This window comes from Anomaloglossus baeobatrachus, chromosome 3 (genome assembly GCF_048569485.1).
Source record: "Anomaloglossus baeobatrachus isolate aAnoBae1 chromosome 3, aAnoBae1.hap1, whole genome shotgun sequence".
Taxonomy (NCBI): Eukaryota; Metazoa; Chordata; class Amphibia; order Anura; family Aromobatidae; genus Anomaloglossus; species Anomaloglossus baeobatrachus.
The window spans coordinates 76,802,205-76,874,293 of NC_134355.1; the positions used below are offsets into that span (position 1 = coordinate 76,802,205).

The window sequence follows — 72,089 nt, forward strand, 5'->3', positions numbered from 1 at the left end:
TCAAGAGAAATGGGCCCAAATTCCTACCAACTATTGTGAAAAGCTTGTGGAAGGAGATCCAAATCATTTGACACTAAAATTACTAATGAAATGGATCTAAACTTTTGATTAAATCATAAAAAACGCCTTTAAATATTCTCTCTCTCTTATTATTCTGCCATTTGAAAAATATAAATAATTTTCGTTCCGAATTGACCTAAAACAGGAAAGGTTTATACTGATTTCATGTCAGATAGTGAGAAAAACCTGCAGATCTGTCTTTTTAGATAGTGTATGTAAACGTCTGGTTTCAACTGTGTATATGCAAGTACTGTATATATATTTTTTAATCCCATTTTGTATTTTGATCAGACTTTAACATATGTGGAGATAAGAAATAGGTTTGTATTTTTTATTTTTGAAATGGGAAAAGTAAGTGATACAAACTCATATTTTCAAAAACAGATTTGAAATCTTTTCTTTCATCGCTTCTTTGATGCTTCATTATTGCAGCGTATAGTGAGAATGACCGTCTCCTATAAAGCCCAATTTGTAGCCTGGCTTCATGTGTATCAAGATGGCAGTGACAGGGGTGATCGGTGCTAGCTCTTTGGTGCCTGCTCTTAGAAGCAGCCGCCGGGTGTATCATACAGCTCCTGTATCTACTACACTGGCACCTGACGTTAAAAGGGATTGTCCCAAAGTTGCCACATATCATGTGTCTATATTTGCAGTACTGATGACGAGAGTCTGAAGGTCCAATCAATGGCGAGAACTAAGGTCCCGTTTCCTTAATATAAAAAGGGAGCCTTGGTCAAGCGCTGCCGCTACATTTGATATCTATGTTAGGCCCCTTCAAAGAACATGTTTCCGATACTTGTGGTGTCCATTTTCACACTTATCGGAGACACGTACAGCCATTAAAACCTATGGTGATTTTTCCATCTACATGTTTGTATATGGACCGTGTGAACCACGTGTCCGTATGATGCACATGGAAACATGTTTTTTTCCCAGCAGCGTGGAGCACACAGACCCATACAAGTCAATGAATCCATGAAAAACAGATACTGTGAAACGTACCAGTATTTAATGCAATCAATAAATTACTGATTTTTAAGTGTTAAAAATTTGCAAAGATGATAGCTGTACAATCTATTTAGCCAACTAAATAAATGGAAAAAACGATGTGGAGATCCCCCTATTCTTGATATCCAGCAATGGTAAAGCAGACAGCTTTGGGCTGATATTGCCAGGCTGTGAAGGTTCATGGTTATTTGGCCTTTCCCAGCCTAATAATAGCAGCCTGCAGCTGTAATAGAAGTGGAGCATCACGAGATACTCCATTTTTGAAACTTCACCTTGGCTCTTCCCAATGCCCTGGTGCTGTGGCAATAGGGGTAATGGTTTTTGGGGTTGATGCTGTGTTTTGGACACTACAAAGCTGACATCAAGCCCTGGCTTTAGTAATAGTAATGGAGTTGTGATATCAGACACCCCTTTAAAAGCAGAGTAATTGAGAAAGAAAAAAAGATCCTTTATTAGAATAAACACTCCCCAACACTTTCCCTCACCTTGTTCACCACTCTCTATAAAAAGAAGGAAAAAAAAAAAGGCAAACACCACCAAAGTAAAAGTGATTCCACCTAAGTCCGGTGAATCCATTGTAGGCCGCAAATGGAAATTTGAAAAAAGACAGAAACATACAGGAAATAAAATATGAAAATATGACATTTACCCGCGTTCACCGCTTTATTTAAAAAAAAATTAAAAAATTGCCACACAGGTCTGATGTATTCCAACGATTCCGATAAACAACGTCTATAGAGCCTCGTTTTCACACTGCATAGACTTTGCTTACATATACTAGAAAAAACACTGGTTTGGAATGGTTTCCGGACCACGGTCCCCTTACTGGCACCTGTAAAAACTAGCTGAGTGCATACCAAAAATCTATACCCATTTTAGACTGCTTACAGACACTTACGAGTCACACTGCGCACCAAGAGATCTGGCAACTCTGAAGAAGCGGTAACAAAAGTAAACTTACTGCTCTTCAGAGTCATCGAGTCATGGACAGCGCAGCGCGACCCAGAACATCTGAAGAATGGCCATGTTACTGATGTCACTACTACTGCCTTTTAGCAAAGTCTATGGAGATTCAGAACAATGCTCTATAGACTTTGTTTATTGGGTCTTGTTTTATGTCTCTCTATCTTTAGGGGTTTTTTTTGCAAGTTTCTATTTGTGGACTATGACAGACTCGCTGGACTACAACGGACCTGCTTGGATTTTTTTTTTAATAAATTGGTGAAGGAGGGGAGGATTGTGTCAGGGAGTGTTTAAATCAATAAAGTAGTGTGTGTGTGTGTGTGTGATCTTTTTAATTTATTACTGGTTTAGTAATGAGGGTGTCTGATAGACACCTCTCCATTAGTAACACCAGGGCTTGATGCCAGCTGTTACTGGGCAGCTGACCAACTCCAAATACATTACCCTGAATGCCAATTCACAAAGGCATCAGGAAGCAGCACAATAATTGGAGTACTTTGTGTTGCTGTTCTTCTGGGATGGATGTGGGCTGGTATTTTCAGGCTGCGAAAATCCCAATAACCATGGACCTTCACAGCCAGTGACCCTATGAGTCTCAGATGACAGCTGACATCCACAGACAGCAAACCTATTAGTCTCGCACGACGGTCGCCATCCACAGACAGTGACCCTATCAGTCTCACACGACGGCCGCCATCCACAGACAGTGAGCCTAGGAGTCTCGCACGACGGTCGCCATCCACAGACAGTGACCCTATCAGTCTCACACGACGGCCGCCATCCACAGACAGTGAGCCTAGGAGTCTCACTCGACGGCCGCCATCCACAGTGAGCCTAGGGATCTCACACGACGGCCGCCATCCACAGACAGTGACCATAGGAGTGTCACACGATGGTCGCCATCCACAGACAGTGACCCTATGAGTCTCACACGACGGCCACCATCCACAGACAGTGACCCTATGAGTCTCACACGACGGCCGCTATCCACAGACAGTGACCCTATGAGTCTCACACGACGGCCGCCATCCACAGACAGTGACCCTATGAGTCTCACACGGCGGCCGCTATCCACAGACAGTGACCCTATGAGTCTCACACGACGGCCGCCATCCACAGACAGTGACCCTATGAGTCTCACACGACGGCCACCATCCACAGACAGTGACCCTATGAGACTCACACGACGGTCACCATCCACAGTGACAATATGAGTCTCACATGACGGCCGCCATCCACAGACAGTGACCCTATGAGTCTCACACGACGGCCGCCATCCACAGACAGTGACCCTATGAGTCTCACACGACGGCCGCCATCCACAGACAGTGACCCTATGAGTCTCACACGACGGCCGCCATCCACAGACAGTGACCCTATGAGTCTCACACGACGGCCGCCATCCACAGACAGTGACCCTATGAGTCTCACACGACGGCCGCCATCCACAGACAGTGACCCTATGAGTCTCACACGACGGCCGCTATCCACAGACAGTGACCCTATGAGACTCACACGACGGCCGCCATCCACAGACTGTGACCCTATGAGTCTCACACGACGGCCGCTATCCACAGACAGTGACCCTATGAGTCTCACACGACGGCCGCCATCCACAGACAGTGACCCTATGAGTCTCACACGACGGCCGCCATCCACAGACAGTGACCCTATGAGTCTCACACGACGGCCGCCATCCACAGACAGTGACCCTATGAGACTCACACGACGGCCGCCATCCACAGACAGTGACCCTATGAGTCTCACACGACGGCCGCCATCCACAGACAGTGACCCTATGAGTCTCACACGACGGCCGCTATCCACAGACTGTGACCCTATGAGACTCACACGACGGCCGCCATCCACAGACAGTGACCCTATGAGTCTCACACGACGGCCGCCATCCACAGACAGTGACCCTATGAGTCTCACACGACGGCCGCTATCCACAGACTGTGACCCTATGAGACTCACACGACGGCCGCCATCCACAGACAGTGACCCTATGAGTCTCACACGACGGCCGCCATCCACAGACAGTGACCCTAGGAGTATTTTGTATCTCTGATGTAGATATGACAGAAGTGTAAATAAATCATAGAGATTTAACTAAAAATTAACATTTTCTGTGATAAAAAAAAATAAAAAATCACGGCCAAAAAATGAAGAAAACAAACATAAGCGATAGCATTTAATTTAAGGACAAAAAAAAGCCATAACTTATCTGCAACTATTGAAAAAAAAAAAAAAAATACAAAACCCTACAGAATAATAAGCCGCCGCTGAGCTCTGTTCCGCAGGACACTGCACGTGTGTGCACAGGCGGATAAACGCAGGACAATGCACGTGTGTATACAGGCGGATAAAGCCGACCACCGTCCGTACAACCGAACGAAACGGCCCAGCAGTGACAGGGTTATTGACCGGCGAGCCATGCAGCGCACAGATCACATGACCGCGCTGTCCAATCAGATCACAGTTCCTTTTCACCAATCAGCGCTCTTTTCCAGGCAAGATGGCGGCGCCGTTGTCGGAGGCCTCGGTTTTGTTCCCGTATTCACTGTATTAACGTACACCCGGGAATTATCACCCTCCCGGGATGACGAGCCGCAGAAGGCAGCTCAGGGACAGGGCCCAGCCTGTGAGCGAAGAGGATGGGGACCGGGAAGAACGGAAAGACGCTAAGAACCGAGAGGGCGACTGTGACCGGGAGACTCCTCAGAAGCCCGGCAAGAAGCTGTCCCGCTCCACCAGGGCCGGAGCCGCCCGCCTGTGCACACAGCTGTACGGGGCCACCAGGGGCGAGAGAGAAGAGGGTAAACTGCGAGCAGCTGTGGGGGAAGTGGGCGTCACAGGTCACGTGAGCACAAGCCAGTGTGCCCAGTATATAACCAGTATAAACCCAGTGTGCCCAGTATATAACCAGTATAAACCCAGTGTGCCCAGTATATAACCAGTATAAACCCAGTGTGCCCAGTATATAACCAGTATAAACCCAGTGTGCCCAGTATATAACCAGTATATAACCAGTATAAACCCAGTGTGCCCAGTATATAACCAGTATAAACCCAGTGTGCCCAGTATATATAACCAGTATAAACCCAGTGTGCCCAGTATATAACCAGTATAAACCCAGTGTGCCCAGTATATAACCTGTATATAACCAGTATAAACCCAGTGTGCCCAGTATATATAACCAGTATAAACCCAGTGTGCCCAGTATATAACCAGTATAAACCCAGTGTGCCCAGTATATAACCAGTATAAACCCAGTGTGCCCAGTATATAACCAGTATAAACCCAGTGTGCCCAGTATATATATCCAGTATAAACCCAGTGTGCCCAGTATATATAACCAGTATAAACCCAGTGTGCCCAGTATATAACCAGTATAAACCCAGTGTGCCCAGTATATAACCAGTATAAACCCAGTGTGCCCAGTATATAACCTGTATATAACCAGTATAAACCCAGTGTGCCCAGTATATAACCAGTATAAACCCAGTGTGCCCAGTATATAACCTGTATATAACCAGTATAAACCGAGTGTGCCCAGTATATAACCAGTATAAACCCAGTGTGCCCAGTATATAACCAGTATAAACCCAGTGTGCCCAGTATATAACCAGTATAAACCCAGTGTGCCCAGTATATAACCAGTATATAACCAGTATAAACCCAGTGTGCCCAGTATATAACCAGTATAAACCCAGTGTGCCCAGTATATAACCAGTATATAACCAGTATAAACCCAGTGTGCCCAGTATATAACCAGTATAAACCCAGTGTGCCCAGTATATATAACCAGTATAAACCCAGTGTGCCCAGTATATAACCAGTATAAACCCAGTGTGCCCAGTATATAACCTGTATATAACCAGTATAAACCCAGTGTGCCCAGTATATAACCAGTATAAACCCAGTGTGCCCAGTATATATAACCAGTATAAACCCAGTGTGCCCAGTATATAACCAGTATAAACCCAGTGTGCCCAGTATATAACCAGTATAAACCCAGTGTGCCCAGTATATATATCCAGTATAAACCCAGTGTGCCCAGTATATATAACCAGTATAAACCCAGTGTGCCCAGTATATAACCAGTATAAACCCAGTGTGCCCAGTATATAACCAGTATAAACCCAGTGTGCCCAGTATATAACCTGTATATAACCAGTATAAACCCAGTGTGCCCAGTATATAACCAGTATAAACCCAGTGTGCCCAGTATATAACCTGTATATAACCAGTATAAACCGAGTGTGCCCAGTATATAACCAGTATAAACCCAGTGTGCCCAGTATATAACCAGTATAAACCCAGTGTGCCCAGTATATAACCAGTATAAACCCAGTGTGCCCAGTATATAACCAGTATAAACCCAGTGTGCCCAGTATATAACCAGTATAAACCCAGTGTGCCCAGTATATAACCAGTATAAACCCAGTGTGCCCAGTATATAACCAGTATAAACCCAGTGTGCCCAGTATATAACCAGTATAAACCCAGTGTGCCCAGTATATAACCTGTATATAACCAGTATAAACCCAGTGTGCCCAGTATATAACCTGTATATAACCAGTATAAACCCAGTGTGCCCAGTATATAACCTGTATATAACCAGTATAAACCCAGTGTGCCCAGTATATAACCAGTATAAACCCAGTGTGCCCAGTATATAACCAGTATAAACCCAGTGTGCCCAGTATATAACCTGTATATAACCAGTATAAACCCAGTGTGCCCAGTATATAACCAGTATAAACCCAGTGTGCCCAGTATATAACCAGTATAAACCCAGTGTGCCCAGTATATAACCAGTATAAACCCAGTGTGCCCAGTATATAACCTGTATATAACCAGTATAAACCCAGTGTGCCCAGTATATAACCAGTATAAACCCAGTGTGCCCAGTATATTACCTGTATATAACCAGTATAAACCCAGTGTGCCCAGTATATAACCAGTATAAACTCAGTGTGCCCAGTATATAACCTGTATATAACCAGTATAAACCCAGTGTGCCCAGTATATAACCAGTATAAACCCAGTGTGCCCAGTATATAACCAGTATAAACCCAGTGTGCCCAGTATATAACCTGTATAAACCCAGTGTGCCCAGTATATAACCAGTATAAACCCAGTGTGCCCAGTATATAACCAGTATAAACCCAGTGTGCCCAGTATATAACCAGTATAAACCCAGTGTGCCCAGTATATAACCAGTATAAACCCAGTGTGCCCAGTATATAACCTGTATATAACCAGTATAAACCCAGTGTGCCCAGTATATAACCAGTATAAACCCAGTGTGCCCAGTATATAACCTGTATATAACCAGTATAAACCCAGTGTGCCCAGTATATAACCAGTATAAACCCAGTGTGCCCAGTATATAACCAGTATAAACCCAGTGTGCCCAGTATATAACCTGTATATAACCAGTATAAACCCAGTGTGCCCAGTATATAACCTGTATATAACCAGTATAAACCCAGTGTGCCCAGTATATAACCAGTATAAACCCAGTGTGCCCAGTATATAACCAGTATAAACCCAGTGTGCCCAGTATATATAACCAGTATAAACCCAGTGTGCCCAGTATATAACCAGTATAAACCCAGTGTGCCCAGTATATAACCAGTATAAACCCAGTGTGCCCAGTATATATAACCAGTATAAACCCAGTGTGCCCAGTATATATAACCAGTATAAACCCAGTGTGCCCAGTATATATAACCAGTATAAACCCAGTGTGCCCAGTATATATAACCAGAATAAACCCAGTGTGCCCAGTATATATAACCAGAATAAACCCAGTGTGCCCAGTATATATAACCAGAATAAACCCAGTGTGCCCAGTATATATAACCAGAATAAACCCAGTGTGCCCAGTATATATAACCAGTATAAACCCAGTGTGCCCAGTATATATATCCAGTATAAACCCAGTGTGCCCAGTATATATAACCAGAATAAACCCAGTGTGCCCAGTATATATAACCAGTATAATCCCAGTGTGCCCAGTATATATATATATCCAGTATAAACCCAGTGTGCCCAGTATATATAACCAGAATAAACCCAGTGTGCCCAGTATATATAACCAGTATAATCCCAGTGTGCCCAGCAGGGCCGGATTAAGGTTGGTGGGGGCCCCTGGGCAGAAAATCTGGTGGGGGCCCCATAACGTTAACATTTTTAGCTATAACAGTAGAGCGCGAACCGTAGCATTTAGATATAAATCCAATGAACATTTATCTTACCCTGTTCTGCCACATTCAGATTTATAGCACTACAATACAGATACAGTCCAGGATCACTCACAGCCGTCACTTATACAAACAGTACAATACAGATACAGTCCAGGATCACTCACAGCCGTCACTTATACAAACAGTACAATACAGATACAGTCCAGGATCACTCACAGCCGTCACTTATACACACAGTACAATACAGATACAGTCCATGATAACTCACAGACGTCACTTATACACACAGTACAATACAGATACAGTCCATGATAACTCACAGACGTCACTTATACACACAGTACAATACAGATACAGTCCAGGATAACTCACAGACGTCACTTATACACACAGTACAATACAGATACAGTCCAGGATAACTCACAGACGTCACTTATACACAGTACAATACAGATACAGTCCAGGATAACTCACAGACGTCACTTATACACACAGTACAATACAGATACAGTCCATGATAACTCACAGACGTCACTTATACACACAGTGCAATACAGATACAGTCCAGAATCACTCACAGACGTCACTTATACACACAGTACAATACAGATACAGTCCAGGATAACTCACAGACGTCACTTATACACACAGTACAATACAGATACAGTCCAGGATAACTCAGACGTCATTTATACACACAGTACAATACAGATACAGTCCAGAATCACTCACAGACGTCACTTATACACACAGAACAATACAGATACAGTCCAGGATAACTCACAGACGTCACTTATACACACAGTACAATACAGATACAGTCCATGATAACTCACAGACGTCACTTATACACACAGTACAATACAGATACAGTCCAGGATAACTCACAGACGTCACTTATACACACAGTACAATACAGCTACAGTCCATGATAACTCACAGACGTCACTTATACACACAGTACAATACAGATACAGTCCAGGATAACTCACAGACGTCACTTATACACACAGTACAATACAGATACAGTCCAGGATAACTCACAGACGTCACTTATACACACAGTACAATACAGATACAGTCCAGGATAACTCACAGACGTCACTTATACACACAGTACAATACAGATACAGTCCAGGATAACTCACAGACGTCACTTATACACACAGTACAATACAGATACAGTCCAGAATCACTCACAGACGTGACTTATACACACAGTACAATACAGCTACAGTCCAGGATCACTCACAGCCGTCACTTATACACACAGTATAATACAGATACAGTCCATGATAACTCACAGACGTCACTTATACACACAGTACAATACAGATACAGTCCAGGATAACTCACAGACGTCACTTATACACACAGTACAATACAGATACAGTCCAGGATAACTCACAGACGTCACTTATACACACAGTACAATACAGATACAGTCCAGGATAACTCACAGACGTCACTTATACACACAGTACAATACAGATACAGTCCAGGATAACTCACAGCCGTCACTTATACACAGTACAATACAGACACAGTCCAGGATAACTCACAGCAGTCACTTATTCACAGAACGTAGAGTTAGGCTATGTGCACACGTTGCGTTTGTCTCTGCAGAAATTTCTGCAGCAATTTGAACAGCACACGTGCACTTCAAATCGCTACAGAAAGAGTCCGTAATGAAAAGCCAATTTCATGCGCTCTGAGTGCAGCCCCTCCCATAGACAGAGCAGGGGCTGCATCCAAAGCACATGAAAGAAGTGACACGTCACTTCTTAGAACGCAGCACTTCAGGCAGCAGCCGAATCGCTACACTCTAATACGCCACGTGCGCACGGCCCCTGCATAATCTTCATAGATTGTGCTGGGGACGCAGGACGCATGCAGTTACGCTGCGGTGCAGATCGCAGCGTAACTGCATGCAAATACGCAACGTACGTACAGAACCGTACCGTTTTTTTATTGATCCCAATGTTAAGGCAGCCAGGGCCGGCTCCAGGTTTTTGTGGCCTCCGGGTGAAAGAGTCAGTGGACCCCATCCACACACAGACACGCACACACACATACAGGCATACGTATATATACATATTTGAAGACAAATTCAGAAAAATACATATAAACAGACAAATATATGCACAGTCATATACACTGACATACATGCAGACACAGATGCATTAGGGCTCGTGCGCACGTTGCGTAATTCCATGCATTTATGCTGCGTATAGCACTGCAGTGTAAATGCATGCGTCCTGCATCCCCTGCACAATCTATGTAGATTGTGCATGATACGTGCGCACGTTGCTTTTATCAACGCAGCGATTTGGGTGCTAAAATGTTGACCCAAATCTGTGAGTTCATAAAATGAGCATGTCAATTATTCCGTGCGCTATGGATGCAGCTCCCACTCTGTCTATGGTGGGGACAGCAGCCAGAGCGCATAGAATCGGCATTTTTTGTAAAGAAAAACTGCATCCATTATGCAGTGTTTCTGCAGCTATTTGACGCGCATATGTGCTGTCAAATCGCTGTAGAATATTCAGTAGTTACGTGCGCATGAGCCTTTACAGGTATTAATATGGGGAAATCGCCAGCAGCCTCACTCACCTCTCCCGCTTGTTTCCGTCCAGCTCCTCCAGGACATGTGGCTGTGTTTCACGATGGCTGTCACTAACAGACATGACTGCACACTGACAGCACTGCTGTATATACATCACAGGAGTGGCTGGGGGCTACAATATATACATTACAGGAGGGGCAGGGGGCATAGACGTTACTGGAGTGGCAAACAGCTCTGGTGGTGTACTCATTACTGGGATGGGTGACATAGCGCTCTGGGGGACCCATATAGTTCTGGGGGGCTGCACAGACTGCTTCTTACACAGCTCTGACACACACACACACACACACACAGCTCTGACACACACACACACACAGCTCTGACACACACACACACACACACACACACACACACAGCTCTGACACACACACACAGCTCTGACACACACACACAGCTCTGACACACACACACAGCTCTGACACACACACACAGCTCTGACACACACACACAGCTCTGACACACACACACAGCTCTGACACACACACACAGCTCTGACACACACACACAGCTCTGACACATACACACACAGCTCTGACACACACACACAGCTCTGACACACACACACAGCTCTGACACACACACACAGCTCTGACACACACACACACAGCTCTGACACACACACACACAGCTCTGACACACACACACACAGCTCTGACACACACACACAGCTCTGACACACACACACAGCTCTGACACACACACACAGCTCTGACACACACACACACACAGCTCTGACACACACACACACAGCTCTGACACACACACACACAGCTCTGACACACACACACACAGCTCTGACACACACACACACAGCTCTGACACACACACACACAGCTCTGACACACACACACACAGCTCTGACACACACACACACAGCTCTGACACACACACACACAGCTCTGACACACACACACACAGCTCTGACACACACACACAGCTCTGACACACACACACACAGCTCTGACACACACACACACAGCTCTGACACACACACACACAGCTCTGACACACACACAGCTCTGACACACACACACACAGCTCTGACACACACACACAGCTCTGACACACACACACAGCTCTGACACACACACACACACAGCTCTGACACACACAGCTCTGACACACACACACAGCTCTGACACACACACACAGCTCTGACACACACACACAGCTCTGACACACACACACAGCTCTGACACACACACACACAGCTCTGACACACACACACACAGCTCTGACACACACACACACACAGCTCTGACACACACACACACAGCTCTGACACACACACACAGCTCTGACACACACACACAGCTCTGACACACACACACAGCTCTGACACACACACACAGCTCTGACACACACACACACACAGCTCTGACACACACACACACACAGCTCTGACACACACACACAGCTCTGACACACACACACACAGCTCTGACACACACACACAGCTCTGACACACACACACACAGCTCTGACACACACACACACAGCTCTGACACACACACACACAGCTCTGACACACACACACACAGCTCTGACACACACACACACAGCTCTGACACACACACAGCTCTGACACACACACACACAGCTCTGACACACACACACACAGCTCTGACACACACACACACAGCTCTGACACACACACAGCTCTGACACACACACACACAGCTCTGACACACACACACACAGCTCTGACACACACACACAGCTCTGACACACACACACACACAGCTCTGACACACACACACACACAGCTCTGACACACACACACACACAGCTCTGACACACACACACACAGCTCTGACACACACAGCTCTGACACACACACACACACAGCTCTGAAACACACACACACAGCTCTGACACACACAGCTCTGACACACACACACACACACACAGCTCTGACACACACACACACACACACACACACACACAGCTCTGACACACACACACAGCTCTGACACACACACACACAGCTCTGACACACACACACAGCTCTGACACACACACACAGCTCTGACACACACACACACAGCTCTGACACACACACACACAGCTCTGACACACACACACACAGCTCTGACACACACACACACAGCTCTGACACACACACACACAGCTCTGACACACACACACACAGCTCTGACACACACACACACAGCTCTGACACACACACACACAGCTCTGACACACACACACACAGCTCTGACACACACACACAGCTCTGACACACACACACAGCTCTGACACACACAGCTCTGACACACACACACACACACACACAGCTCTGACACACACAGCTCTGACACACACACACACACACAGCTCTGACACACACAGCTCTGACACACACACACACACACACACACACACAGCTCTGACACACACACACAGCTCTGACACACACACACAGCTCTGACACACACACACAGCTCTGACACACACACACAGCTCTGACACACACACACACAGCTCTGACACACACACACAGCTCTGACACACACACACAGCTCTGACACACACACACAGCTCTGACACACACACACACAGCTCTGACACACACAATGCACCCACCCATCACCCCCTACACACACACACACACACACAATGCACCCCCCTTTACCGCCTACACACACACACAAACAATGCACCCCCCATCACCCCCTACACACACACACAATGCACCTCCCTATCACCCCCCCCACACTCAAATACAATGCACCCACCATTCCTCCCTACACACAAAAATACAATGCAGCCCCCATTACTCCCCCCACACAAAACACACACACAATGCATCCCCATCACCCCCCCCACACACACACACACAATGCACCCCCCCATCACCTCTACACACACACAATGCACCCCCATTACCTCTCCCCCCACACACAATACAATGCAACCCTCATCACCCCCTACACACACAAATCACACTGCCCCATCCCTACACACTCCTGCCTCCCCCCTCCCTCCCTCCCTCCCTCGGAATCCAGTACTCCCCCTCTGCCTGTCACAAAGCTGTGTTCCACTTCCTTCACAGATGTTCCCCGTAATGTGTCCTCAGCCCCTCCCCACTCATCATCATTAAGTAAACCTGTCTCTTCGGCTCTTTCATGGAGCGCTTACCATCTGATGTTGTCCCCTGTGTGCCGGCGCCCGCAGCACTGTGATGACGTCAGCAAGGTGCTGATCTCATCACGTTGCTGCACGTCGGGGGCGGGGCCCAGTCCCGGCGCGCTGTTCAAATGTATTTACGTCTGAAAGACGCAAATACATTTGAATAGGAAGAAGGAGGAAGCTGCGAGCACCAGCTCTGGCTCCGCTGCGCTCCTCTGCATTGTGTGCATGCCGGGCACACAGCACACAGCAGAGCCGGCACAGCACAGCGCTGCCTCCTGCTGCAGCTAGTGTGTCGAGCCTGCATACACACACTGCGGAGGAGCGTGGCTGCACATACAGCGGCCCATTACACCGTGCCCCTGCTTCTAGGAAGGGGGCCCCCCCGCCCCTCGCTGGGTACGCCCATGACGGCCGCAGCACATAGCAGGGAGCTCATTGACATGACACACCTCTGACCCCGGAAGTGCAATCGCTGGTACTTCCGGGGTCATTCAGCGTCCTGTGCCCGCAGTTTGTTTTTGCGTCTTAAAGACGCAGATTCAAATAAATGCCGGTGCACCGCCCCACCCCCCACCCCCCTCCGAAAACACAGCTGATTTATTAGACTGTCTTTACGGAGGGGGAGAGGGTGTGAAGAAAAAAAAAATGCTGACAAGTATGGCCCTGGTGGTGGGGGCCCCCTTAGAAGCTCTTTTGGTGGGGGCCCCTGGGCTGGAGCCCCGCTTGCCCCGCCTATAATCCGGCCGTGGTGCCCAGTATATAACCAGTATAAACCCAGTGTGCCCAGTATATAACCAGTATAAACCCAGTGTGCCCAGTATATATAACCAGTATAAACCCAGTGTGCCCAGTATATATAACCAGTATAAACCCAGTGTGCCCAGTATATAACCAGTATAAACCCAGTGTGCCCAGTATATATAACCAGTATAAACCCAGTGTGCCCAGTATATATAACCAGTATAAACCCAGTGTGCCCAGTATATAACCAGTATAAACCCAGTGTGCCCAGTATATAGCCAGTATAAACCCAGTGTGCCCAGTATATAACCAGTATAAACCCAGTGTGCCCAGTATATATAACCAGTATAAACCCAGTGTGTCCAGTATATATAACCAGAATAAACCCAGTGTGCCCAGTATATATAACCAGTATAAACCCAGTGTGTCCAGTATATAACCAGTATAAACCCAGTGTGTCCAGTATATAACCAGTATAAACCCAGTGTGTCCAGTATATAACCAGTATAAACCCAGTGTGTCCAGTATATAACCAGTATAAACCCAGTGTGCCCAGTATATAACCAGTATAAACCCAGTGTGCCCAGTATATAACCAGTATAAACCCAGTGTGCCCAGTATATAACCAGTATAAACCCAGTGTGCCCAGTATATAACCAGTATAAACCCAGTGTGTCCAGTATAAACCCAGTGTGCCCAGTATAAACCCAGTGTGTCCAGTATATAACCAGTATAAACCCAGTGTGTCCAGTATATATAACCAGTATAAACCCAGTGTGTCCAGTATATAACCAGTATAAACCCAGTGTGCCCAGTATATATAACCAGTATAAACCCAGTGTGTCCAGTATATAACCAGTATAAACCCAGTGTGTCCAGTATATATAACCAGTATAAACCCAGTGTGTCCAGTATATAACCAGTATAAACCCAGTGTGTCCAGTATATATAACCAGTATAAACCCAGTGTGTCCAGTATATAACCAGTATAAACCCAGTGTGTCCAGTATATATAACCAGTATAAACCCAGTGTGTCCAGTATATAACCAGTATAAACCCAGTGTGTCCAGTATATAACCAGTATAAACCCAGTGTGTCCAGTATATAACCAGAATAAACACAGTGTGTCCAGTATATAACCAGTATAAACCCAGTGTGCCCAGTATATAACCAGAATAAACACAGTGTGTCCAGTATATAACCAGTATAAACCCAGTGTGTCCAGTATATAACCAGAATAAACACAGTGTGTCCAGTATATAACCAGTATAAACCCAGTGTGCCCAGTATATAACCAGAATAAACACAGTGTGTCCAGTATATATAACCAGTATAAATCCAGTATATACACACCATATAAACCTAGTTTATACCCAGTGTACCCTGTACCTGGTATTGGCTCCTCACCTACCGCTCTCCAGGGTCCAGCCCCATCTTTTTCCCTTCTCAGTGACGTCGCCTCTCTCCAGACTCGCCGGATCACTCTCTGCTCTGTGTGATGGGAAGTCTCTTTTAATGCTGGAGTCACACTAGTGTATGGCATGCGATGTGAGATCATTGGATGTGATATGCTGATGACCCTCGGCTCAGGCTCTGTTGCGAGTGTGAGCCAAGTGTCATGCAACTGTTATATGATCCTGCGATCGAATCACAGCTGCAGAGGAGAGCGAAAAAGTAATATCTCCTCCATTGTCAGCCTGTGTGTATATCGCACTGCACTTGGATGTCATCCGAGTGCACTCTGATGTTTCACTCACACCTATAGACTTGTACGGGTGCAAGTGATCCGAGACTCGCTGACAATCGCAGCATTCTGCAGTTTTTTCCTCAGTCTGATTAGGGCTCAGAAAAATTTGCAGATGTGACCTGCGGCGTTGTCTTACATGGGGCCGAGTGCATTGTGAGATTTTCTCACATTGTACTCGTGCGAGTTATACGCCAGTGTGACTCTAGCATTACAAAATAAGTCTATGGAGCCCCATTATGGGCTTCGTTCTGCTGCTGCAAAGACTTATGTTATAAAAGCCACTTCCGGGTCATGCAGAACGCAGTGTCAGAGTCTGCAGAGCAGTGACGATGCTGAGACGAGGAGCATAACCGCGCTGGATCCTGCAGAGCCATAGAGGAGTATATAAATACACTTGCACTGCACTACATGCACATTTAATAAAAATACATCTTCCTTGGATGACGTGTGCCCACGTTGCTTTTTTTCTTGCTTTCTTTGCTTTTAATCAATAAAAGCAAGAAAAAGGCATCCCAGCAAAGTGTGAGAATCCTGACCTGCTGCACACGCTGCTGCTATTTTCCTTGCAGTTTTTGTTGCTGGAAAAAAAAAAATCTGCATGTCAATTGTTTCTGCACTTTTTTTCTGTTTTCTTCATCAATTGACTTCAATGGAGTCAGTGAAAAACACAGATAAAAACGTATGTATGTGTAATCCACATGTTGTGGTTTTTTTTATGCTTTTACATCACTTGTGTTCCGCGCAGCCATTTCCTCATCTCACAATCTCAGTCTTCACTGCGGGACCCTGCTGCAGGGAACTACGGTGACATCATAAGGTGAATCTAGTTCCTGCCGGCGGATCACCGGGATTTACTACAAATCCGATGGTATGAACTCAGTTCACATAGTGACTTCATCGGGGTTCCCTGCACATAAGGCCACATAGCCAGTGTCTTCAGACATTTTCTCATCTTGCAGACTTTACCACGGCATTTTGCTGCAGGAAACTCCGGTGACGTTGGTGCCCTGGTCTGTGAGGCAATCCGTACCCTATTAACCTGGGGTTACCATGGTAGCGATTGGGTCCTTGTGATAGCATTACAGAGACCCGATCACCAGGGAGAGGTAAGAGATTCCTCTCCCGGTCTCCTGAATGCTGCGATTGCATTGATCCCAGATTAGCCGTTGACCCGGCGGCGATCACTGGGGTACAGCGGCTGAACCCCCATGGTCGCCATGACTTGACAAAGCACAAAAAGAAGCATGGAAAAAAGCATGTGGAAAAAAACGCGCATACGCAATAAAAAATGCGTGTTTTTTTCAGCTGCTTTTTTTTTTTTTCTGCCAAAACATGCTTGTTTGTGTGCAGATTTTCTGCACATTAAAACGCTTCGTGGGCGCAGCCTGAAATTGGAAGTCCTGAAAAGATAAGCTGGCCGTTCCGTTTACAGACCGCTCTCTCTCCAGACGTCCCCCACACACAGACAGTGCGGCTCAGACGAACATTTATGGCTATGTGCGCACGTTGCGTATTTGCATGCAGTTACGCAGCGATCTGCACCGCAGCGTAACTGCATGCGTCCTGCGTCCCCTGCATAATCTATGAAGATTATGCAGGAGCAGTGCGCACGTGGCGTCTTAGAGCGCAGCGCTTCGGCATGTCACTTCTTTCGTGCGCTCTGCATGCATCCCCTGCTCTGTCTATGGGAGGGGCTGCAGTCAGAGCGCATGAAATCAGCTTTTTGTTTTTTTTCCACTACGGACTCTTTCTGCAGTGATTTGAAGCGCACGTGTGCTGTTCAAATCGCTGCAGAAATTTCTGCAGGGACAGTACGCAACGTGCGGACATAGCCTAAAGTGTTTCCAATGTGGAGAAAGGATAAAGTCTGGCAGCGGCTTGTGTCTCTTGAAAACAAAATGATCGGGCTCTGAAATTCCAGCTGCCTGATCCTACCTTTTTCCTGTGGAAAGAGTCAGGAGGTAAAAAAAAATGACCCGCAGAATAAGTCTGGAGGTCCCCATATACTTCGTATGGTTGGCACTTGATCTGATGTGTATGAGGCCTTTACCCTAAATCTGCCATATTGTGAAGGTAAAGTATCGCTGCCTGATGATGTTTCCATCCAGTAGAATCCTCCAGTGTGACGGCTCTGCTCCTACGGATTCACCCCAGTTTTCCCACGGACAGAAGTCCCCCAGTAATACATGCAGTGTCGCTTTAAATCCACTCTGACATCCGCAGCATAAATTGTGTGCTGGATGTCAGACCTCCGCTCTCGTCTGATCGTCTTTGCAGCATGTACATACAGAGTATCACACCCTATGTGGACACTTATAATGCAGCACAATACACCCTGCACTTCTGTATCAGGAATATGCCATGGGCTCTGTTCACACCATGTTTGAGCCTTCCATCAGGGCTACATGGTGGCTTATACCACCCACAGACGACTCTGACACTGCTTAGTCATACAATAGCACATTTCACTCATGGGTGCCCAGTGAAATTCATCCTTTTCTGTACAGTAAAGTGAAACAGGCTGCACTTTCTTGCTGCATACACCGAAAGTAGGATGCAAACATTATCTTTTAATTCTCACCTTACAGATTTTATTTGGTGGTGTCCCACAATTTAGATGATGGGCCTGTTGCAGTTGAAGGGATTGTCCTGGAAGATATTCTTTTAAAGGGAACCTGTCAGGTCCCAAGTGCACCCAGACCCACAAGCAGTTCTGGGTGCATATTGCTAATCCCTGCCTAAAGGCCCCATCACACACAACGAGATCGCTAATGAGATCGTTGCTGTGTCACAGTTTCTGTGACGTAGAAACGATCTCGCCAGCGATCTTGTTATGTGTGACACCTACCAGCGATCAAGCCCTTGCTGTGAGATCACTAGTTGTTGCCGAATGGTCCAGACCATTTTCTTAAAAGGCGACGTCCTGGGCAGGATGCATCACTGTATTTGACGCCTACCAACGACGTCCTATACAGGTCGCTCATCGTTATACAGGTCGCTGATCATTACTGCGTCGTTGGTAAGGTCTGACTGTGTGATATCTCACCAGCGACTTACCAGCGATCTGTATCAGGTCGCATCGTTTTCGGGATCGCTGGTAAAGGTACCGTCACACTAAGCAACTTACCAGCGATCCCAACAACGATAGGGATCGCTGGTAAGTTTCTAGGAGGTTGCTGGTGAGATGTCACACTGCGACGTTCCAGCAATCCCACCAGCAACCTGACCTGGCAGGGATCGCTGGAGCGTGGCTACACGAGTTGCTGGTGAGCTCACCAGCAACCAGTGACAAGCCCCCAGCGCCACGTGGAAGATGCTGCGCTTGGTAACTAAGGTAAATATCGGTAACCAACCCGATATTTACCTTGGTTACCACTGCACGGAGCTACACGTGCAGAGAGCAGGGAGCAGCGCACACTGAGCGCTGGCTCCTTGCTCTCCTAGTTACAGCACACATCGGGTTAATTACCTGATGTGTACTGCAGCTAAATGTGCACAGAGCAGGGAGCAGTGCACACTGCTTAGCGCTGGCTCCCTGCTCTCCTAGCTACAGCACACATCGGGTTAATTAACCCGATGTGTCCTGCAGCTACATGTGCACAGAGCAGGAGCCGGCACTGACAGTGAGAGCGGCGGACGCTGGTAACAAAGGTAAATATCGGGTAACCAAGGACAGGGCTTCTTGGTTACCCGATGTTTACATTGGTTACCAGCCTCCGCAGAAGCCGGCTCCTGCTGCCTGCACATTTAGTTGTTGCTGTCTCGCTGTCACACACAGCGATCTGTGCTTCACAGCGGGAGAGCAACAACTAAAAAATGGCCCAGGACATTCAGCAACAACCAACAACCTCACAGCAGGGGCCAGGTTGTTGCTGGATGTCACACACAGCAACATCGCTAGCAACGTCACAAAAGTTGTTCGTTAGCAGCGATGTTGCTAGCGATGTTGCTTAGTGTGACGGGGCCTTAAGTCGTTAAATGTGACAGGGGCTTAACTGTGCCTGTATCTAGTAGCATAGATAAAGAGATCTTTAGAAAAAGGATTTCTAAAGATCTTTTATCTTATGCTAATGAGCGAGGGGACTAATTCCTAGGGCGTTATATCCCCCGACTAGCCGCCCTCTTAGCATGTTAGTACGCCCACAGTAGTGTACTAATATGCTATTTAATTCGGCATCACCATTGGTGAGGGGCGTACCTGTTTTTACTGTGACCGCTCTTCTGAATGCCCGGAACTTCCAGTCATGTGCACTAGACCTATCTGAAGCCGGGACGCATTCACCCTGCTTCATAGTGCGCATGACTGGATGTGCCGGGCATTCAGAAGAGCGGCACAGTAAAAACAGGTACACGCGGCACCGCTCGTGATGCTGCATTGAATAGCATGTTAGTACGCCCCTGTGTGCATATTAACATGCTAAGAGGGCAGCTAGTCGGGGGATATAACACCCTTGGAACTAGTCCCTACACTCATTAGCATAAAATAAAGAGCTTTAGGAATACTTTTTCTAAAGATCTCTTTATCTATGCTACTAAAAACTGAGACAGTTAGGCAGGGATTAGCAATATACACCCAGAACTGCTCGTGGTTCTGGGTGCATATTGGACCTGACAGGTTCCCTTTAAGTAGGAGCTGATTGACAGTTCCTGACAGTGGCCAATACGCCTCGACTGGAGCTGCTTCATCCAACATTTTTACTTCCGTCCGCCACCTGAGCTGATCACAGCTGATCTGAAGAAACAGCCTCATTTATGTGACTGTTTAGATCAGGAGACCCGAGGTTGCACCAGAAGATGTGGTTGAGCACGGACGGTACAATGTGGATGTGCACATGACTGTTTTCTGCGTTTGACTTCTATTTACGTGTATCACTTAGTATAATCCGAGGTTTTCACATGTCCGATATTTTTTATTTATTTTTTTGCAGACTGAGCGGTCTACACAATATAGCAGAGACGTGTCCGATATTGATCAGTGTTGGATCAAAATCGGCAATGCTAGTGCTGTCTATTTTTCACAATCTGCTACATAGGTGAAAGTACAGAAACTTTTTTTTTTTCCTCGTCTGAGAAAATTTGAATCAAATTTGGATGACCCTCTGAAGAAATGCTGAACAAAATGACTGATAAAACTAGCTCCATGTTTCTCGTTTATGTAAAAAACGGACGTCTGATTGAGCCCATTCGGATTGAGCTGATTCTTTGTCAAGACTGGTGGAGAATACACCTGATGTATCTGGACCATTACGTTTTCGTTGTATAATGGGGAGTATGAAACATAGGTTCTTATTTCATAAATAATCGTAAATAGAACTTGCCACTCAAAATTTGGCAGCAGCACGAATCTAGGGCATAATATAGGGCAGCTCAGTGGTTAGCAGTGCAGTCTGGCAGCGCTGGGGTCCTGGATTCAAATCCCACCAAGGGCAATATCTTTAAGGAGTTTGTATGTTCTCCCCCTGTTTGTGTGGGTCTCCTCTGGGTTTTCAGGTTTCCTCCCACACTCCAAAGACATTCTGATAGGGAATTTAGATTGTGAGCCCCAATAGAGACAGTGTTCCTGATGTATGTAAAGCGCTGCGGAATATGTTGGTGCTATATAAAAATAAAGATTATTATTAAAGGGTGTTGTGGACTACTAAGACAACCCATGTTTCTCCCAGATAAAATAATAAAACCTATACTCCCCTCCCTTACGGGGGGGGGGGCGCCCTTCTAGTGGTGCTGGGGCTCACATGTGATTGCGATATGCAAATCAAAAAGGTCCGTGGTGCCTCTGTTAGGAGTCTCGACATGGAAAATAGCCAGATATCCCTTTGGGAAGGACCTAGCCAAGGAGTGGCTCTTTTTAGGAGACCACCATATTAAATGGCCGTTTTAGTCATTATCCAGCTCTTGACAAGTTTAAAGATATGACTAGGGAAATACTAAAAGGTGCTTTACACGCTGCGACATCGCTAGCGATCTCTTTAGCGATGTAACACGCCAGATCGCACATACGATTTGCCGAGATCGCACATGTGACCGGCGCTACAAAAAATGACCTAAGGCATCCGCCTTATGTAAATTTTTACGAACCTGTGTCTTTTATTCAACCCATATTCCACTTTTTTATTGTCATTCATCTACTTTTAATCTTTCAGAACTAGGAACAAACAAGAAGACTCCCCAGCGACTCCCCGGATGTAAGCAGTGGTTGTCCACCATTAATTCTCCATCCAATGATACGGATCAGCAGCAGGACATTTTCTGGGACCCTCATTCACCCACAACTTTTAAATTAGGTAACAGGGGATGTAACCTGACTTATTACACGCTGCATAAAAATAGAGATTAAATTGCGGTGTAGATTTTAACTCGTGCTTTGGATACCGGCACATATTTCACCCTTTGGATTACATAGATTGAAGTTCGCAATAAAATGTGCTGACCAAAAGTTTGGACACACCTTCTCATTCAAAGAGTTTTCTTTATTTTCAGGACTCTGAAAATTGTAGATTCACATTGAAGACATCAAAACTATGAATTAACACATGTGGAATGAAATACTTAAAGTGTGAAACAACTGATAATATGTCTTATATTCTAGGTTCTTCAAAGTAGCCACCTTTTGCTTTGGTTACTACTTTGCACACTCTTGGCATTCTCTTGATGAGCTTCAAGAGGTAGTCACCGGAAATGGTCTTCCAACAGTCTTGAAGGAGTTCCCAGAGATGCTTAGCACTTGTTGGCCCATTTGCCTTCATTCTGCGGTCCAGCTCACCCCAAACCATCTTGATTGGGTTCAGGTCTGGTGACGGTGGAGACCAGGTCATCTGGCGTAGCACCCCATCACTCTCCTTCTTAGTCAGATAGCCCTTACATAGCCTGGAGGTGTGTTTGTGGTCATTGTCCTGTTGAAAAATAAATGATGGTCCAACCAAACGCAAACTGTATGGAATAGCATGCCGCTGAAAGATGTTGTGGTAGCCATGCTGGTTCTGTATGCCTTCAATCCCAACAGTGTCACCAGCAAAGCACCATCACACCTCCTCCTCCATGCTTCACGGTGGGAACCAGCCATATAGAGTCCATCCGTTCACCTTTTCTGCGTCGCACAAAGACACGGTGGTTGGATCCAAAGATCTCAAACTTGGGCTCATCAGAGCAAAGCACAGATTTCCGCTGGTCTAATGTCCATTCCTTGTGTTCTTCAGCCCAAACAAGTCTCTTCTGCTTGTTGCCTGTCCTTAGCAGTGGTTTCCTAGCAGCTATTTTACCATGAAGGCCTGCTGCACAAAGTCTCCTCTTAATAGTTGTTCTAGAGATGAGAAGGTGTGTCCAAACTTTTGGTCTGTATTGTACAGCTCGTAACTATTAGACTTCATTCTTCATACATTGTAGGCAGTTTCATCAGATAAAATTTGGTCAGATGTGTTACATTGTCCATATAGCCTTATAAGAGGCTTCGGTGAATACGCGGCGGCCGTCAGCATTGATTCTGATGGACAAGAGATTAAATGACAGAGCGCAGAGGTTGTTCTGATTTCCATCCATTGTAGTAGAAATGAGGCCGAGACAGTGAGGTTATTAAGATTAAGAAGACACCTTTGATTGTGATGTAAATCTCCGTCTGGAAAACGATATGAGGGTAATAATTTCTATGATTTAAATTCTTTAATTTTTTTTGCAGAAAACGGAAAGAGGAAACTGGCTGAAAACAAGTGTACGGTTGACATTTCGGATATTGTTAATAGAATCGCCCCAAAGGTAAAGGATTTGACTCCTTTTTCAGAGTGAAAGTAGACATAAGACCATCGAGTTCAACCTATAACCTAATATGTTGATCCAAAAACCCCACGGGGCAGACACTACGCTGTATATTGGGGGGAAAAATGCCTTCCCTACTCCACATATGGCAATCGGACAAGTTCTCTGGATCAAAGTCCATCAAGGAATTTATTGCACATACCCAGTACAGTAATAGTATATTTTTCATTAAAGCCATCCAGGCCCTCTATGAGCTGTTATGGCAGGGAGTTCCATAATCTCACTGCTCTTACAGTAAAGAATCACCGTCTCTGATTGTGATTAAACCTTCTTTTCTTTAGACGTGGAGGATGCTCCCTTGTCCCCGACAGACCTAAGTGTAGAAAGATCGTTATACAGATCTCTGTACTGTCCCCTCGTATATTTGTACATTGTAATAAGATCACCTCTATGCATTCGTTTTTCCAAATGGAATAATCCCAAGTTTTATAATCTATCCTATTCTAAAAACAGATGTTGCCACCTCACTAAACATTTTTCAGAAGGGTCTAGATTAGAGGCCTTGACTTGGTTCAGCTGTAAGATGTGGCATATCTATGATGTGGTAACTTTTCAGGCAAAAGATTTTTGTCTAATGTTTCCCACACAAGAGGAGGTATTCTGCAGGAACTAAAGTGCATCAAATCTAAATTGTGAACCAATGTGATGATTTTCAGTCATCATCTTGACTGATCATTGATCTATGTTTATGCTGGGATATATCCTCATCTTTATTACTGTATTTTTCATTTTATAAGACGCACCGGATTATAAAACGCACCCCAAATTTGGAGAAAAAAAAAGTGGAAAAAAAATATGGGTTCCGTTTTATAATTTGGTGGTGTTTTGGGAGAGGGGGCAGCAGCGGAGCAGGAGTCACAGAAGGCAGAGGCGGGTACTGGAGTAAGGTTATGCTGGCAATGGTACAGAGGGAGGCCCAGATACTCACTGCGGTCTCTGCTCTGTGCGGGGCTGGTGAGGCCGCTCTGTGCGGGGCTGGTGAGGCCGCTCTGTGCGGGGCTGGTGAGGCCGCTCTGTGCGGGGCTGGTGAGGCCGCTCTGTGCGGGGCTGGTGAGGCCGCTCTGTGCGGGGCTGGTGAGGCCGCTCTGTGCGGGGCTGGTGAGGCCGCTCTGTGCGGGGCTGGTGAGGCCGCTCTGTGCGGGGCTGGTGAGGCCGCTCTGTGCGGGGCTGGTGGCGCCGCTCTGTGCGGGGCTGGTGACGCCGCTCTGTGCGGGGCTGGTGGCGCCGCTCTGTGCGGGGCTGGTGAGGCCGCTCTGTGCGGGGCTGGTGAGGCCGCTCTGTGCGGGGCTGGTGGCGCCGCTCTGTGCGGGGCTGGTGGCGCCGCTCTGTGCGGGGCTGGTGGCGCCGCTCTGTGCGGGGCTGGTGGCGCCGCTCTGTGCGGGGCTGGTGGCGCCGCTCTGTGCGGGGCTGGTGGCGCCGCTCTGTGCGGGGCTGGTGGCGCCGCTCTGTGCGGGGCTGGTGGCGCCGCTCTGTGCGGGGCTGGTGGCGCCGCTCTGTGCGGGGCTGGTGGCGCCGCTCTGTGCGGGGCTGGTGGCGCCGCTCTGCCCGCACTGCTGTGTGCGGGGGGCTGTGAGTTAGCGGCTGTTCTGAAAATGTCGGCGATCTACAGTTAGGGCTTCAAATTATGGCGGTCGGAGTCGGCGCGTGCGCAGATGAGAGCTTAAGCTGAGAGCTCCATCTGCGCAGGCGCTGACTCTACGCGCCATTATTTGAATCCCTGACCGCCGACATCTTCAGAATGACCGCCCGCCGCACAGAGCAGCTGCGCGCCAAGCAGAACAGAGCAGCTGGACAGCACAGAGCAAAGCTGAGCAGAGTGGCGCCGCTTGATGCACACAATAGCGCCTTACTGACCAGCACCGGCAGCACCCGGTAAGCAACATCCAGATGTTAAGACGCAAAATTCCTTCTTTTTTGAGAGGAAAAGTGAGTCTTATAATTCGAAAAATACGGTATGTAGACAGCACCTAAAGAGTTAAAAATTACTGAAGGATTTTTGTATGCAATATTTCTAGATCGTAGAGAGCAGTTCTGCGTCTCACAAATGTTCTTCTGTGGGATCCAAACACCTCAAACTTCGATTCGTCTGTCCATAACACTTTTTTCCAAGCTTCCTCTGTCCAATGTTCTTTTCCCCATATTAATCTTTTCCTTTTACTAGCCAGTCTCAGATATGGCTTTTTCTTTGCCAATCTGCCCTGAAGGCTAGCATCCCGGAGTCGCCTCTTCACTGTAGACGTTGACACTGGTGTTTTGCGGGTACTATTTAATGAAGCTGCCAGTTGAGGACCTATGAGGCATCGATTTCTCACACTAGAGACTCTAATGTACTTGTCTTGTTGCTCAGTTGTGTAGCACGGCCTCCCACTTCTCTTTCTACTCTGGTTAGAGCCTGTTTGTGCTCTCTTCTGAAGGGAATAGTACACACTGTTGTAGGAAATCTTCAGTTTCTTGGCAATTTCTCTCATGGAATATCCTTTATTTCTAAGAACAAGAATAGACTGTCAAGTTTCACATGAAAGTTCTTTTTCTGGCCATTTGGAGAGTTTAATGGAACCAACAAATCTAATGCTCCAGATTCTCAACTAGCTCAAAGGAAGGTCCATTTTATAGCTTCTCTAATCAGCAAAACTGTTTTTAGCTGTGCTAACATACTTGCACAAGGGTTTTCAAAGGATTTCTAAACATCCATTAGCCTTCTAACACAGTTAACAAACACAATGTAGAACACTGGAGTGGTGGTTGTTGGAAATTGGCCTCCACACACCTATGTGGATATTGCATTAATATTGCAGACATTTGCAGCTACAATAGTAATTTACCACATTAACAATGTATAGAGTATATTTCTGTTTAATTTAATTCTTTCAAAAATAAGTAAATATCTAAGTTACTCTAAACTTTTGAACTGTAGTGTACAAATAATCTCATTTGTTTTATCTTCTCTCCCATTAAAGATTATTTTTGTCTCTCATAGAATGAAAAACCTTCAAGCTCTGAATCGTCATACCTCGGCATTTGGATTGGAGAGGATGCTATACCATGTACCCCAGTAGTAGCCCGAAGTAGAACTAAAATGCCCAGGTACATATAGAGCGATTTCATTCACATAAGATACATCATATAACAGCATCAATTCTTTATTTTATAATGCTGCATATTCTTTGCAAATGTATTAAAAAAAACTTGGAAAACCCCTTTTAAAAAGATCTTACACCCTATCCTTTAAAAAGGCGCCATACATTTTCCTTGTTTCTCTGATGACCACCCTTTTCACGCTGCCTTCTCTTCTTCTTGTCGCGTCCTCTTTAAAGCAACATGGCTGGCACATTGGCATAGATACCAGAGTGGTATGTCTAACTGCCTTTTACGTGTTGAGTGATGAACAAAGCCCTAATTACATCGCCAGTTTATCCATTCCTTGGCTCATGGAGGGCATGGGAGGCTCCCCAATCCTACTGCATTGGTCATGTTGGATTGAAGAGCTTTATCACATCAGGAACGTAGTAGGAGACAGCAGAAGAACAGAGGTCATCAGAGAAAGTTACTGGACATGCAAAATAGGGTGGTGGGTAGCGTTGAGTGTCTACAAAAAGTGGACTCCTCTCTGTTCTGACAACGCCCTCTTCCTTATAGAGGATGTTTTTGTTTTCTCACCCAGCAATCGCCTATACCTAGCAGGCTCCATCCAGCATGTGATGTTTTAAGGCATGTACATATTGTCCTAATGATCTTTTGGTCTCGTTCCTTTAGGTCAAAGATTTTACAAACAGAAGAAGAACTAATGAAACTGGCAAAGCAATTAGACAGTAATCTGGTGAAGCAAAAAGATCAAAACGAGGAACGGTCGGCAAACTCAGAGGATGAAATGTTCAGTGAATGCAATGCTGTGAGTGAAGAGAACTCCTTCCTGGAGGACATCGCTGGAAGAGATGATGCCACCCTTGGGCTAAAATCTGGCAGTCAAAGATCTGCACCACAGAGCAGTCAGAAGTTTGTGGACAAGGATGTGGAGGCTGCTTTAAATGAATTGTTTGATTCATCCACGCAGAAGTACAGCGGGTGTATAAGCCAAGGTTTATCAGATGTTTCTTCATACAGTGGTAAGGACGTTGTAATAAATGTGAAGAGTAGTGTCCATGAAGAGATCAAGCACAGCAAGATGGAACAATGTTCTGAAAAACCTAAAGGATCAGAGCCGTCTCATGTAGCATCACAAATCTCCACAAATGCAAGTCAAGGTGTAAGAATATGTCCTGAGCTGAATAATGGTGAAGTCAAGGAAACCGTCGAGTCAGTACCAAGAAGCCAAGATGACTTTGAGGATGACTGGGGCAATGATCTACTTGAAGATGATTCTTTTGTCATGCAGGTTACACAAAATCCCGAACTAATCGCTACTCCTAAAAATATGCCCCCTAATAAACTAGATTACACCAGTGCACATCGTCCTGGAGGGGAAATTAAGAGCACAACTAACCCGTCTTCTTCCAGTAAGACTAATAATTTTACATTTGTGCCAAGGAAACTAAATTGTGGCTCTGAAGTAAAACCCAGTAACCTATGTAGCACAGAAGTGATTGCTGTTAATACGTTTCAAGGTAACGCAAAAAACACTAATAATGCAAAAGCCTTTTCTACTACTCAAACTCGGATGCTTTCCAGACCTCAGACAAATCCAGTAGGTCAGATGTCAAAAAATAGTGTTCACAACGTGGCGCTTAGTACACATAGCACTTTGATGAAATCCTCACAGAAGCCATGTGCCAAAGCTGTGCCACAGGCACAGACCAAGGCAACGAATGTTAAAGACTCCGTCCCACACGATGAATGGGATGATCTAAAGTTCTCCGATGAAGTCCTTGATATGTTTTGTGAGTCTGATAGTCTATTTGAAGAGAAGGAAGATGACGACGATCTACTGTACCAAGTTTGCGATGACGTTGAAAGGTTAACTCAAGCGCAGGAACTCAACGAAGAAAACCATAAGAGAGTAACTTCTCCATTGCCAAATTCTACGTGCCAAATGCTTGCCAAAAAGGCAACTATTCCACAAAGCAAAATTGGAAGTCCTGTTATTATAAGCTCCCCTTTTGGGTCAGATAAGTCAAATAGCAGAGGCATCTCACCTGCGTCTTTCAGTGGAAATTGCTCAAATGCTTATCACAACGGTTCTTTGCAAAAAGTCAACCAGACTTTCAGCAGGTCTATTTCTGTACCGTTAGGAGGGGAGTGTAAAAATACAATTCTTACCAGCACTCAGAATCCTGGAAAATCTCCGGCTGTGACTTATAGTGCAACAAACCCAGCAGCACCTCCCAAGTATTCATTTACCAGGTTAAAACCTTCACAGGTCTCCTCTACCCACATAGTGCCGTCATCCGGAAGCCGGGGAACTTACAATGATCTTCATCTGCAGAACTATGCTGACAGGTTGCTCAAGAGCGGCCCTAGTTTTCCTATTATCTCAGATAATGAAAATAAACCTCAGGCATCCTCAATAAAGAGGCATCATTCGGAGTCCACCATACAGTCTTCAAAAGGTATGGGGAAGAAAAAAAGGGTCTAAGGGGGGCCAATGTGTTGTATATTGTGAATGCAAAGATGAAAAGTGCAGCTTGTGATCTCTAAAGTTACAGTATTCCAAAAAATATTACATATTCAGTACTGTGCAAACGTTTTAGGCAGGTTTGGAAAAAATTCTGCAAAGTAAGAATGCTTTCAGGAAGTGTTGTAACTTTCATCAGTTAAAAAAATGCAAAGTGAACGGAGAGAAGAGAAATGTAAATTATATTAAGGCCCAAGACACATGGCATGAAAATCGGTGCGAGTGAAATGTGATAAAACATCGCATTCTACTCGGACCAATATTAGTCTGTGTGTAAGCTCCCATGAGCGATTATTTTCTCAGCCCTAATCGTTCCGAGAAAACATCGCAGCATGCTGCGGGTGCAATGCGATCCTCTTTCTCTCGCACCCATTCAAGTCTATGGGGCGAGAGAAAAATCGCACTGCACTCTCGCAGTACACCGGTGTAATGCGAGTGTACTGCGAGAATCGCAATAGCCGGCAACGGAGGAGAGAGGGAGATAAATCCCTCCCTCCCCTCCTCAGAGCCTGCCCTCCCCTCCTCAGCGCCAGCCCTCCCCTCCTCAGCGCCAGCCCTCCCCTCCTCAGCGCCGTCCCTCCCCCGCAGCTGTGGTCCGATCGCAGGATCAGACCTCAGTCGCAGTGACACTCTACTCTTGCTGTGGTGCCAGCGCGAGCCGAGTGTCATGCGAGGACCGCAATAGTCCCCGTGTGGCCCCAGCCTAATATTTGGTGTGACCACTAGTAATGAGAGGCACACTACGATGCTCGAGAGCTCTTTACTGGAGTCGAGTTGGTTGAACACCCTAACAGCTCAACTCGTGTAACAAGTATAATGGAAGTCAGTTATCGGGCAGTTTGGGTCTCCCCTCACAGCAAGCCAGCCATAAACAGAGCATATTTGAAGGGAGGTAGTTGTTTTATTTATTTTTATTTATTTTTTTTTACAGACCACATCTGAAAACGTTTTTACCCCCATAGAGAGCCATTAAGACATTGCGAGCGGCTCTCACTGGGGTGTTGGCTCTCATGATTCACTGAAGGGAGCCAACTCTTTGTGTCAGATCGTTCACAAACGACACATCTGAGCACCCGTAATACTCGGCAGAGCACCGAGTGTACCCGAATACCACTCTCGCTCATCTTTAGTGATCACTCTTTTGTCTTCAAAACAGCATCAATTATTTTAGCTACACTTGCACAAAGTCAGGGAGTTTGTAGGATTATAGTCAGGTGTATAAGTAACCAACATATAAGTGATAATGGTCATTTACATATGTAGGTTAAAGAGAGTCTAATGCGGGCATCACACGGTACGATATATCTGGCGATATGTCGTCGGGGTGACGTTGTTAGTAACGCACATCCGGCAATGTTAGAGATATCGTACCGTGTGACACCTCCGAACAACTGTGAATGAAAAAATACTTACCTTATCATTGCTAGTTGACACGTCGTTCATTTTCATAATCTCGTTCCTCCTTCTGCGCGCCGGTTGTTCATCGCTCCTGTGGCAGCACACATCGCTCTGTGTGACACCGCGGGAGCGACGAACACAGCTTACCTGCGTCCCGCCGGCAATGCGGAAGAGATGAGGTGGGCGGGATGTTTACGTCCCGCTCATCTCCGCCCCTCCGCTTCTGTTGGCCGGCTGCTGTGACGTCGCTTTGACGCCGAATGTCTCTCCCCCTTCAGGAAGAGGATATTCGCCGCCCACAGCGACGTCGCCCGGGAGGTAAGTACGTGTGACAGGGGGTTAACGACTTTGTGCGACACGGGCAACTAATTGCGCGTGATGCACAAACGACAGGGGCGGGTACGATCGCACGATTTATCGTCCCGTGTGACGCCCGCATTACTGTAACAGAAACAGCTGTGTTGGAGGCTTAAAACTGGATGAGGAACAGTCAATCTCTGTTGCAAAGGGGAGGTTGCGGAAGACAATTATATGTCACAGGTTATATCTATGACAAGACTGATCAAAGACACAAGGAAGTTGTACTGCACCTGCAGGGTCTCTCCCAGGCAAAGATTTCAAAGCTGAATTTGGGTTTCAAGAAGTGCTGTTCAAGCTCTTTTGAAGACGCACCAAGACTTGGGTAACTTTGAGGAATGTAGATGTAAGTGGTCGGCCAAAGAAACTTAGTGAAGCAGATGAAAGACACATCATGCTTATTTTCCTTTTAAATCATTAATGTCCAGCAGTGCCATCAGTTCAGAACTGGCAGCAACCAGTGGGGCCCAGCAATACCCATCTACTGTTCAGAGAGGTTTGGCTAGAAGTGGTCTTCATGGACGAATTATGGTGAAAACCCAGACCTTCAACATGAATTCTAGTAGTAGTATGAGGTTCTCCCAGGTGCAGGCAGCAGTGTTAAGATTATGCATAGAACTTGATTCTTTTCTCAACTTGGCTTATTCCATCATTACAAAAACAAAAATTCAGGAAAAAATAAAGTATTTAAAGTAATAAAAGGAAATGTTTGAACCAGTCTTCACCAGGTAAAAAGCCTGATGAAGACTTTGGTTCAGTCGTTTGTTTTAGCATTATCAATACTTTTATATTTTTTTTGGATTCTTTTGTTTTTGTAATTAGTGAATAAGATAACTGGGGAAAAGGCTCAAGCTCTGTGCTTTGTCTTATGACCAGGGTGGATAAAAATCTTGATTTTTTTAAAAAAAATCAAAAAAATCAGATTTTTTTGATTTAAATCAGATTTTTTTGATTTAAATCATTTGATTTAAATCAGATTTTTTAATCAAGTTGTACACAAGCAAAACTTTGTCTTTTTGCAAATCTAATTGTTTTACACAAATAAAAATATTAAAACAGTTGATTATGAAACCTAATAATTTTTATTTGCACTATTAAACACTCAGAATTGAACTACAGAGAGTAAGTACTTTTTAACAATAGCCTATCTCTAACGTTTGAAGTAAGCAAACATCTTCAGTGAATACATCAGTCCTTTAAGCCTACTGTTTATTTAGGACTTTTAATAGGAAAACCAGTTGTCCTGCTTTAGCAGTTCCTAAGCGGTTTTGGACTGTTGTGTGCACAAAACCAAATGAAGAAAACAATCTCTCTACTCCTGCGGATGAAGCCGATGCAGTCAGTAGCTGAGTAGCTTACCACTAGTACTAGGCTCCTGGTGCATAAGAAGCTGTGGGGGTTCATTGACATTAGTTGTATCACTATCAACATCTTCATTTCCCTTCTGGTTGCAGTTTTCATAATGTGATTTCAAACGGCAAACAAGTCCTTGGATATCCTTTTGACAGTATTTGCACTTTGCTCTTGCACCTTTCTTTCCAAGATCTGCTGCTGGCATCTCAACAAAATGAACCCAAATAGGGTCTCTCTTACGACCTGCTGCCATGGCAGGCTCACACAGATCACTTATGGAGTTTGATTGTTACTACAGCCTGAGCCAAGCACTGCTGATGTTACTACAGCCTGAGCCAAGTACTGCTGACTATCCAACAAGTTTGGGCATGTCAACTGAATGCAGGGAAAAAGAAACTAAACCAAAACTGAAACCAAGCTAGAAGTGTGGAATCAAAGGGGCAGTATGAACAAAATGTGGAGGCTATTAATAGTTTATACAATTAAGACATGCTGCTTTTAAACACCTACCTATTGCCATATAGTAAAACAAAAAAGATTTTTACTTACTTTGGGGTCCCCCCCTCACCCTGGCGTTAGATCGTTGCCCCTAGTTTCGTCCGTGTAACTATGGGCGCACATGCACACTGCTCTCACTTCTCATTTTAATCGTGATTTATATTAAAAAAAACCTTTTGATTTAAATCAGTGATTTAAATCATGATTAAAATCATGATTTAAATCGATCCGATTTAAATAGAAAAAAATCTTTTGATTTAAATCGTGATTTAAATCATGATTTAAATCGGCGTGATTTAAATCAATCCACCCTGCTTATGACAAGCTGACCGCATCTGATAGCACCTCACTCTATTATTTAAAATTCATCACCCACAGTACCCTGACCAGAGAAACCTAAATGAAAAGTCAGCAGCCAGTGAGTACAGAATTATTATTATTATTTTTTTTTTTTTTTGCATAGCTCACAAGGTGAGCGCAGACATTCACATCTTCTTTTTTTTTTTTCTCTCTTGTAACCTAGTAGTATGTCACTAAAGAGCGCTTATTTCTGTCCGCTCTTTTTGCATATGCTATTATTATACCTACGATATGGAAACATAAGAACTCAGGTGCAGAAAAATGGCAGCAGGAGCTGAAGGACTGGAGAGCTGTAGACTAATGATTGTCTGCAGACAACTGGGGGGTGGGGTCCGCGCAAATTTGGGGCTGCATTTCCGCAAATGCCGTTTGGGATTTGGTCAGGATTAGAGATGAGCGGAGCTGAACTTTAAAGTTCCTGGTTCGTACCGAACATAGATATTACAAAAAAATCGGCGTTCAAGTTTGGGTGCCTTCTAACTACTAGAGCTAGCATCACTGTGCTCGGGTACGCTTGGTGCTTGGTTCGGTGCGAGCCGCTTGCGGTGTTTGAATTGCTCACACTGGGGAAAAAATTAGCATTATTGGATGTAGTGTATACAAAAAAAGGAAAAACCCTGCTCTCCCTGCCCCGGAAGTGTTCTGTTTTTAGCTGGCTGAATGTGGGTTGAGAAAGAAACTGCCCAATCAGTGACTTTCAAGAGGTTTGGGTCCAGAACAGAACTTTATATAAAGTCTTGCTGAACCTGAAGAATCAGAACTTCCACATGTCCGCTCATCTCTAGTCAGGATTAACGAGGTCCTCGATACTGAGAAATAATTATTAACCATCATGCAGTGTTATGAGGGAGGCCTCTGATTAGCTCCAAATTGTTTTTTTGCAGCAGGATAACGACATCAACATACATTCAATATCATTAAAGGGAACCTGTCACCGGATGTTTATAATACTTACCTAACGGGCGGTGCAGATTGGTCGGATGGGTGTCTCCATTCTTTGGGTCAGTGCCTCCTCTTTCGGCCATCTTTGTCCTCCTTTTTCTGAAGCTAGTGTGGATGACGTGTTCTATGTCATCCACACAAGTCGACACTGGGGTCCTGCGTAGCGCACTACAATACTTTGATTTGCCCTACTCAGGGCAGATCAAAGTGCGCCTGCACAGGACCTCAATATTGGCCTCAGGGAGGAGGTGATCATATCTCAGAAATATAAAGGAGGATTAACAAAATAATATTAATGCCAGATTCAGGAGAACAGCGACATTTACACCAGGTTAAAGGGAACCTGTCACCGGGTTTTTCCCTTATAAGCTGCGGCTACCACCAGTGGGCTCTTAGAATGATGTATATAACATGCTGTATATAAGAGCCTAGGCTGCTGTGTAGAACATAAGCACCTTTATTATACTTACCTGGGGTGTCCGGTCCAATGGGTGTCCCTGTTGTTGGTCCAGTGCCTCCTCTTCCCAGCCCAGTGTGCATGACGCATCCTTCGTTCATTCACACAGAGGCCTCCATTCCGCTCCTGCACACTTTGATCTGCTTGGCCAAGGGCCGATCAAAGTATCGTATTGGAAATGCATGGGTGGTCTTCGACCTATCCTCGCGCCTGTGCCAGGAAAGTGCAAGAGCGCTATGGCGCTGTGTGGATGAGGCAGGACACGTCATCCACATGGGCCTGGAAAGGATGACGACAACTGCAGAAGATTGAGGAGGCGCCGGACCGAGGGCAGTGACACCCATCGGACCCGACTGCCCCTTAAGCCTGCTTTACACCTTACGATTGTGCATACCATATCGTATGCGATCGTACCCGGCCCCATCGTATGTGCGACACGTTCAATTTGTTTAACGTGTTGCACAAACGATTATTTGCCGTCACACGTACTTACCCTTCCATACGACTTCGATGTGGGCGGCGAACGTCCACTTCCTGGAGCGGGAGGGACGTTCGGCGTCACAGCGACGTCATGCGGCAGCCAGCCAATAGAAGCGGATGAGCGGGACGTAAACATCCCGCCCACCTCCTTCCTTCCGCATTGCCGGCGAGAGCCGCAGGACGCAGGTAAGATCTGTTCATCGTTCCCGGGGTGTCACACACTGCGATGTGTGCTGCCTCAGGAACATTGAACAACCTCACGTTCAATTTTTAGCAATTCAACCACGTGCATTCGATGAACGTTTTACCATTCAATCGCAATCGCACGTAGCTGTCACGCTGCAATATATCTTACGATACTGGATGTGCGTCACTTACAACGTGACCCCGCCGACACATCGTAAGATATATTGTAGCGTGTAAAGCCCGCTTTAGGTGAGTATAACAAAACAGTTTTTTATGTTATACAGATTGGCTTGGAATCTTATATACAGTATTCTAGCATGCTGTATGTAAGGGGTCACTGGTGGTGGCTGAAGCTTATAGGGGACAAATCTGGTGACCGGTTCCCTTTAAAAAAAAAAAATTAGATATCCCTGGCAAGTAACAAAGATAAAAAACAAAAAACAAACTAAAGCACATGAATACATTGCATTATCTTGCTCAATTATTTGGGAAAAATTGGCACTTATTAGGTATCCACACAACAGTAATGACACGAAGATATAATACAATTGGTATTTTAGAGTTAAAAGAGAACGGTACAAAAAACCTTGCCAAAGACTCTTTTTTTTTTTTATATTTCCTTGAATAAAAAGTTCTGAAAATTATGCAGTACAGATAAATGAAGCATTGTGATAAATTAAGATATGTTTTATTTACTTTTTTTCCCATTGTATTTTATTTCAGTCTTTATATCTGAAGATAAAAACAAGAAATGTTCCATGGAGGAGATTGAGAGGAAAAAACAGGAAGCTCTGGCCAGGAGGAAGATGAAGGCGCGAGCGTGTTCCAGCGACATGGCACCAACCTAGCCTTCTTTATCCCCTTGTTGTATCGGATGCCTTGTTTAGCGGGATCATATCATTTCTCTGTGAGAAATTCCATGTAGAATTCACAGGAAACGCTATTTTATTATAGTAGGTTCTGTAATGTTTACAGTGGTAAACTATATCTTTCCATTTATGTATAATAAAGTATCCTGTTATGTTCAGGGATAAATCACGCCAACTTGTATATATCATTCTCTTATAAAACAATCCTGCCAGACACGTTGTTCTGTTTTCTAAAACTTTTTTTATGTGTTAATTAAAACTTCTTGTTGAAATAGATACATTTTCAAGTTCCTGGTTTTTCTTTTGCTAAATAAATATATTTATTTACGGACCTTGCTTTGCCGATATTGGCACTCTGCAAATGCAAAAATCTCTGAAAGTTTAAAAAAAAAAACAACAAACGAAGGCCAAGGGAAGCACGGACTATTCCTCGTTACAGAGCACCGGTGGAGACACAATAGATAGGTGCTCCATAGGCAGAGATGTTCTTAGCTGTTCTTTTCTGGTTTCTAGAGGAGACATAAATGGGGCATTTCTTTCTAATTGGCAACAGCAAAGGGGGGGTGGGTATGTGGTGTATTGACTTGATATCACCATGTCCATTGCTTACGCTGTGTGCCTTGGGCTTTTTGTACAGTGTGGGTATGGTGGTGCTTATACTTTTCCCATTTAAGCTGCACAGGTGCCAATGCTTTAACTCCTGCTGGTTTATTGCGGTTACCTTCAATCAGGCTAATATACTCTGTGTTCTTTTAATGTACAAATTAGAAAATCTAAAAATATTCTTAAAACTTTCAGAGCCCATATGTCATAGCTAAAACTCAAATAAAATGGCCAATTTTGACCATAATGAACAATTGGAATAGTTCAAAACACTGGTTTGAATTTTTTAGGTTGATGAGCACTGGTTGAATCATCAGACCAAAAAATCCAATATTGCTTGATGTAGTCTGTGATCTATTAGCTACTGAAATTGTTGGCCCATGTTCATCTATTGTTTATGGCAATCTTCCCAAATGGAAACACCCAATATGCGTCAATAATATCGCAAAAATACCTAAAGGGGTGGTTCACCCATTTTCATTACAGGCCACATCTATATTACATTGAGGAACAAGGTTTCTCTAATACTTTGCATTGCCAATAGTGCTTGTGAGTGGCGCTATTGCTGTCCGCTCATCCCCTTCATGTGACCCCCGGGCTTTGTGACCTCTGAGATCCAGCAATGTCAGATCAAAAGGAAGTTGACGTGACATCACCGTGGCTAGCACCCGTCTCTGTAAGTCACTGGGCTGTAGGCAGCGTTTCACCGCTCGTCACAGCCTAGCATCTCCCTGCTCCCTACTTCGCTGCAGAGTGCCGCAAGCAGGAGCGACACTGAGCTGTGATGAGTGATCAAACGCCGCCCACAGCCCAGTGACTCAGAGACTGGGGCCACCCGCGGTGATGTCAGATCAACAGGAAGTTGACGTGACATCACTGGACATCAGAGCTCACGGATCGTGGGGGTCATGCCAAGGGGGTGAGCGGACTGCAATAGCTTCGCTAACGGGCACTATTGGCAACGCAAGGTGTTTGAGAGAAACCTTGTTTCTCAACATATCATCGATGTGGCCAGTAATGAAAAGCGGTGAACCACCTCTTTAAGATCTCAAGTAAGGTTTTCTATGTTAAAGATGTTTTCCAGCTATGAAGGACAAGTATGCAGTCACTATATGTAATTGCATACTTGTGAATCTTCATATCACAGTGTGTATGCTGTCAGGATTCTGTGCCGGTGCTGAGAGTTGACGTGTAACTTCAAGTATGCAGTTTGTGTGGATGCGCTCAGTAGCCTACTAGACTAGTCCGACCTCGCTCGATATAAGTGAATTGAGCAAAGATAGAAACGTCTAGTAGGAATCTGGCCGGTATATAGTATATTACATACTTGCGGTCAAGTGAATGTCTGCTCTCGGCATCAGCAATGGAGAATCCTGACAAAGCACACACTGCGCTGTGAGAATTCAGAAATCTGTAATCGCATAGTGACTGCAGACTTGTATCTTAAGGCCAGATAACCCCTTTAAGCACACATGTAGTATATTTTTTACATTGTAACTAAAAGTACAATGTACTGCACTCAAGGCTTTTATAGTGCCAAGTGACACAATCTTCTGTTGGATATTAAGGAATACTCCTGATGTATACTTCCGACAATATGGAAAAATAATAGTTCTAGCAAATGTGTGTAATTTTTTCAGGCATTGTAGTACATTGTTAAAGAATTTGCAGAAAGTTTATATTTATTTTTATACCGTATTTTCCGGCGTATAAGACGGCCCCCAACTTTTCCAGTTAAAATATAGAGTTGGGGATATATCGTATATATTAGAGTGTGAGTCGACCAGAGTAAGGTCCCTATTATTTAGTGATGTCCCCTGCAGTAATGTGCCCATTGTATAGTAATGTCTCCCGTTGTCGCATGCAGTATTGTTCCCATTGCTTAATAATGTCCTCCTGCTAGTTCCCTTCTTGTTCCCTATTATGCCATTGTTTACACACAATAAAAGATATTCTCACCTCTCCTCCGTGCCCGCGGTGCCTCCAGCTGCTTTTTGCAGTCCTCAGGCACACAGACCCCTCCGTGATAGCGTCCTGGTGTACGGAGCGGCCGCTGCAGGATGTCGTCATGGCTTTACTACAGTTGAATGCTTTGTGGCACCGTAAAGCATTCAACTGTAGTAAAACCATGACAACATCCTGCAGCGGCCTCTTCGTACACTGGACGCCATCACGGAGGGGTCTGTCTTCCTGCGGACTGCAAGAAGCAGCTGGATTCACCGCAGGCACGGGGGAGAGGTGAGAGTATCTTTTGTTGTGTGTAAAGCCATGACGGCACCGTGCACCGCCGTATAAGACAACCCCGACTTTTGAGAATGTTTTCAGGGGTTAAAAAGTCGTATTATACGTTGGAAAATATGGTATAGATAATGTTATAGTTAATTCGTCCTCTTTCACTAAGCACGTGTATTGTCGATAAACCATGACCAAGTAGCGCAGTGTTGCCTTTAGGAAATAACTTATTCAGACAAAGATTATGATGAATAGTTGAGTAATCCGTTAAAGAATGTGTGAATTTGATTTGCCAAGGACGATCCTTTAAGAGGTGTCTTTATTCCGCCACCTTCAACAGGCACACACAGTCTAGAGCGCCGCGTGACTCTGTAATCTGTTTCGGCGCAGTGTATTCTTGTAATTACCAGTCATGCATATTACATTTTGTAAAGTAATGGTTTTGAATTTTATCTACAAAGCTGGCATAATTTCTCTAACATCAAAAGCCCTGGCTGTAATAATATAGGACAGTATATCACAGAGAATACGAATTAAGAGGAATTTCAGGCCGCTTTGTTCTTTCGTTGTAGGTTGTTCTCTGATATACTGCAACTTGAGCACAAGTGATCTATCATCGTTTGAAAGATTAAAAATGATGTAGAGCAAAATACTCAAGTCATTCAAAGCTCGACTAGGGAAAAAAGTCTGCTAATTGCATGGCTTTTCACCTACAAACACTGCCTTTTCTGTAATGACACACGTTATCGACTGTACCAAAAAGAAAAGTCTCTGCACTGTGAGAACTTTTGAGATTGTTAATGCCTGTCTTACAAATGGTGATGCTAGGGTCATAGTAGAGCAGTTGAGTGCCTCCTTATTATAAGGTCTCATGGGCACAGCTATATTACCATTCTATATAGTCCCATACCCTTCAATGGTCCGACATTGCACATTTTTGGGAAGCACATGTGGTTGCAAAAGGTTTGCCTTATTTACAAAAGCATTACAATGTCTCGAGATTGGCTTGTAATGGATTACAATGAAAATATCAACAAGAAATCTCATTATTAAATATACAGTCATGGCTCAAAGTTTTGGCACTCTTGAAATTGTTTTAGAAAATGAAGTATTTATCCCAAAAAATTATTGCCGTTACACGTTTTGTTATGCACATTTTAATTTCCTTTGTGTGCAAAGATACAACACAAAAAAACGAGAAAAAAAGGCAAATTAGACATAGTTTCACACACAACTCCAAAAATTGGTCGGGCGTATTGTTGGCACCTTTTCAAAACTGGGTAAACAATTTTGCTTCAAGCATGTATTGCTTGTTCAAACTCACCTGTGGTAACAGCTGTGGGCAATATGAAAATCACACAGATAGTAAAGGGAGAAGTTGTTCAATCTTTGCATTATGTGTCAGTGTGTGCCACACTAAGCATGGGGAACAGAAAGTGAAGGTTAGAAGTCCTTCTCCAGAAGTCTTGATTTTCCTTTTTGTCTACGGTGCACAACATAATCAAGAAGTTTACAACATATGGCACTGTAGCTAATTTCCATAGAGGTGGACTGCAGAGAAAAATTGCTGAAAGGTTGCAATGGAGGATAGTCTGAATGGTGAATAAACCGCTCCAATCAGGTTCCAAAGAAATTTAAGCTGTCCTATAGACTCCTAGTCCATCAGTATCAGCGCAAACTATTCGCCCAAGAGAGACCTGCTGCTGACACAGACACATAAAAAGCTAGACTGCAGTTTGCCAAAATGTACGTGAGTAAGCCAAAATCCTTCTAGGACAGTGTCTTGTGGACAAATGAGCCCAAGATGGAGGTTTTATATAAATCACATCAGTCTACTGTTTACTGAAAATGAAATAAGGCCTACAAAGAACAGAACATAATTCCTACAGTCAAATATGGTGGAGGTTCAAAGATCTTTTGGGGTTCTTTTGCGCCCTCTGGCACTGGGTGCCTTGACTAAGTGCAAGGCATCATGAAATCTGCAGATTGCCAGAGGAATTTGGGTCGCAAGTAGTGGAAACAGGGTTTGTGTCCTAGGTCATGGATCTTCAAGCAGGACTATAACATCAAACATACTTCAAGAAGCACCAAGAAATGGATGGAAACAAAGTGCTGGAGAGTTTTGAAGTGGCAGCAATGAGTCTGGATCTAAATCCCATTGAACACCCATAGAGAGATCTTGAAATTGCTGTTGTGAGAGGGTGGCTTCAAATATGAGAGACCTTGAGCAGTTTGCAAAAGAAGAGTGATCCAAAATTCCAGTTTAGAGATGTAAGAAGCTTAATGATAGTTATAGGAAGAAATTGATTAATTGATTGGAGTTATTTATTCCAAAGGGTGCGTAACCAAATATTTAGCTGAGGGTGCCATCAATTTTGTTTGGACCATTTTTGGAGTGTTGTGTGAAATTATGTCCAATTTGCCTTTTTTCTTTGTGGTTTTTTTTTGTGTTCCAATTCACACATAGTAAATAAACATGTGTACACTGTGTTCCAAATTATTATGCAAAAAATATTTTTTTCATATTTTCCTAAATTAACTTTATGAATTGCAGTCGTTATTTTCCAGTCATCTACTATTCGAGTATAATTGAAATGTTTTTGATCAAACTGCCTATGAAAATAGTATATTTTTAAAAATAATAAACACTCAAAGTGCACTCAAAATGCATGTTCCAAATTATTATGCACAGCAGAGTTTTCAACCTTTTTATTTTGATTTTGAAAAACAAAATGGTCAGTTGTGAAATTATAAGCATTATCAGCTTATCACAAAATGAAATCAAATAGTTTTCAAGTCAAAACTTAATTCTAGGTGATGTTACATTTGCGCATAGGACCCCTTGTTTGAAAGAAGCTTCTGAACTCTCTCGTCCATTGAATTTGTCAGTTTTTGGATGGTTTGTGCTAAAATTGTATGCATGTGGACAGAATACCCTCCCAGAGCTGTTGCTTAGATGTGACCTGCCTCCCGCCATCATAGACACTCCTTTTGATGATGCTCCATAGGTTCTCAATGGGGTTGAGGTCAGGAGAAGATGGTGGCCACACCATAAGTTTGTCCTCTTTTATGCCCATAGCAGCCAGAGATGCAGATGTGTTATTTGCAGCATGAGACGGTGCATTATCATGCATGAAAATGATCTTGCTGCGGAATGCATGGTTCTTCCTCCTGAACCATGGCAGGAAGTACTGTTTTAGAAACTCCACATAGATTATGGAGTTCATCTTTACCCCTTCAGGGATCCTAAAGGGGCCGACAATCTCTCTCCCCATGATTCCAGCCCAAAACATTACTCCACCTCCTCCTTGTTGGTGCCTTAACCGTGTTTTCATGGGGTGTCCATCAACCAGCCATCCTCCACTCCATCCATCTGGACCATCGAGCATTGCACGGCACTCATTGGTGAACAAAACAGTTTGGCAGTCAGTCTTCATGTATCGTTTGGCCCACTGGAGCCGTTTCTGCTTGTGTGCAGTGGATAGAGGTAGTCGACAGAGGTGGCTTACGCACAGATGCAAAGCTCTGGAAGGACCCTGCATCTTGTTGTTCGGGGGACGTTGGAGGCACCAGAAGCTTCAAAAACTTGTCTGCTGCTATAACAAGGCATTTTAGCAGCTGTTCTTTTAACCTGACGCTATTGCCTGTTGGAAAGAGTCCTCAATTTTTCCTTATCAGCACGCACACGTGTGTGCTGGGAATCCGCTACATACTTCTTGATTGTGCGATAATCACGATGAAGAGTCTTGGCAATGTTGATTGTAGTCATGCCTTGACCTAAATACTCCACAATTTGTTGCTTCTCAGCAGCCGACACATCCTTTCTCTTTCCCATTTTGGCAAAAGATGTAGGCTGCTTAATAATGTGGAACAGCCTTCTTAAGTAGTCTTGCCTTTATTTGGACACACCTGCCAAACTAATTTGCACAGGTATCTGCAATTGCTGTCGGTGATATAAAGAGCCCTGACACACATCACCATCAATGAGTTTACATGACAAACAAAAAATGTCTAACCTTATCACTCCTAAACTCTTTTTGCATAATAATTTGGAACACTGTATAACAAAATGTAATTGCAATACATTTCTGGAAGAAATATTTTGTTTTCTAGAACAATTTCAAGGGTGCCAGCCATTTCAGCCTTGACTGTAAAGGATGCTTTACACGCTGCAACATTGCTAACGATATATCGTCGGGGTCACGTCGTTAGTGATGCACATCCGGCGCTGCTAGCGACATCGCAGCGTGTGACACCAAGGAGCAACGATCTCAAAAGCGTTGAAAATCGTTGATACCTCGCTCCTTTTCATAATATTGTTGGTGGTGCATGCCGCTGGTTGTTCGTCGTTCCTGCGGCATCACACATCGCTATGTGTGACGCCGCTGGAACAACGAACATCTCCTTACTTGCGTCCACCGGCAATAAGGAAGGAAGGAGGTAGGCGGCATGTCCCAGCCGCTCATCTCCGCCCCTCATCTGCTATTGGGTGGCTGCTTAGTGACGCCGCAGTGACGTCGCTATGATGCCGAACGTACCTCCCCCTTGAAGTCACAGCGACGTCGCTGAAGAGGTATGTGTGTGTGACGCTGTCGTAGCGATAATGTTCACTAATCACCAAATGTCGCACGAACGATGGGGGCGGGTGCTATCACTAGCGATGTCGCAGCGTGTAAAGCACCCTTAAGTCCATTCAAACTTTTAGATTAGCCTGCTGCAACCAATAGCCGTCATCCTGAGATTGGGACACCATAGGGACCGTAGAAAAATTAACTGAAAAAGAGGAGCACCAGGCAACAGAGCAGAAATGAATTGTAAACTACACAAGAAAAATTCCAAAAATGCAAGGTCCTTTCTCACCCCAACTCCAATGACTTAAGGGGGCTTTGCACCCAACGACATCGCTAACGAGATGTCGTTGGGGTCACGGAATTCGTGACACACATCCGGCCTTGTTAGCGACGTCGTTGCGTGTGACACGGACGAGCGACCGCTAACAATGCAAAATACTCACCAAATTGTTGATTGTTGACACGTCGTCCATTTCCCAAATATCGTTGCTGGTGCAGGACGCAGGTTGTTCGTCGTTCCTGAGGCAGCACACATCGCTACATGTGACACCCCAGGAATGACTTTCATGCGGCTACTCTCCGCCCCTCCGCTTCTATTGGATGCCTGCCGTGTGACGTCGCTGTGACGCCGCACGAACCGCCCGCTTAGAAAAGAGGCTGTTCACCGCCCACAGTGACGTCGCTAGGAAGGTATGTCCGTGTGACGGGTCCTAGCGATATTGTGCGCCACGGGCAGCGATTTGCCCGTGATGCACAAACGACAGGGGCGGGTGCTTTCACGACCGACATCGCTAGCTAGCGATGTCGCTGCGTGTAAAGCAGCCTTAAGTGTTGGAATTTTTCTTGGGTCTTTTATGAACCATTTAAGCTCTGTTAGCTGGTGCTCATCTTTTTCCATTTCAGTTTCTTTTATAAGAGATGTAAGAAGCTTGTTGATGGTTATAGAATCCTAGTGATTGCAGTTATTTATTCCAAAGGGTGTGCAACCAATTATTAAGTTGAGGGTGCCAACAATTTTGTTCTGCCCATTTTGAGGTTTTGTGTAGAATTATGTCCAATTTTCCTTTTTTTGTCTTTTTTTGTGTTGTTCCAATACACACAAAATAAACATGGGTATAGCAAAACTTTTAATTGCAATAATTTTTTGGGAGAAATACTTCATTTTCTGGAGCAATTTCAATGATGCCAACACTTTCAGCCAAGACTGTATATTTTGAATATACTCTATAAGTCAGTATCCAACTCTTTAAAGTGTTATTTCAAAATTGCTCATTTTCCTCTTCCTCAGGGTGGTTAATAATGTGCTGATTATTTCATGGCTGTCTTAAGGGCCCTCCAGTAATACAAGATGTCTTCAATGGTGCTGAGATGTCCATAGTCAACCACAGCTCCCTTTATGTTCTATGGGGCTGCTTGAAAAAGCCAAGTTCAGCTCTCGGCTATTTCCATCCATTTCACTGACAATGAATGGAGTAGATGTTCAGCATATGCTCCTCTTCTCCTTTCGACGGAATTCTGCAGAGCTCTATTCTCGGAGATCAGCCTCTACTCCATTCAACTCATCTGAACTCAATTTTCACCTTGAAATTCTGCTGAAATCCATTTTAAGAAACAGATAGACATTTAACTCACTGAGGAATCATGTTATGTTCAGCTTAATGCAGTTTACACTGTGCACAATTAAGCAAGTATTTGACTATATCATTAGTTACTGTATATGCAGATTTTCCGACTCAAGCTGTATAAACTTCAATGCTTATTCGATGAAACATAGGTGACATGTATTTGGGTAATGAGTGGGTGTATGGCCTAATGATACAAGTCCCTTTATCACAATGTGCAGCATTATTAAGCCTACAACCTGCCGTAACCCTCAGTCTGATACAGCGCCGCACAATCAGCTCTACCCTAACCTACTGTATCCTCACCTATCCCTTGTAGACTGTGAGCCTTCGTGGGCAGGGACCTCTATCCTCCTGTATCTGTCTGTGTCTTGTTTATGAATATTGTACTTGTCCCTATTATGTATACCCCTTTCACATGTAAAGCGCCACGGAATTGATGGCGCTATAATAATTAATAATAATAATAATAATAATAATTAAGCAGCTTTTTTTTCTTAGGCAAAATGGGCCGATAAAAAAAGAGATTTAACTGATTTAAAATTGTCACAAGGCTTATAGAGTCATACAGCACTCTTGAAATTGCTACGATATTGGGACATGATCACTAAACCATTATCAATAGTGTTGTTGCAAACAGTCAACAAGGTTGCATAGAAAGTATTGTAAAAAAAGGCCCATTAACTTCCAAAGGTTTGAAAATAATAAAACGTGAAGCGACCAGGACCCTATTATGCTCCAGTGCTGTCATATTCGAGAACTGCAACCTCCCTGGAGGACCAGAAGTACAAGGTATTCAGTGCTCAGAGACACGGCCAAGGTAAGGAGGCTGAATCCCAACCACCACTGAACAGGACACATAAGTAGACTCATAAGTAGAGATTGGCGGACCCATTGAAGTTTGGGTTCTGCGGGTTCAGCCAACATAAGATGAAGTTCAGTTCAAGACCCGGATTGATCTGAACCCCATTGGAAGTCACAGATTGGGCAGCTGATTAGCTGACTTTGGAGACACGAGGGTCAGTGGGAGCTCTTGTCCGCTGGCCTGGCTTTATAAAGACTGCATGGACCAGGGCTCATCCCACTGAACGCTTGCACTCCTTTCCCGTGGGCAAAATACTACAAAGACAAACCAGGGTGAGGGAACCACACATTGGTAAGACTTTATTGGTTCACCCACAGGCAAAAAAATATACTACATTCCCAGCAAAAACACACGATATTACAAGCAACAGAGTCTTACCCTTCCGCTGGCCCGCCAGGGATTAGAGGTTTTGTGACCTCAGGGCTTCCAGGGCCATCTATCCCAGTCCAACACCTGGTTTTGTTGGGTACCCACAGAAAAGAGATAGCGGCAAGCTTAGAAAGCAGTTCTGTGAACCTTCATCTAGAGCCGTGGATACTAAACTGAAATCCTGTAGAGTTCTGAGTTTCCTCAGTCAGAACGGAAGTTCCTCAGTTGAGATGATGTAGAATCCTTCTTTAAGGTTCCGATCAGTCTCGGAAGAGACAATGGTTAACTTTTCTTGATTGTAACAACAATAGGACCCATACGTCTGGCCAAATTAAGAACAGTTCAATCCCAACGCAAGTGGCCAAATGCGGAGTCATCACACTGACATGGGTCTCTAACAGGTGCGAATGGATCAGAGATCTGCCCGTGACTATTAACCAGTTAAATCTTGCTGTCAATCTGTGACAGTGGAATTTAACATGTGCCAGGAAGCGCATCTTTCCGTGTTCCCATTTGTGACCCCGTGATGTCATCTCGAGTTGCTGATAGGTTGTCATGACACCCAGGGGACAGCTGATGACCCTTGTGGCAGTCATTACACTTCCTGTAAATGCCAGCTGCAAGTGACATTCACAGGAGATCATTATTTCTGCTGTACAGAGCGATGCCTATGCTGATGCTGATACCCTGCTTTGTATAGCACAACAATTGCATGATCGCAGCTTCAAGTTCCCTAAGGGTACTAGTAAATGCAATAAAAAGCAAAATATGTTTTTTAAAATATAAAAAATAAAACAAAATGCAGAAGTTCAAAATGTCCTGCTTTTTCCTCATTGAAAATAAAACAATAAAAAAAATACACTTATTTGGTACGGTCGCTTTTAGAATTGTCTGATCTATCAAATTATAAAATAAATTAATCCAATCAGTAAACAGCGTAATGACAAAATAAAAAAATCAAAAAGCCAGAATCACTTTTTTTTGGGCCTCTACCACACAGCAATAAAATACAATAAGAGGCGACCTAAACATCATATCTATTAATAAATCATCACATATGTGGTGGGAAACGGCTGTTGTCCTTGTTTAACCTGCATCTGATTGTGGACCTATTGAAATTAAAACAAAAAAATACATAAATTTGGTATCATCATGTTCAGAAATGCCCGCTATGCCAATATAAAAAATCAATTAATCTGATCGGTAAACGGCGTAACAGCAAAAAATTCCAAACAGCAAAATTATGGGTTTTGGTCATTGCAAATCTTGTGTAGAATACAATAACAGGCGATAAAAATGGTTCATCTGTGCAAAAAGGGTACCGTTATAAACATCAGCTCGAGACGTAAAAAATAAACCATCACTGAGCCCCATATCCCAAAAAATGAGAATGCTATGGGTTGCGTAAAAAGGCACAAAAAGTGTGCACTTTTTTGGACAAAATTCTAAAAAAAATTTCATCCTTTAGATAAAAGTAAACCTGAAATGTTTACAGACTCAGACAAACATAGGCACAGACAGACAGAGAGAGGCAGATAGGGAAAGAGACAGACAGGGAAAGAGACAGACAGGCACAGAGACAGACAGGGAAAGAGGCAGATTGAGACAGACAAAGGCAGACAGGGAAACAGACAGATAGGGAAAGAGACAGACAGACAGGGAAAGAGACAGACAAAGGAAGACAATAAAAGAGAAAGACAAAGGCAGACAGGGAAAGAGACAGACAGAGAGACAGGGAAAGACAGACAGGGGAAAATACAGACAGAGAAAGAGACAGACGTGAACATATACAGACAGAGACAGATGGACATAGCCAGACAGGGAAAGAGACAGACAGATGGAAAGAGACAGACACGAAAGAGACAGACAGACAGAAGAAGACAAACAGAGGCAGACAGGGAAAGAGACAGACAGGGAAAGATATAGACAGACAGGGAAAGAGACAGATAGAGACAGACAGAGAGACAGATACAGAGAGACAAACCGAGACAGGGAGATAGAGAAATAGACAGAAACACAGACAGACAGGGAAAGAGACAGACAGACACAGAGACAGACAGACATAGAGACAGACAAAGAGATAGAGAGAGAGGCAGACAGAGACAGACACGGATCGAGACAGAGATAGACAGACACAGACAGACACAAACAGACACAAACACACAGATAGACAGAGACAGACAGAGAAAGATACAGACAGAGAGAGACAGACAGAGAGAGAAAGACAGACAAAGAAATACAGAGATAGACAAAGAAAGAGACAAACACAAAGATAGACAGACAGGGAAAGAGACAGACAGACAGAGACAGACACACAGATACAGACAGAGAGACAGTTACTATCCTGGGCAACACCAGGTACTACAGCTAGTACGGTATTGTATCTACATACTCGTACTGACCTGGGGATTTATATTGCCAGGTCAATTTTGCCATATAGCGAACATGGTAAATAAAAAAAAACCCAAAAAAACAGCTGTGGACTTGCACTGTTTTTTTGTTTTCCAATACCCTTTAGGGCAAGATGACTGAAGGTATTTGAAAGTACAACTCGTCCCGCAAAAAAACAAGCCCTCATACTGCTATGTTGATGGATAAATAAAAAAAAGTCATGGCTCTTGGAAGAAGGGGAGGAAAAGAGGAAGGTGCAAAATTGGAAAATCGCCAGGTGGTAAAGGGGTTAAGGAATTAGTCAGCGCAGAATTTGTGATCTGAATATACTACGATGATAGAAGGTATAGATTCATTTGAAGACTTTCCCTGTCCCCCGCGTTTACATATTGTAAATTAGGCCGAACATGTAAAGAAGACGGGATCACTCTTTCCGCGATTGTGTGTTGGTTGCAGGGAAAGTGCATTGAGTGCTCATTTTTTAAAGGCTGTTTAACAATCGCTATTTCTCCCTTTGCATACAGTAGGCTTTAAATGAGGAAAAGAAACCTTGAAACGCCATCAAAGCAAATGGCCTGTGAATGTTGTTTCAAAGCTTATCATTAGTTGCCTGGATATTGTGCCGTTGAGCTTGTTAAAAAAAAAAAGTCTGAAAGGGAAGGTACGACAAAATGCAGTTCTGGCACAATGAAATATGATGAAATTGAAAGGCACATTAATTCTTGCTTGATACATAGAATTAATTACAGGATTAACATCCGCTATGAAATTTTGCCAAAGATTTTTTTTCCTCCTTTACTAGGAATAGACCCCGGGCCTTTTTCCTTTTTTTTTCTTTCTTTTTTTTTCTTTTTTTGTACACTAATGAAATTGCAAATTGAGTTCTGTTCAAATGATGCTTGACTAAAATGAACAATTAAAAATGTATTGGTCTCAATGAGATAGATCAACTGATCATTTCAAGGATTAATTAGTCTCAAGAATCATCTTCATTATGTGGCATCCATGAAACAAAACACTTACCAGCGCCTTGTTTTTCTAATTATCTGTTTTTACATTAAAGTGGAACAAAGCAGAAAAGATTAAAGAATGTAAATCAAACCTCCAGATTGGAATATTAAATTAGCCGTTTAAAGGAATTTTCCACCTTCAAATGACTTTTAGGAGACTGCAATTTGGATTATTTTTATGGACTAATTGGGGGATATAAACTCTATCATTTTTTTCTATTTTTGAGTATAACTTTTAGGGTTAAATCAAATGAAATGTATCCATGAGGAAACAGAAATATTAATAATTAATATTGATTACTTATTTTCTGCTTTTTATTATTTTGCTGATTTTCTTGTACATGTTGTGAAAACGCTGCAGATTTGCCAAAGCTTTCACCTTTTTGTAATGAAAATCTATTTTTTTTATGCACAGACTAACTTGTTAGCCTGGAATAAACTTGTCTTTACTCCCAACAGCCAATCCGAGGAGGCAGAGCTGCAGAGAGTATCAGCCTGATCCAATGAAGAGATAGGAGGTGTGTCTTGGACCACCTTAGAATCCCTGTTGGCATTACTACTAAACTGTAATCAAAGACCACAGCTCTGCACTAAAGGGCGAGCTTGAAACAGACACAGTGCAACAAGTAAGGAAAAAAGTAGCAGGTAATTATCAGATGAGCTCAAAAGTGGATATCCACATTAAAGGAGTTGTTCCGCAAAGGAAATTTTAAATAATAGTTTTTGTAATAATAAGTTTCACAATTGGATGTGTTACATAAAAATGTTCATGTGCTGAAATAATCTTAAATATGTGCTCCTGCTATGTACTGTGTAATGGCTGTGTCTGACTGTACAAGAACATGGATGGCACATATCACATTTCCTGGCCAGGGGAGAATGCAAAAGAATATAAAATATCAAGGCTGGGGCTATCGGTTGTTTCTTTCTGTGCATTAACACAATTTCCTGCCTGTTTTACCACAGGAGTGAGTGTTTTTGTTGTGTCTGCAGCCCTCTAAACTCATCATAAATCAAGTCAGTGACAGGAGTTTTGTCAGCCGCTGAGCTCATAGGTCACTGACTTGATTTGTCTTGAGCTCACATGAATGATGACGTGGCTGCTTCTTTCTGTGAGGTAACTCATTTTCCTGCCTGTTATACCCCAGAAGTGAGTGTTTCTGCTGTGTCTGTAGCGCTATAAACTCATCATAAATGAAGTCAGTGACAAAGGAGTTTCACAGCCGCTAAGCTCATAGGTTACTGACTTGCTTTATCATGAGCTCACCGGAATGGTGACGTGGCTGCTTCTTTCTGTGAGGTAACACATTTTCCTGCCTGTTATACCACAGCAGTGAGTGTTTCTGCTGTGTCTGCAGCTCTATAAACTCATCATTAAAGATGAGCGAACCTGTGGCGGTTCGGTTCATTGGTAGGAAACAAACTGAACCTCTACGTGACCCAGCCTTGCATGAGGAGGTTCGGAAACACTGATTGGAAGTTTGAGTCTCCGCCCACATACAGCCAGCCGTCAAAAGATCACTTTCAGGGGAGGGTGGGTTGGCATTTTCAAATTTTTTGGGGAGGATGCACTCTACATGTGGTCACACTGTTGTTACCCCCAGTGGGAGCCGATCAAACACTGCAAGCGGCTCTCACTGAGCACCAAGCGTACCCAAGCACAGCGTTGCTTGCGCAAGTTAAGTTCGCATGTAAAGCATCCAAACTCCAAACCCGAGTCCTGTGTTTTTAGTTGGTATTTGGTTTGAAAACTGAACCTCAGGTTCGCTCATTTCTGGTCATCATAAATCAAGTCAGTGACAAAGGAGTTGCGGGAGCCGCTGAGCTCATAGGTCACTAACTTGATTTATCATAAGCTCCCAGGACTGCTGACATGACAGAAATACTTACTCCTGTGATAAAACACATAGGGAAATGTGTTAACTCACAGAAAGAAGTAGCTGTGAATCCCTGACATGCTATTTGTATATTTTCTTATACTTCCTTCCCTGGTCAGAAGCTGTGATATGTACCGACTGTGAACTGGTACAGCTTTGCATGCTCAGAAACAGAAAATATAACAGTACATACAGGAGTTCATTTATGAAATTGTCTCAGGGTGGGAATTTTTATTTTTAGCATCCAATTGTGGAACTTTTTATTATTTCAAGATCTATTGATTAAAATGTACTTTGTTCTTGGGTAACCCTTTACGAATGGAAGCCATCATGCTAGTTTGACTAGAGCTGTCACGGTTTCGCCTCCCCGTCCACATGGCTAGGGGGCAGAGCCTTCTCCCGGGCCTCACTTCCGGAGCTTGGATGCTTTAAAAACTGTCATCTCCGGTGAACCAGCGCTGGCTATAAGCTTAGCGCTGCTTTGCCTGTGATTGCTGGTCCTGTAAGTGTTATCCTAATCCGTCTGCTCCTGTTCCTCCGTGCCCTGCCTGTATTCTGTCCCCTAGTTATCCCTTCATTCCTCTGTCCCCTCTCCTACCTCCCCACTCGGTTGCTATCTCTGGTACTGACCTCGGCCTGACCTCGACCCCGCTTCTGCTCTTTCCTCTGGTCCTCCTTCTTCCCGTACTGTGCTTGACCCAGCCTGCCCGACCATTCCTCGCACGTCCCGCTGCTCGGCACCCCAGCTGTGCTGTGAGGCAGTGTACGAGAGCACACTGTGTATCCATTTCCTGGTTCTTGTTGCTCCATGTAGTGTCTTCTCTTGCAGAGCTTCAGCTCCCCCTGGTGGCAGCTTGACAAGAGCCTTATTTAGTTTTTTTCACCAATACAATAGTATGTATCATGCGTCGGTAACTGCAGTTAAACATGATGGAACAATTATAAGGTAAGTTTAAAGAGCAAAATAGTTGTACATGATGGACTTTCTCTTCTGTTGTATTCCTGACAGCTCGAATGGAAACCAAAGTAAGACATTGACATTTTTCTGAAGGAATTCTCCATTTATCATGATAATCTCCTATGAAGACAATGACTATAATTTTGTTACACTTATTCATTTATAGGGTTTTGCTATTATTTATTGATAGACTTGATAGGCGAGTATACAAATTCACCTACCTCTCAGTACATGATGAGAACCTCCATGGTCATGTATCTGGACGTCCATATTTTCCTACAACTGTGGAATAGTTTGGAATGTTTCCTTCAGCAAAACCCGCTGGGATTTCACGGGAAATTCAAAGAGGAAATGTATAAAGTCACTTGTACTCAGATCTGAGATCACCTATCATTGATCTTGTGTAGTCTTTGGAGTATAACCAGTAAATCAATAACAAAATATTAAAGAAAACAACAATCTGTCTCTTGCTACATTGGAAGTTCTATATGGATTCTCTGCAGCTTTTTGGTATTTTTTTTGCTCTATTGATCCAAGTACGTGTGTCCAAAGAGTATAGAGAACTGTAGTAAAAGTCTACATAATATCTCTCAGATATGGTTGAGAAATACTCTTACAAGAGCAGTTTTTTTTATCACCTAGACTGTGCAAACACATGGATGGCACATATCACATTTCCTGGCCTGGGGAGGAAGCAAAAGAATATAAATATTCAAGAAAAAATGTAGAAAATCAGATTGCACTCACCATCCATAAAACGCATCTTTATTCAGAGTACATTGAAACTCCAGGCAGGATCCTTGAATGTCATATGACTTTTTGTACGTGTGTTGCACCACATCCTCTTTTTTAGTTACCATTGGGTTTTTTTCTGTGATACTGAGTGCTTGGGTGGTGCCAGCATTTTATCTTTGTTACTTAAAGAATATAAATATGTCTAGGCAGGGGCTCTCGGTTGCTTCTTTCTGTGCGTTAACACATTTTCCTGACTATTTTACCACAGGAGTGAGAGTTTCTGCTGTGTCTGCAGCCTTGTAATGCATCATAAATCAAGGCAGTGACAAAGAAGTTTTGGCAACTTCTGGTGTGGCACCCCTGCGGCTTCAGTCGCCACAGGGTATACCTCACTTAAGGTGCAGTATTAATCTCGGGTAAGGGAGGGGGTTAATTACCAGTGTTTCCAGATTTCATACACTTTACATACAGTTTAGGTGACTTCTGACTGGGGACTGGACTAGGATAGGCTGGGGGTGGCCATCACGAGACATGGGAATTTCCCGGTCAGTAGGACAACCACCTGGGGTCAGGCACCACTTGGTGTAGAAGTAGGAGCAACCTGGACACAATCTTCAGTCAAGTTGTGACTACAGTTAGGGTGACACGACACCACTTTTCTTCTTTCTTTCTCACGGCACCCGAGGCTTGAAGCAGGAAGCTCAGCCCAGGTCCCTCACTTCCACGGGGCACCCCTTAGGAAAGGACACTTTCAAACACCAGTGGCTACCACTAACTTAACTGGGATCGGCTGGAGCCCATCACGGTGGTGACCGGTACCTCCCAGGCAACCCACAGACAGTGAGTAAAGAACTGGAACCGCAACTACTGTGTCCACCCTTCTTTACCAGCGCCATTGTCCCATGCTTCGGCGCCAACAGGCACTACTACCTCCATCATCCTCCCCGGGGCCTAGCTTCTCCTGAGGGAAGTTGAACTATCTAGCTGCGACATCACACGCCCCAGAAGAGATCGACCTCAGCGACAGCTAATCCCTGGCCGCATACCGCAGTTGGCATCACAAGACAACTCCCAACATCCTCATCTCATCCATCCACCATCCCTTTTATTGTACACCTCGGGGTCATGAAGCCAGGCAGGGTCACCCGTGTCATCCCAGACCCGACATCACCGGCCAGGCGATGAGTACGTCTAACCCCTGCCCCATGGGTGCTACATTGGCTCATAGGTCAATGGCTTGATTTATCATGAGCTCACAGGAATGGAGACGTGGCTACTTCTTTCTGTGAGGTAACACATTTTTCTGCTTGTTATACCCTAGGAGTGAGGACATTTTTATTCTATTTATTATAGCAGTTTTATTCATAAATAAATCTTTATTATTTTCTTGAATTTGGTTATAGAAAACAAATTTAATACCGTTGTAGCAAAACTCTAAAACACCATTCCAGCATTTTATTTTATGTTACCGCTGGCGTGGTGCTTCTAATCTGCGTTCCCTATATCCTTATACTCACCCTCCGGCATCTTCATCTGTTGTCGACATTGCTCCGGTCGGTCTCCGGCTATTTGTGACCTGACGACCGCTCCAGTGTTTCATCGAGCGCGCCGGAAGTGACAACTCAATAAAAGTCTATGAGAGCCTCATTCTGACTATATCATAGTTTTTATTGTATCTTGTACCACTTGTCAAAGAATATGTAAAAGGGGTTTTTAAATTGAAGGATTACTAGCAAATAGGCTACGTAATAAATAAAATAATAAATAGTGGTGAATAGGAACCATTCAGACAATGTAGCCTATATTAACCATGTCATCTAAGTAGTTAAAGGGGTTGTCCACTACTAAGACAACCCCTTCTGATTCCACTTGTTTCTGCCTAGTTAAAATAAAAGACCCCGTGCTCACCTCTTGTTCTGGTGCCATTCCAGCACTGTCGGTAACCGCAGTTCATGGCTCACATCAGGTCATGACGTCACTGGAGCCCCGTGTCCTATCACTGCACACTTCTCTCTCCCTGCCTTTGGACCAAATGAAGTAATCAACAGGAAGTAACACTGTGGCTGACATTCACTTCCTGTTAATTGCTCATTTTGGTCCAAAGGCGGGGAGAGAGAAGCCAGCGGTGATTGGACGTGGGGCTCCAGTGACGTCACAATGTTACGTGAGTGCCGAACTGCGGTTACAGACAGAGCTGGAATGGCGCCTGAATGGGAGGTGAGTATAGGGTGTTTTATTTTAACTGGGGAAACAAGGGAAATCAGAAGGGGCTGTCCTCATAGTGGCTAACTCCTTTAAATTGCCATGCTAGGTGTTACCATTGATACCTGCAGTTTCACTAAGTGTCGGTAATTTGTATCAGATCCCATGTGATCAGTATGATGTATGTATCTATCATGGAGCGCTTATTAACAAGTATTAGGTTAATATCCTCCTTTTCTATAATCCTATTTAGTATTTTATTATAGACAAAAATTAGAAATGTATAAATAAATCCTATTTATGTGCATCAGGAGCTCCGTCATGTTCTCTTCCTCCTCACTCTTCCTTGCATGGCTTTCAGACAACTGCCTGCAGCAGAAGCCTCCCCCCTATGTCTTGTCAGATTACTAAGCTCTGCTTTCTTGGCTAAAATGGTATGGTGTTATTCAGCCACCTGCCAAGATAAAAAAAGATTTGCAGAAGATGATCCCCTGCAAAATTCCTGTTTATGGATTCTGCAGACTATAGCCTGCTTTACATCCGGCATCGTAAGGTATGTTGTAGCATGTGACAACGACATGCAATTGCGATTGAACTAAAAACTGTTCATCGCATGCACGTCGTTCATTCCTGACGAATTGAACGTCAGATTGTTCATCGTACCCGGGGTAGAGCACATCGCAGTCTGTGACACCCTGGGAACGATGAACAGATCTCACCTGCCTCCTGCGGCCTTGGCCCACAATGCGGAAGGAAGGAGGTGGGCGGGATGTTTACGTCCCGCTCAGCTCCGCCCCTCCGCTTCTATTGGCCGGCTGCCGCGTGACGTCGATGTGACGCCAAATGTCCCTCCCACTCCAGGCAGTGGACGTTCGCCGCCCACATCGAGGTCGTATGGTAGGTAAGTATGTGTGACGGGGGTTAATTGTATGTGCGGCACGTTCAACAAATTGAACGTGCTGCACATATGATGGGGGCATTGCAAATCACATATGTGACGCCCTGGCAAAGCCAGGTTGTCACAGAAAGAGTTAATCCTCCTTGGTAACCTGATCCCCCACCAGTGCAGCAGGATAAACCACCTCCCCCAGTGTAAGAGCAAAACAGAGCAAGAGGGGAGGGGCTGGAGCAGAGTGTGTGGAGAGAGAGACAGGAGAGGAGCCCGGAGTTGTAGCTGCCGGGCTGCTAAAGAAGCGTGCTCCAAAAGGGCCGGGACAGGCTGGTAGTGAGGAAGGGACTCTGTGACCGGGGCAGGGTAGTGGCCCGCCGGTGTGGAAGGAGATCCCGGATCACTGCAGGGGAGTGGACTCCCCGTTCCCGGCTGAGGAGGAAAGAGAAAGAGAGTGGAGAGAGAGGCACCTGGCTGCAGGGAAAGAACAGGGGCTGCTGCACCGTGTGTGGGACACTAACACCCTCCATACCGAAGGCTGCGGACTCCGGCAGTTTCTGGTTAATTCCTGACTCTGTGTGAATTTCCTTGCAAAGCGAACTGTCAGTAACAACATCCCCCGGTCCAACCGGACGCACAGCTCTCAGACTGTCTCCATTTCCACCCTGCACCACCTCACCGGGGTCCCGGGACACCAACACCCTGCCCGTGGAGGGAAATCACCACCTTGCTGCCCACCACCATCCCCGGGATCCATTAATCGGCAGCGGAGGTGCTCCGTTACCTCACCGCACACCACGGGTGGCGTCACGGACAATCTCCCTTACCTAATCCCCTTCTTACTGTGGAGCCTGGGATCACAGACCGGGTCACGCCACCGTGATACCCACAGAAGTGACTCCGTCGCCGGATCTGAGTACCCCTTATCCCGGGGCAACACACATACAATATCGTATGTGAAATTGCAACGTGTAAAGCAGGCTTTAAAAGCAATGGTTTTATACGACCTGATGTATATGTTTAGTGTTCCTTTAAGATAATGGCTCTGAAAGTATCGGCACTCATCAGGTCTGATGACCCTATTGTGGGTGCTGACAATGGTCCACTGTTATGCTCACCACACCAGCGGAGATGTTAGTGAACCCACTGGGCCGCAACACACATAAAACCCAGAGGGGCTTGACTAGGGAACTGAGCCTGGTCTTCTCCAGAGCTCCTGATGGTGGAGGTGTTACGCTGCAGGTAGGATCCGGATGCCACTTGGGAAGACTGTTGTTGCGTCTTCTGGCCCCAGGGGTACGGGAGAGACAGTCTCTGGTATAAAGTTGTGGCAGAAGCTGGTGTAGGGATTCCATCCATGATGGATGAATGGATAGACAGCAGCAACTGGTGATGATACTTCAGGTTAAGAGGCATCATGATAGGCGGCCGGTGTGGCAGCTTGTAGCAGCAGCAGTGGGTAGGGATATGGCAGCAGCACACTGTAGTGCACACAGATATCAGCAACTAAACTAGCACTATGTATAAGCGGCAGCAGTACTGTGCTAGTGAACCTGACTACAGCAATGAGTCTAATGCGGGCTTTACACGTTACGATCTATTGTGCGATTGCACGAGTGATCGTACCCTCCCCTGTCGTTTGCGCGTCACGGGCAAATCGCTGCCCGTGTTGCACAAAGTCGTTAAACCGCCGTCACATGTACTTAACTGCTGAGCGACCTCGCTGTGGGCGGCAAACATCCTCTCCCTGAAGGGGGAGGGACGTTCGGCGTCACAACGACGTCACACAGCCGCCGGCCAATAGAAGCGGAGGGGCGGAGATGAGCGGGACATAAACATCTCGCCCACCTCCTTCCTTCCGCATAGCCGGCGGGTGCTGCAGGACGCAAGTAAGCTGTGTTCATCGTCCCCGGGGTGTCACATGGAGCAATGTGTGCTACCCCGGGTTCGATGAACAACCGGCGCCATGTTAAATAAACAATTTTTTAAAACTCAGCGACGAGTACACGACTGACGATTTGTGAGTGATTCTGTGTCGCTTGGAGGTGTCACAGGAGACGACGTCATGAACGATGCCGGATGTGCGTCACGAAAAACGTGACCCCGACGATGCATCGCACGATAGCTCGTCTCGTGTAAAACCCACATAAGTCTAACTCGTTTCCCAAGCAACTCTCCAGAGGGCAGAGTTGCCTTAAATTCCTGCAGCCTCCCAGTTGACCTGAGAGACACTTCCGGGTTAGGAGGATGCTGGCCCTTTAAGAAAGGATGTGTCATACAGGCAGAGGCCTGGAGCCTGTCAGGAGTACAGACTAGTGATGGGAAATCTAGTTCATTTTGGTGATTAGTTCACCATGAACTAGTTCACTGAAAAGATTAGTTCAAAAGATTAGCTCATTTAGTTCATCTAGTTCAGTATTTCTCTCCACTCTATCCTGAGGAGCTGATAGGAAATGCATCATGTGACCTGTGAACTAAATGAACTATATGAGCTGCTGAACTGAATGTTCTACTGAGAATGAATCAGGACAGTCTAGTTCAGTCTGATGCATCTCACTCAGCCCAGCAGCGCCCCCTGTGTAGAGTGTAGAGTGCTGACCCATAATGAATGTGTATGAGGGAGCTGAGAAGCAGTTCAGCAGCCACCATTTTGAGAACAGAACAGGAGCCAATGGTAAAGTTTTTAGCAAGACTGATCTAGGCTACAGGAGGGTGATCCTCTACAGGAGGCTGATCCTATCACACAGACAGGTGAGGGGCATGAACCACACACAGAAAAACTCTCTCTCATACACACATATGAGCTGTGTCTGTCTACTGTGCAATTTCAGTATTTATTAATATTATTATTACTATTATATTTATATTTGATGTGTGGTATAGTGTTACTCCCTTCTTTTCCAGCATCAGGGGCTATAAAGAGCCAGTGTGAGGGCAGGAGCCTCCTGGAGCTGTAGAGAATCACTCTCTGTCTCCTCACACTGCTGTTTAGTTCAGTATTTCTCTCCACCCTGTCCTATGAGCTGACAGGAAATGCATCATGTGACCTGTGAACTAGATGAACTAGATGAGCTGCTGAACTAAATGTTCTACTGAGAATGACTCAGGACAGTCTAGTTCAATCTGATGCATCTCACTGAGCCCAGCAGCGCCCCATGTGGTAGTGTAGAGTACTGACTCATAATGAATGTGGATGAGGGAGCTGAGGAGCAGTTCAGCATTCACCATTTTGAGAACAGAACAGGAGACAGTGGTAAAGTTTTTAGCAAGACTGATCTTCTAGACTACAGGAGGCTGATCCTCTACAGGAGGCTGATCCTCTACAGGAGGCTGATCCTCTACAGGAGGCTGATCCTATCACACAGACAGGTGAGGGGCATAAACCACACACAGAAAAACTCTCTCATACACACATATGAGCTGTGTCTGTCTACTGTGCAATTTCAGTTTTTATTAATATTATTATTACTATTATATTTGTATTTGATGTGTGCTAGTGTTTTACTACCTTCAAGTGTGAGAGCAGGAGCCTCCTGGAGCTGTAGAGGATCACTGTCTGTCTCCTCCCACTCTAGTTCATAATGAACTAATCTCTGTCAGGATGGTGAACTAGATGAACTAGTTCACTCTGAAGATTAGTTCATTTTGAACTACTCACTCACGAACTACCCATCACTAGTACAGACCCTCCGTGAAGTTGCAGCATGGGATGAGGATGGGGACCACAGCTGCAGGACCCCTGGACAGGTGAGAGAACTGACGACCTCGCTGGGCAAGGGGGACAGGAGAGTGTGAGGATGCCAGCATGGGTGTTACACCCACATTGAGATGTATTGGTGCCAATGTTGCGCGGTTGCGTGCCGTCACATTACAAAAGTTGCAGGCTTAGACACCTTCCTGAAAGGTTTCTAAAAAGATCAGTAATTTTCCGATCTGGCCACATTACTGTTTTCTTTCTTAACTTTTTGGGTTTTATTTAGATGCTCCTTCCCATGCGGCAAAACCAAAAATAAATGGCTACTGACTTGTACTGTCAAAGTGTGGTATTGTGTTGAAACTGATAATGACCCCTGTAATGATGAACTGCTGCGGGCACAGCCCCTTCTCCGGAGGCACAGGGTATTGTAAGTAGTGAAATAAATCCTGGATTCTCTGGAATATACAGTCGCTGCTTTCCCCACAAACCACATATCTGCAGCCAAACACATTTGTGAAACTTCTGTCTAAGCATGTTAAATCGCCTTGCAAATCAGCACATTTACTATTTCAGGGTTTTGGCTTCTGTCACTTTCAACCTCCTTTTCTGGGAATCCTCTGAATTTGAGGCAAAATTTAAACACAGGAATGCAAAGTTACATCTCTGATTCCCGACCCACAAAACCACACACCTAAAGCACATATGTGCACATGCTGTGTATATATCATCACTACCAACACCCGTTGTTCTTCTTTTTACACTGAAGGTAATTTCTAAAGGGAATCTGTCACCAGGTTTTTGCTCCCCCATCTGAGAGCAGCATAATGTAGAGACAGAGACCCTGATTCAAGCGATGTGTCACTTACTGAGCTGTTTGCTGTCAGTTTGATAAAATCAATGTTTTCTCTGCTGCAGATCCAGCAGTCATACAGAGCTCATGAATATGCTGGACTACCTGCATCACACCAAGTAGTCCTGTAATGATAATCTACTGCTGATTAATCATTGATTTTATTAAAACTACAGTAAGCAGCTCAGTAAGTGACACATCGCTGGAATCAGGGTCTATGCGCCTACGGTATACTGATCTCAAATTAGGTGACAAAAAAAAGGTGACCGATTCCCTTTAATGACATTGATTGTACATATTGGGTTATTGTTCAACTGAAGAATATATTTGGAGCCAATCAGATGCTTCCCTGATGTTATTGCATGATGAGTAAATATCCACCTGTATTTTTCAGCATTGAGAAAAGTAATCCTGACCAGATCCCCAGCTCCATTTACTTAAATGCAGCCTCAAACATGCAAGGACCCTCCACCATGTTTTACTATCGCATCCAGACTCTCATTATTGTAAGTTTCTCCAGCCCTTTGGTGACAAATTACTGACCACTGTATCTGTGCCACCCCCGTGCCAGCAGCCGGCGCTGCTCGGGTCCGAGCCTTCAGGGGTGGTGGCTCGAGGGTCTCCGGACCTGGGGGTCCTGCGGACACGCCAAATAAATGGGGGGATGTAGATGTACGGGCTGGACCGTAACGAGTTTGTGACGCCACCCACGGTGTGAGGTGAAGTGGGACACCACCACTGCTGTTATGGGGCACCCGGGGGAGATGTTGTGCAGCAAATTGTTAACCCCTCCGTGGGCAGAGATGGTGGCCCCGGGACCCAGTGGCTCGGTGCAGGGGATGGCGACCGCAAGGGGTGCTGGAGTACTCACGATTAAGAACACACACAAGTCTCTGGTAAACTAAGATGGTGGTGGCCGGTTGCGTTCGGGATCCCCCACCCGGCTGGTGGTCTCAATCCTGTTCCTGCACCTTTTTGTGTTCAATGGACTTCCCCGGTATGAAACTCGGAAGTCCGCTCCCGGCTGGATGTGGCCTAAGGAGCCGTGCCTGCAGACGCTGGCCCATGGGATCTCTGGGCCTTGGCGGTGACCGCTTATCCCTATTCGGTGGGCTGTTGTCTTCTATGAGGGACTTTGGGTGGGACAGGATCTCTAGTCCTGGCCTCAATCGGTTAATTAACCAGTTCCAGTAGGTTCTGGTCCTGGCTTCAGGGTCTGAGTACCCCCCTTTGTGCATGGTTTCCGGTCGGGTCCCCGGTGTAGGTACCGGCGGGCTACAACCCTGTCCTGGTCCACCTCGGTTCTGCCGAGCCGTCTTCCCGTCTCTTGCTGATGGAGACCACCATCTGCCTCCTAGCCAGTGGCACCAGGGCTCCAACCCTGGCACCGTTCAACTTGAACTTCACTGCTGGAGCTATGCCTAGCTCCAGCCCACACTCCTCTCCAAACTGAACTACAGCTTAAACTGTCTTTTTTTTCCGCCCCGGGCTGTCTAGATCCCTGGGTGGGCGTGTTCCAACCACCTGGTCACACCCACTTGTGTGTCTATCTGTCCCTGAGGGGGGTGACTAGGTTTTCTGGTCGGCTGTGTGTTTCCTTGTGAGGGAACGGTGTAATGCAGGGGCCTACCTGTGACCACCTGGCCCTGCCAGGGCGTCACATATCTCATGGAGCTTCAAAAGAGCTTGAACAACACATTTTGAAACCCCAGTCTGCTTTGAGATCTTTGCCTGGTAGAGAATTTGGTGATGCAGTATAACTACCTTGTATTGTGTTACTGTGCTCAGTCTTGTCATAATGTATGACCTGTGATATGAAATTGTCTTCCACAGAGTTTGGCTGTCTGCTAGCCAGTTTTATGCTCCGACATGGTTGTTTCTGTTTTAGTTAATTACTTTGTTTTAACTTATATATGATAATGGGGATCATTCTATGTATCTTGAAAATCTAAATCTGAAAATTGTGAAGTGTATTTATATTCAGCCCCCTGTAGTCTGATACCCATAAATAAAATCCTGAGTAACCAATTGCCTCCAGAAGTGACCTAATTAGTTAATTGAGTCCATCTGTGTATAACTTCTTATCAATATGACTACAGTTGTTCAATGAAGGCCACAGGAGTTTGTTCAGAACATTAGAGATTAAGCAGCATCAGGAAAACCAAGGAACACACCAGACAAGGCAGGGATAAAGTTGTGGAGCAGAGTAAAGCAGGTTTAGGTTATAAAAAAAAAATAGCCCAAACTCTTAACATCTCACGGAGCAATGTTCAATCCATCCTCCTAAAATGGTAGGAGTATGGCACTACTGCAAACTTACCAAGACATGGCCATATACCTAAACTGTCATCCTAAGCAGTGAGAGCACTAATTAGAGAAGCAGCCAAAAGACCCATGGTCACTCTGGAAGAGCTGCACAGATACACAGCTCAGTTAGGAGAATCTGTCCACAGGACAACTATTAATCGAGTACTCCACAAATCTGGCATTTATGAAAGAATAGCAAGAAGAAAACCATTTTTGAAAGCAAGTCATAAGAAGTCTCGTTTGTAGTTTGTAAAAATCTATGCCATGTGCACAGCGAGCTTGTGAAAGAAGGTGCTCTAGTTAGTTGGGAGCAAAGTAGACTTTTAAGTTAAATGCAAAACGCTATGTGTAACAGAAGACTAATACTGCACATCATCCTGAAATACCATCCCAACCATCACACATGGTGGTGGCAACATCATAATGGGTTAGGAATTTCTTCAGCAGGGACGGGGAAGGTGATCGGAGCTGGTGTAAACATGGATGGAGGTAAATACAAGACTATCCTGGGGGAAAATCTGTTAGAGGCTTTCAATGATTTGAAACTGGGGCGTAGGTTCAAGGCAATAACCTAAAATAGACTGCCAGAGCTAAAATGGAAGGCTTAGATCAAAGCGTATTTATATATGTGAATGGCCCAATCACAGTTCAGACCTAAATCCCATTGAGAATCTGTGGCAAGACTTGAAAGATGCTGTTCACAGACGCCTCCATCCAACCTCACTGAGATAGAACTATTTTGCAAAGAAGAAGAATGAGCAACAACTACAAACTCTAGCTGTGCCAACCTGGTAGAGACATACCCCAAAAGAGGTGCAGAAGTCGTTGCTTCAAACGTTGGTCTTACTCAGGGGGCTGAATACAAATGTGTGACACAATATTCTGATTTAGAGTTTTAAAATATATAGAAACTTTAGGAACTTTTAGGGGTGTCATACTATGTAGGAGTCTTGGAGGTACTGTGTATTGAGACTGTTGGAGGCATTATACTGTGTGGGGGAGGCTGTGGGGATATCATAATGTGGGCAGTCACAGTGGTGGCATTATACTGCGTGGGTGACTTTAAGGCCATTATACTATGGGGAAAGTCCTTGTTGGGCGTCATACTATGGGGGAATGCTTTTATCCATGGGGCATTTTTAGGGACATGATACTGAATGGGAACCCTGAAAGGGATATTGTACTGAGTAAGGACACTACTTTGCACGTTGCGACATCGCAGGTGCGATGTCGGTGGGGTCAAATCGAAAGTGACGCACATCCGGTGTCGCTGTCGACATCGCAGTATGTGAATCCTTTTACATACGATTAACGAGCACAAAAGCGTCGTTATCGTATGATCGGTGTAGGGTCCGACATTTTTCATAATTTTGCAGCAGTGACGGTACAATGTTGTTCCTCGTTCCAGCAGGCAGCACACATCGCTGTGTGTGAAGCAGTAGGAGCGAGGAACATCTCCTTACCTGCGTCCCGGCTGCAATGAGGAAGGAAGGAGGTGGGCGGGATGTCTATGTCCCGCTCATCTCCGCCCCTCCGCTCCTATTGTCCGCCTGCCGTGTGACGTTGCTGTGACGCTGCACGACCCGCCCCCTTAGGAAGGAGGCGGGTCGCCGGCCAGAGCGACGTCGCAGGGCAGGTATGTGCATGTGAAGCTGCCGTAGCGATAATGTTCGCTACGGCAGCAATCATGTGCGACGGGGGCGGGGACTATCTCGCTCGACATCGCAGCATCGGCTTGCGATGTTGTAGTGTGCAAAGTACCCCTAAGGATCTTCAGTATGTACTATGTTCTGTGTACGTACCACAACAAATGTCCCTCTTCCTTTCTATAGATTGATTTGGGTAGACAGTATAATGTGGATCGCATTTGCTGTTGTCACATTCATTCTAGGTGGAATTGAGAGGTTTGGGTCATTTTCCACCTTTGACATCAGTTAGAACTCCCCGCCATCTTCTTTTCTCTATTATCAAAACACACTTCTAAAATGTTAAAATGTTTGTATATTACATTGTAGAAATTAAAAATGAATAAAAATGTCATGTTAAAGGGAATCTGTCACCAAATTTGGCGACTATAAGCTGTGGTCACCACCACTGAGCTCCTATATACAGCATTCCAGAATACTGTATATAAATGCCCAGGCCCCACTGTATAACGTAAAAAAAAACACTTTTATAATACTCACCTAGGGGGGCGGTCCGGTCTGATGGACATTCCTGCTCTCCGGTTCGGCGCCTCCTAGCTCTCCAGTCCGGTGCCTCCGCTCTGCTGCGATCTCTGATCTCCTTCTACCAAGCCCAGTGTGGATGACGCGTTTACGTTATCCACACAAGCTGACATTGTGGTTCTTCACAGGCACATTTTGATCTACCCTGCTGAAGGCAGATCAAAGTACTGTAATGCGCAGGCACAAGGAAAGGTTAAAGACCACCTGCACATGCGCACTGCAATACTTTGAGTTGCCCTAAGCAGGATACATCAAAGTGGGCAGGACCGCAATGCCGGCTAGTGTGCATGACATAGGATGCGTTGTTGACACAGGTCTCAGAAGAAGGAGGACGCCGATCACCGCAAAGCGGAGGAGCCGGATCGGAGAGCAGCGACACCCATCAGACCGGACTAAGGTGAGTATTATAAAAATGTTTCTTACGTTGTACACAGCGGCCTGGGCTCTTATATACAGTATTCTGGAAGGCTGTATATAAAAGCCCACTGGTGGTGGCCACAGCTTATAGTCACCAAATTTGGTGACAGGTTCCCTTTAAAGCAATGTACATTTTCCCATAATATTATAAACTGTCCTCCCTAAACAAGATTCTACAGGCTGACTGTTTTTTTAAATTTGTCACCAAAACGCTGGTCCCATTAGACCTTCACCGCCGGAGTTGATGCTTTTGTCACATCTCTTATTAATCTGAGGTTTTGAGCCGTTGTTTTTTAATCGCGGAGTTGACAACTTTTAAATAAAATTGGAGCTTGATTGATCTATTCTGCATATTTTAAAGATTTTTTGCTGGACATATAAAACCTTTCCTGATATCTTTGCCTCCTTGCCTGGAATATTATATATTATTTGTTAAGCTTTTATGATGAATAATGAAGTCTTGCTTGTAAAGCCGTAGCGGTGAGCACTCCGTGTGTTAATGCTTTCATTGTATGCGGTCCAATGTTGTACCGTACTTGTGTTCTGATTCATTTCTTGCATAACCCGAGTTGAGAACTTTTATTAAGGTTGTTGGATGCTTTACAATTAGCTATGTCAGCGTCATTATTCAGTAATCTATAAACGAACTCCATTTGTCCAAAGCTTTGATAACTCAGGAATACATCCGTGCAGTAATGGGGGTGTAAGTAGATAGATTGGGTCTGAAAACACAGACGTCCTAAGCGCCTTACTAAATAACTACAGATAAATTGTTCCTCGGGAAATTAAATTTCCTCCCAGCATAAAAAGTCATTTTGATGAATTTAGCAATTTTCTTATTTGTTAATTTGCACATTTATACTGAGTATTTATTACACCATATCATGTGAGCGTACATTAAAGTGGAACCCACTTTATTAAAGGGAACCTGTCAGGTGCAGTATGCACCCAGCACCATGAGTAGTTCTGGGTGCATATTGCTAATCCCTGCCTATCCGTCCCTGTATACACTAGCATACATAAAGAGATCTTTAGAAAAAGTATTTCTAAAGATCATTTATGATATGCTAATGAGCGAAGCGGACTAGTCGCAAGGGCATTACTTCCCTTGGCTATTCGGCCCCCTTAACATGTGGGCGTACTAACATGCTAATGAATGCGCAACGTCAGAGGTATGGTCAATCTCATTGCTGTCTGTTGCCACCACCCCAACGCTGGATTTCGGCTCAGTGTGCATGATCAGAAATCTCAGACTTCCAGTCATGCACATTTTGAAACCGGGTGTATGCATTACAACTTCAAACTGGTATAGTGCACATGACTGGAAATCCGGGGACTTCCTGATCGTGCGCACTGAGCTGAAAACCAGCGGTGGCAGCAGAGGTGAGAACAACCATGCCTCTGACGCTGCGCATTCATTAGTATGTTAGCAGTGCACACTTCTGCTGACGTGGTAAGTGAGCCAACCAGCCAAGAGAACTAACGCCCTTGCAACTAGTCGATGGCCTCAATAGCATATAAGAAAAGATCTTTAGAATTACTTCTTCTAAAGATCTCTTTATTTATGCTACTAGATACAGGGACAGTTAGGCAGGGATTAGCAATATACACCCAGAACTGCTCGTGGTTCTGGGTACATATTGGACTTGATGGGTTCCCTTTAACCATTGAGGAACTGGTTATGTTCATGTAAAACATGGTTGTTTATTGCAAAATATGAATATTACTCACAGCAAGTTGGGCTGCAGTGTGTACATCGCCCTGGTGCAGGAGAAGCAGATCACACACACACCTTCATGGAATGGAGGGGAGGTGACTGCTAGATGATAAAACTGCATGTGAACAGCGCTCTATGCAAGCCACTTGTGTGCAGTTTTATCATCTAGCAGTCACCTCCCCTCCATTCCATGAAGGTGTGTGTGTGATCTGCTTCTCCTGCACCTGTGGTGCCTCCACTTAGTGGGGGTTTAGCTGTATCCTGCTAGAGCATCAGTTTTTGGCCAGGGCGATGTACACACTGCAGCCCAACTTGCTGTGAGTAATACTTGAATTTTGGAGGACATTATCCTCTTATTGTTGCTTTTTTTATATTTAGTGTAGGGACCTACAGACATGAGGTCCCTTGACGAGGGTGTAGGCTTACGTTTTATGGCCATAAATACCAACAAAAACCTCATATTTTTTTGTTTGTACAGGATACAGCCAGGCCCCTTTCTGTTGGGCCTTGCATTGTAGAGTGTCTGTCCGTGCATGATATACAGTGGAGTACGGCTTGGCAGCCCGCCTGATCTAATAGAAGGGCGTTACCTAATAGGCTGCGGGTTTGTGACTGTGTCATCTGCATGTGAACAGCGCTCTATGCAAGCCACTTGTGTGCAGTTTTATCATCTAGCAGTCACCTCCCCTCCATTCCATGAAGGTGTGTGTGTGATCTGCTTCTCCTGCACCTGTGGTGCCTCCACTTAGTGGGGGTTTAGCTGTATCCTGCTAGAGCATCAGTTTTTGGCCAGGGCGATGTACACACTGCAGCCCAACTTGCTGTGAGTAATACTTGATTTTTGGAGGACATTATCCTCTTATTGTTGCTTTTTTTATATTTAGTGTAGGGACCTACAGACATGAGGTCCCTTGACGAGGGTGTAGGCTTACGTTTTATGGCCATAAATACCAACAAAAACCTCATATTTTTTTGTTTGTACAGGATACAGCCAGGCCCCTTTCTGTTGGGCCTTGCATTGTAGAGTGTCTGTCCGTGCATGATATACAGTGGAGTACGGCTTGGCAGCCCGCCTGATCTAATAGAAGGGCGTTACCTAATAGGCTGCGGGTTTGTGACTGTGTCATCTGCATGTGAACAGCGCTCTATGCAAGCCACTTGTGTGCAGTTTTATCATCTAGCAGTCACCTCCCCTCCATTCCATGAAGGTGTGTGTGTGATCTGCTTCTCCTGCACCTGTGGTGCCTCCACTTAGTGGGGGTTTAGCTGTATCCTGCTAGAGCATCAGTTTTTGGCCAGGGCGATGTACACACTGCAGCCCAACTTGCTGTGAGTAATACTTGATTTTTGGAGGACATTATCCTCTTATTGTTGCTTTTTTTCAAAATATGAATATGCAAAATGTCTCCTACTAATGTCATTTATCAGAAGCCAATGTAGAAGTCAGGCCTGGCTCAACTAAATAGTAAGTAAGGTGCTCGGGAAAAACTTGTAGCAAATAAATAGAAAAATTCCGGCACACTAATAAAGATTTTTTGAAAAGGTTTTTTATTTTTGCGTAATTCTTGTGAAGGTGTCAAAAAAGTAACATGTCCAAGTCCAACGTTACGACCACAATCTTTGGTCTTTATCAAGGACTATGACGTATAAAGAAACAAAGAGGTATAATAAAACAAAATGTAAGTACAACAGGTATATTGAACATCATATACAATAATAATGGTGTATAGTATATCCTCAATTATGAGAAAGGAGAATAAAGTACATATTCAAAACGAATATACAAGATCACACAATTAGGACAATAGCTTATATTCTGGAACGAACATTAATATTATCAAGCAGACTGGGGACCTCATCGACGTATATCACGTTTATCGATGAGGTCCCCAGTCTGCTTGATAATATTAATGTTCGTTCCAGAATATAAGCTATTGTCCTAATTGTGTGATCTTGTATATTCTTTTCTGTTTTGAATATGTACTTTATTCTCCTTTCTCATAATTGAGGATATACTATACACCATTATTATTGTATATGATGTTCAATATACCTGTTGTACTTACATTTGGTTTTATTATACCTCTTTGTTTCTTTATACGTCATAGTCCTTGATAAAGACCAAAGATTGTGGTCGTAACGTTGGACTTGGACATGTTACTTTTTTGACACCTTCACAAGAATTACGCAAAAATAAAAAACCTTTTCAAAAAATCTTTATTAGTGTGCCGGAATTTTTCTAGATATTTTTCGATATATTTATCAGAAGCCAGACATAGGGCGGTCAGATTATTATTGACTTTTATATTTTTTTCCTGAAATACCACTTTTAGGAAGGTATTTCCATTTCAAGGCAATAACATCAAATAATGATCAGTGGGACCCCTACATACAATATATACTCTATGCACAGCCAGTTGCCAGGGGTATTTGATAATGCAATAACATTACATTACGCTAAACCCACCACCTTCCACTAGAAAGTGCTGGCCACAAGGTGTCTCCCTTCTTTCTGTTTACTACAGTTGTCAAGTGTAGAGTGTCTCCTGGGTCAGAGGAGCCGAGGCATTTTACAGGCAGTGGGGGCAGATGTTTGTTTTGCGGCTCTTGATCTCCTATCTGTCACATTACAGCCAACAGAAAGTTATGTTTTAATTTCATTTCATGTAAGCCATTGGCAATGAGAGTAGTAATCCATGCTTAGAGATAAGGAATAGTCAGTTCCAGCACATATAGTACTGGTTGAATATTGTGGAACTTTCTACACAAGAAAAGTGAATACCAAGTTAGTTCCCATACATGCAGTGGGGAACATAACTATTTAATACACTGCCGATTTGACAAGTTTTCTCACCTACAAAGAATGGAGAGGTCTGTAATTTTTATCATAGGTACACTTCCACTGTGACACATAGAAATTAAAAAATGCCATTGAATGATTTTTAAATAATTAATTTGCATTTTATTGCATGAAATAAGTATTTGATCACCTACCAACCAGCAAGAATTGTGAAATGACAAAACATTTGATGGTAATACTTTTGAAGCATTGGCCATAAAGGCGACACTTAACTGTTGGTTTTTCCTTTTTTCCTTTTTCCCTTTCCCTAATTCCTCCCTTATTCCTTGTATTTCTTGTATTAAAATTTGTAAAATGTTAATAAAAAGATGCAAACCAAGAATTGTGAAATTTCACAGACCTGTTATTTTTTCTTTAAGAATCCCTCCTACTCTGCACTCATTACCTGTATGAATTGGGTCTGTTTGAACTCATTACCTGTATAAAAGACACCTATCCACACACTCAATCAATCATACTCCAACATTTCCACCATGGCTAAGACCAAAGAGCTGTCTAAGGACACCAGGGACAAAATTGTAGAATTGCACTAGCTGGGATGGGCTCCTGGACAATAGGCAAGCAGCTTGGTAAGAAGACAACAACTGTTGGTGCAATTAACAGAAAATGGAAGATACGCAAGGTGACTGTCAATCTTACTCAGTCTGGGGTTCCATGCAAGATCTCGCCTTGGGGGGGTAAGGATGATTATGAGAAAGGTGAGGAATCAGCCCAGAACTAAACAGGAAGACTAAGTCAATTACCTGAAGATATTTAGGACCACAGTCTCAAAGAATACCATTAGTAATACACTACGCCGTCATGGAATAAAATCTGGCAGAGTAAAAAAGGTCCTCCTGCTCCCACCAGCACATGTCTGGGCCGTTTGCCAAT

At 44.5% G+C, this 72,089-nt stretch overlaps 1 protein-coding gene across 1 annotated transcript; it reads left to right on the plus strand.

Moving 5' to 3' along the window:
* The first annotated feature begins 4,539 nt into the window (after positions 1-4,539).
* On the plus strand, positions 4,540-37,123 carry ETAA1 (ETAA1 activator of ATR kinase). The gene is made up of 6 exons (XM_075338053.1): positions 4,540-4,850; positions 22,643-22,783; positions 24,172-24,248; positions 27,286-27,392; positions 28,062-29,851; positions 36,671-37,123. The coding sequence occupies exons 1-6, from the start codon at positions 4,634-4,636 to the stop codon at positions 36,793-36,795; spliced, it is 2,457 nt and encodes an 818-aa protein (XP_075194168.1). The 5' UTR covers positions 4,540-4,633; the 3' UTR covers positions 36,796-37,123.
* The last annotated feature ends 34,966 nt before the right edge of the window (positions 37,124-72,089 follow it).

What these genes read in the sequence shown, in the direction of transcription:
- ETAA1 (XM_075338053.1), top strand. Translation starts at nt 4,634, where the DNA reads ATGACGAGCCGCAGAAGGCAGCTCAGGGACAGGGCCCAGCCTGTGAGC. An exon ending in ACCCACAACTTTTAAATTAG is followed by an intron (nt 22,784 to 24,171) that starts GTAACAGGGGAT and finishes TTTTTTTTGCAG; the next exon opens with AAAACGGAAAGAGGAAACTG. An exon ending in AGTAGAACTAAAATGCCCAG is followed by an intron (nt 27,393 to 28,061) that starts GTACATATAGAG and finishes TCGTTCCTTTAG; the next exon opens with GTCAAAGATTTTACAAACAG.